Below are 72089 nucleotides of genomic sequence, written 5' to 3'. Positions count from 1 at the left end.
ATAAATGAATTACAAGTGGGCTCATTGGTACAGCTCTTAGCTCTGGTGTGTGGGGTCCAGAGCTCGCTCCCGGCTAAGTAAGTTTGTGGTGATCAACATGGAATTTATCGAGATGCTTCCGTTTTCTCCCACATTCCCATTCCACCATTTCACCCATTATCATTCACTTGCCATAATCATTCATTTCATTAGCCTAAGAGGCATAACGTGGGACTTTAAACTGAACTTTAACTGACGTGAAACTTTAATTTAATTTAATTTCAAAATAATTTACTTGAGACTATAGTCTCATGCATAATGTTCGAGAAGATGGGAAGATATGGTTCTTTATAGAAACTTGAATATTGATATTGAATAACAAACGAATGCCGTGCCGTGGAAAATAAGCCCCACCAACAAACGAAAACTATCAGTTCGTTTCCAACAACAACTGTTAGTTTTAATTTTGTTGGTAGAAATTGTTATTTTATTAAAGTACTGCACATACAGCAAATTACATTATTAAGTCGGGATGGCCAGAAAAGGTTCTAGAAGATTCGGTTCCTGAACCGGGTTTTCGGATCCAGGTCTGGAACCAGTTCCTAAGATTCGGTTCCAGAACCGGGTTTTCGGATCCAGGTTTGGAACCGGTTCCTGATATCCGCTGCAACTGATTTTATTTTTCGCAAACGAGTTCTGAAACAAATGGTATAATACAAAATCTCTACTGATCGTAAATAGCTTGTGTCATTTGGCTAAACAAACTGGGTAACTGGCAAACTCAATGGCTAAACAGGCAAACTGGCAAGGTCATTTGGCTAAACACCCACTGGTGGACAAAAAAATTTCCTGGGGGACACAATGGGTCTGGGCCCAGAGGGAACAAGCGCGTAGTCCTCTTTGCAGATTTTGAAGGTCAACTTTCTGCCTCCCCTACGGATCTTTGCGGGGGGGACGATTCGGATCCAGGTCTGAAACCCTTTCCGGAACACGCTTTTCAAATCCAGGTCTGGAACCGGTTCCGGAACCGGTTCTGAAAACCAGATCTCCAAGTATCGGTTTCTCACGGAACCGGAACTTTATGGCCATTCCTACTTTTAAGTAGAGGAGCTATTTTTTCAACCTTTGCTAAGGAATCACTAGAGAACCACATAAGATGAAACAGGTAAAAGAAAAAAATAACTGTTGGTCGGATATAAACTCCCTCCTCCACCTCCTGACACGCCTATAGTCCTTTGTTCACAAGTAGTTGTGTAGTAACTAACTAACTAATTCTATGGCCTATGGAACCCAGCGGTTCAATGCCGCGTTCACAATAGCTCTCCATTGACTTCCATCCTTAATCAACTGGATCCAGTTTCTACTTTGTATTCCTATTTCTGCAAGATCCATCTTTATATTGTCCTCCTATCTGCGCCTAGGTCTTCCTAATGGTCGTTTTCCGTTTGTTCTTCCAGTTAATACCTTGAACGCGTTCCTACCTTCGTCCATCCTTGCTACATGACCTACCCACCTGAGCCTCCTAGACTTGATGACCCTAACAATGATTGGTGTAGTTGTGTAGTAGCAAGATATAAAACATCGAATGCAATCAAAGATATCCTCGAGTGTAATCCAATTTTTCCTTGCACTGCTCTCCTAGGGAATTTCAGCAGACATTAAGAAATCGCTATCTATTCTTTCATGACTATATATCTGTGAGAGCTTTTTCGTGGCTAAGCGATTAGCGTACGCGCGTTTCGCGTGAGAGATCTGGGTTCGTTTCTCGGAGGGAGATCATGTGGTTAGGATTTCACGTTATCAATAGGTTCCGTCTCATATAGCTTCGCTGCTGCAAGGGACGTTAAACTCAAAATCACCTCAGCTATATACACGTGAGAGTTTACCACAAGAATGCTATTTTTTTTATTTCTATGTGATCTATCGCTGTTATATGTATTATCTTTGGGGAATGTTTTAGTTAAATAAAAATAAAAAATAAGACTTAATTATGCTTTTAGAAAATATTTCATTAATCGTGCCATTTATTAGCATCAAAGTATAATTAGAGTTGTGCTGATCAAAAGAAGCTGTATCACGTCATACATTAGTAACTATGAATGACCTCTTGGGGCGACCAGAGTTGATTTGGAAAAAGGTAGGTTTTGATTTTATTCTAAAAATGAAAAAAAGACGAAATGGTTCAGAAGTTGAATTTATTCTTAAAAAAAATAAAAATGAATAAGATTACAAGAGAATTAACAGGGTTACAAGATATTGTGACACTAATGAGCAATAATTAACAAATGATGAAAGTTATATTAAAATGACCACATCAGAAGCTGAAATTCAACTGTAGCAATCGCTTCATCGTCGACTCGAAATTAATTAAAGTCGTAAAAATGTGTGGTTCCAATTAAGTCTGAGATTGAGAAGAAAACTGGGTCAAATTTATAATATTGAATCATTTATTGATTGAAATCAGCCACCATCTTAAGAGTTATTGCCATTAAGAAGCTCACGTTTAGGGCAAGGGCGCCGATCCTGGGGGCCCGGGCCCCCCGAAACTCATGTGGGCCCCCTATTGTATTTATGAATATACAATATTTGGCATAATTTAAATGGAACTTGTCTTAAAATCCTCATATATGTATATAGACCCTATACCTTCTGCATCTGAATGGACCCCCCAAATTTACAGAGAAATCGGCGCCCTTGGTTTATGGTGTTTGAGCAATAATTGCCCCGGTGCTTAGTCTTACGTCACCTACGGCGTGCTGCTGTTAAATAGGAAAGACAAACATAAGCGTCAGTCAGTGCTTGAGTAGTGAGACTGAAGCGATGTCACAGAGGTTTCGAATTCGAAGCGAACAGTTCATTCTTGTAGTATTTATATATTTCAATTCTGGAAGCGAGCAATGGTGTGGGAGTTTATTTTTCTTAGACAGAATTGGAGTAAGGTACTACCATGAGCAAAATAAATGACGCGTCTCTTTATTTTGAAGTTTTTTGAAAATATCTCCGTTTTCTTTATATGTTCGAAATTTCGGAAGGTTTCCCCAGCAGGACAGGTTAATAACAAACCCGTTTTTAATATTTGTGTTAGATATTAGCTTAAAATAAATAAATTAGAAGCAAAAAACATTAAATCGACAGAAATCTCGAGAATTACCAACTCTGCTAAAGTGGGAAATTTTCAAGAACACGAGGGAATTCTGCATTTCAACACGAAGCAACGACATCTATGTCATTGAGAGAAATGTGGATTAAATCTACAAACTAAACTTTTAACGAATATTTCTAGTATGTCTTATTAGTGCAAATAGTGGAAATTATCTATGGAAAAGGAGAATTGGTAGGACGATCGTAATGAAATATTGTCTTTACCGGAACAGGCTCAGTTCACGTAAAAAAACAAATAGCTCAGTTAGTTAAAGCAACGAGTCTGTATGCTGAAGGTAGCGGGTTCGATCCCATGGAAGTGCCGTTATCGTTTTTATCACTATTTATTTATTTTTTTATGTGGGAAAGAATCAAATTGTAACGTATGTGTAAAACTCATGACGATACCAAAAAGAAAGAAAAAATGCTGTTGTCACACTTGCATTAGCGTCCCTAATTTTGTTTGCAAACAGTTTCGTAATTATTTCCCCTGTGCTCACTGCTCACCATATGCTCGCTGGCGCATAACGAATGTTTCCCAGTAAATGTTAATTCTAATTTGGAGAATTTTATAAAGTTTCACAATATTTCTCACTAGATAGTCTTCTATCTACGTGTTTGGATATTTTGATAACAGATTTCCCTATTAAATGTTTAATTTTCCCTAGATGTTTAATTACAGAAAAGTTTTACAATGTATTTGTATTGAATTGAAATTGTTTTGAATTTACTACATAAGGTAAGTAGACCGAAGGAGGAGAACTCAAGTAATTGATATTCTACGTAAAAGCAATCTATTGTAGAATGATGATGCTTCTTACCTTCAGCACATAATCTGTACGTTAGAGAGTCAGACAGAGAAAAATCCTGGTTTTTCCTCCTCTATGACCACCCATCTTAAACCTCTACATATCATTGTTCGTCTCACAAAATTTCGGTGCTCCAAAAACATTCAAATAATAATAATAATAATAATAATAATAATAATAATAATAATAATAATAATAATAATAATAATAATAATCCTGAATATGCCATCCTTACATAATGTAAGGATATCTTAGTTTCCTAGTTTAAATCTTAAATATCTTAGTTTAAAATGCTTTCTTTAGTACTTACTTGAGCAACCATGTAGGAGGGGGTACGACTTTTTATTTTGCCCCTCTCATTTCAGTAGCCTTCCAACAGAAAGTAATTTTTGATAAGCAGGACAGACAAAATGAATAAGAAATATATTTACAGCATCCTCTCCCCTTTCATGATTGGAATATCACGTAATATTTTTTATTCTACGAAAGATGGCCCTGTGCGGTTAGGGGTAGGTAACTAAAAAAATACCTAATATATAGCGCCCCTTGATTGTAATATTACCGCTTCTTTATTTGTACGAGGGAGCCCCTACACAATCAAGGGTGACAAAAAGAATAGGAAGAGTGTCTATTGATTCCAGTGGTGGATCCAGCACGAACTCCTGGGGGAGGGGAGGGAAAGTGAAACATTCTTTTGATGATGTGAAGCTGTCACAAATTACCACTTAACTAAACTAAACAATAGTGGGGGGAACCGGAACCCAGTCAGTTTAAATTGATGTAAAAGTTTAATTTTTGGCTTCATATTAAAGTTTTGGTTTCAAATGACAATTTCAGTCCAAGTGGTCAATGATCAAATATCGTGGGGCTCTTCAGTGTAGGCTAATACGGCCCCCTTATGAGAAAAGGCAAAATTATTAACATGTTTATAACTTTCGAATTTTTCGTCTATTTTAAAGAAATATTTTGCTTCGTATTAAAGTGTTGGTTCCAAATGACAAATTCAGTCCGAGTGGACAATGATCAAATCTCCGGGGGGGGGGGCTTCAGTATAGGGGGCTACGGCTCCCTTATGGGGAAAGGCAAAAATATGAAAATGCTTATAACTTCCGAATTTTCCGTCTACTTTAAAGAAATTATTGGCTTCATATTAAAGTCTTGGCTTCAAATGACAATTTCAGTCCGTGTGGACAATGATCAAATCTCGGAGGGCTCTTCGGTGTAGGGGTTTCGGCTTCTTTATGGGACAAGATTCACGTAGTTGATATTGCAAAATTGTTTTGTATATATAAGTGGAAACTTGCACCATTTGGTTAATTTTACCTCTTATGTTTTGCAGATTCATACTCCAAACAATAGTTACTTCGCAGAGCTAAAAGAAGGCACTTACTAGTTTCATTAAAATGAAATGTCTTTTATGAGAGGAGCAGAAGAACGAACAGGCACCCAAACGTTGGTTGAGTCGTACGGTTGAAACTCGTTAAGCTCGCTTCAATTATTATTATTATTATTATTATTATTATTATTATTAATAATAATAATAATAATAATAATAATAATAATAATAAAGCATTGCAGGGACCTTTGGTGCAGGGGGTCCGTGGCTCGATTCCACTTCGTGCCAAGTGAAATTTGAGGTGGACAAATACCGTGTGCATGGGTATGTGTTTTCTTGAGATTTTCCATTTTACTCCCACTTTCTTCATTTCACCATTTCATTCATCATCATTCTCCCTTAGCGTAGGTGCATAATCGTCCAACGTTAAACTAGATATTACAATTTCAATAATAATAATAATAAAAATTAATTCAACTGAAAGGACTGTAATTTATGTGGACAGCAATTATCATAAATATGCAACCATTATAAAAACAATGCTTTGAGTAGAAAGATAATCCTTCCCAAGTGTTAACGAATGCGCACGAGATAAGACATGTCTCGAGAAAGAGACAAGACGCGCTTTGTGACATCCAAGATAATACGAGGCAAATGTTTTGGACACGGGATAGCTTGTAAAATGTCTCGTCTTGTCTGGAATGTCTCGAAAACAAAAGCCTAAGTTTTAAAATTATTTTTCAAGATCTATTCTCTCAGAAGTAGTTCTCTGCCTTAAAATTAATAACGACATTTGGGATTTAAAAAAAGATAAACAATGCCTAAAGTTAATAGTTAACTTTTCGAAAAGAAGCTTCATTGAGGGTGGACCTGAAAGATGTCCACAAACTTCGGGAGGTGATTCGTGACATCAAAAGGAGACAAATGGTCCTCTTGCAGTTTTCGAATTCAGCTTCGTTGTCGAGATACAGGGTTGCCAACTGGTCGTGTTTGAGAAACTCACTGGGAATAAATTCAAGTCCAAGAATAAACTACTACTCATATATTTTTCAGGTCAATTGACTTATACCATGTTGTAAGGTCAAATATTTATTTATGAAGTGTGTACAAAATTCGCCAGGGTCTTTTCTGAGAAAATCGTCGAGAAAAAGTCACCTCCAAGAATAAACTACTCCTCGTAAATTTTTCTAAGAGAAATATCTGATACTGCAATATAGGGTTGTTAATTAAATATTGATTAATGAAAAATAAACAAAATTGTTAAAACCATTTTTGAGAAAATAGCGTTTTTCGATTTTCGGCTGTTTGTAAACCACACTTATTTTAGGTGGTAGGAAAAATGGAAAAGCTCCTGTAAGAATACTAAGTAAACCCTAAGTTTAAAATTTGGTGTAGATAAGTTGAACGGTATGGCCTCTAGGCGAGTGCATATAAAAGTGTGTCGAACGGACGGACCGGAAGGACGGGTGTCGAAAAGTCACATTTTCGGTATGTAGACGCCATGAAACATGTAAATCCGTTGAAATCTGAATTTGATATTATTTTCACAATCACTATATTTTCTCTCTTTTGTCGCTCGAAAAAGAAAAGCCTGAGTTTACCACAAAAAGCTAGGGAGTTTCTCAAAAAATATTCAATTACAGGGCCACCGCACTAAACTTTTTCAATTCAATTTCTTAACTGTGTTAGGCCGCAGTTGTTACTGAAGTGTGTATTTGGATAATACGAATAAAATTATCGTATTATTCAAATACATCGAATGTCAGATTATCGAATAAAAAACTTCGATTGAAGAAAATCAACACTACAAAACTAACTCACAGTTTGAGCACATTTTCATTAGACATATAATAGAGCAATTAGTGCAATAATTGTTTATGAAATATGAAAAAATCAAATTAGTCATTATCGAGAAAGTCGTTCAAAAAGAACACGTCAGAAGTAACCTACCTCTTGTGAATTGTTTCGAACAATGAGTTAAGATATACTTTTGGTTATTAATGAAATATTTATTTGCGAAATTTGAACAAAATCGCCTGTCGTTCGAGAAAATTGTCGGGGAAATAACCTTGACCCCAAAAATAAACTATCCGTTGTAATTGTTTTTCATAGAAATGACTTATACTAAAATATAGGGTTATTAATGAAATACTTATTTATGAATTATCAATAAAATTGTCCGAGTAATTTTTGAGAAAATCGTGAGGGAAAAATAACTCCCCGGATAAACTATCTCTTGAGGATTCTTTCAGGGTAAGCGAGTTATTCCATATTACTAGGTTTTTAATGAAATATTTATTTCTGAGTACGAACAAAATTGCTTGACTCATTTTTGAGAAAACCGTGGAGGAAAAACACCCCCAAGAGTAAACTACCCCTCGCATATTTTTTCAGGACAAACGAGTTTTGCCATATTGTTCGGTTATTAACGAAATATTTATTTTTGAAATATGAATAAACTCTTTTGAGTCGTTTTTGAGAAAATCGCCCAGACAACACTCCACCAAGAATAAACTACCACTCGCATTTTTTTAGGACAAACGAGTTATGCCATATTGATAAGTTATTAATGAAATCTTTATTTATGAAATATGAACGAAAACATTTGAGTCCATTTTGAGAAAATCACTGAGAAAAAAACTCACCCCCTTAGTATAAACTACCCCTTGTAGATTTTTCTCAGATAAATGCCTTACACCACAAAATAGGGTTGCTAATTAAATATTGATTTATAAAAAAAGAAAGAAAACAAGATCGTTAGAGCCAGTTATGAGAAAATATATTTTTTCTATTTTCATCGTACAAGAAACTACCCTTGTTTTGGGAGTAGGAGGGAAATAAAAAAAACTATAGGAAATACTATGAAAATCTTAAACTAAAATTTGGTGCAGATAAGTTGAATGGTATGGCTTCTAGGCGAGTGCACAGAAAAGTGTAGCGAACGGACGGACGAACAGATAGACATGTATCGAAAAATAACTTTTTCGGTGTTAGGGGCTATAATACGTGTAAATTCGTTGAAATCTCAAATTTGATTTTTTTTTCGAACACCATACTTTCTTCTCTCATTTGTCACTTCAAAGTAAAAGGAACTCAGAACTACAGATAAAAGACACCTACTTTTACACATAGACATTTATTGATTTAAAACTGTTTTAGTTTGTGTCATTTCACTTCCAATTGAAAGGTTTTACAATGATTAACGGCATACCAATGACGAGACGGAAGTTTTCAGGAAGTAAATGCATTCAGAAGTCTAGACTGCATTACAGCTATTAGCCTGCTTTTATTTCTGCAATTGTTAACAGCTGTAATTTCGTCCAAACGCTACATGAAATAATTTTTGGTTGACGTCATTGTGTTACTATTTTAGTATTGTTCTTTTCAGACTTGGTTGAAGTTTTGTCTTAACGGTTATACATTTTTTCTTTCTTATTTCATCGTTACACATAAGAACAAAATGTTATGGTGAGTGGATAGATTCGAACCTACAAACATTGAGTTTATATTCTTCCAACACTTTACCAATGGACCAAGCTTTGTCTTCACGTTAACGCCCGGTTACAGGGTTTACTACGATTTAAATAAAATGGCTGGCTGTTAGAATTCCCTGCTCACATATTTCGATAAATAATTTTCATTGCTTCGTAGATACGTAGAGCAATGTTTAGATACACATTTTAGGAGAGTGAATTTTGGTGTATATAATAATTTCATGCCAGGTAAAAGCTAGATAAGTTTTGATAAAATGTTTCATATGTAGTTCTCAATAATAGGCTTGCTGTTCGGAGTGAAGTTTCAAGGTTCAGCATTGCCTAGCAGTTTTTGCTATTAATATCCCTTCTAACAATATTGGCAGTGGACAAAAGGAAGCCCGTGTTGAAGCTTTTTGCTCCTAATTTAGTTATTTTACTTTATTATTTAACGAATATATTGAAAATTGTCAGCAGGCACGTATGCAGTAATTTATTTCGGGAGAAGTCCGACTTCAATATTAGGATAAATTATAATAAAATTTAAAAGATAATCCTTAAATTTAGGCTAAATTTACAGAAAAGTTGGGATTTCAGAAGGGAGTCCGGACCACCTGGACCCACCCCTAAATGCGTCCTTGTTTGTCAGTAACGTTTCCTCATTTTGAAACCCTCAAAAACTTCGGATATATAAAGGAAAACGAGTTATTTTCGATAAAATATCACTTCAAGGAGACGCGACAGTTTTATTGCACATGGTGGTATCCCAAGTTCACAAGGGCAAGAATTCATTAATTTTGGTTCTCTGTCATTGTGCTCTATCGAAAGGTTAGGTTTGTTACATATTACTAATACGAACAAGCATGATGGCTGATAGGAATACTGAACACAACGGAATACTACGAAACGAAAGGATAGGAATACTCCAGATAAATGCATGCTGAACTTACGTTTATAGCTACGCTTTGGTGATTTGCCCTCAAGGTCAATCGAGTGGTAATTCAGTTCCGTCTCTGTTCTTAAGCCATGTTCGTATTACTTCGAACAGTTTTGATAATGAAAAGCATGCCTCTTAATATAACAGACTTCTTTCGCGTAAGAAATCGAAACTCAGTTGGTTAGAGCAACTAGTCTGTAAGAATTAGGTTGTTAGTTAGTTAGGAGCCCAGTACGAGTAAGGGTTTTTATTACTATTGTTTTTATCTTTTTTATGTGAGGAAAAATCAAATTGTGACATCGCGATATCAAATGTATTTGATTAAGTAGCTTTGTCTTAGCTAAACTTTAAACATCAGTAACCGTCGAAATTATTTCACTAACCGATCACTTACTGAACATTTCAAACACGTCAAACCAGTGGCATAACATGAAGGTTAACCTCTCCTCCGCAGTCCTTAGTTATGCGTCCGTACTTTCAAGGGCGGACTAAGGGCCGGGCGACTGTCCGGGGCGCCAGAGAAAGAGGGGCACCAAAACGAGCCTCAAAAAGTAAATTTTATAATGTGCTTTCTACTGACGTTTTTGGTTTATATTCTTGTACAGTAGTGGCAATTATATGATCTTTTTCCATTTCACTATGGAAGAAGAGAGTTTCATAGTACTAAGGGGGCTGTATCGAAAAATTGAGAGATGGCATGTAGAATAAAGAGTGCCGGGAATTAAGTATTGTTTGTTTGTTTGCTTGAGCTTAGCGTTCCACGGTTATGCCTTAATGGGCAAGGGAGATGTGGATACTAATTATAGTGGAATCCGAACCACTTCTATCGTTCAACAGTAATCCACTGGGAATTTGACCCGGTACCACAGAAGGCAGGCGTGCTAGCCACTAGACCAGGGGGGGTTGAGTTGGTATTGTTTATAGCGGGCCATATTCTTTGTGAAGTTTTCCTAGGTAATGGATTTCTTTTTGATAATGGGTTTAAAACAGGGGCGTCATTTAGGGAGGGCAGGGAGGGGCATTTGCCCCCCGTGAGTTTGAGATGTATATAGATTTTATCATTAGAATAGTAGTAAATCAGTGAAAAACGCGAAATTTTACTTATATCAAGAGGTCTTGCCCCCCCCCCAAAGCAAAATCTGAAATGACGCTCCTGGTTTAAACTATTAAAAACACTATGATAAAATGTAAAATATAGGCTACTACTAGGGGAAGGGCGCCAGAAAGTCACTTTGCCCGTGTGAAAATTTGGCCTGCTCCGCCCCTGCGTACTTTCTGTATATTTTTTGGCCTTGCAGCTTGTGCGGTCCCCACGCCACATTGTTGCGGGGGCGCTATTTACGCCTACCCTTCGAACGTAATTCAATAACTGTTTAAGAAATTCTACCATCAGCGTGAAAACGGGAATATATTTTTCTAATAGTCCCATAGAACTTTCACTCAGAACGCCAGATGCAATTTTTCAGAGTGGGTTCTGGCTAAGTAGAAGGAAGATCTGTTTCCTAAGTAAAATCCTTTCAGAAAGTTTGCTATTTCTTTAACAGTGATGTAAATAAACATACTCATCGTTATTAGCTCGACACCAAACTATCCTGGACAAATCCCTCTAGAACAATGATCGGCAAAAGTTATTCTGCCTAATTTTATAAGCGACTCAAGGGTGAAACACTTGTTAACGAAAGCAATGTTGTGTATATACTGCCTTGCTTCTGACAAAATATAAAGTCTTTTGTAATCTTTAGACACTTTTCCTATTCTTTTTGTCACCCTTGGTTGTGTAGGGAAGCCTCGAACAAATAAAGAAGAGGTAATATAACAGTTAAGGGGCGCTATAAATATATTAGGAATAATAATAATAATAATAATAATAATAATAATAATAATAATAATAATAATAATAATAATAATAATAATAATAATAATAAATATGAATGTATTTGGAGAGCCGAAATTATGTGACACGAATCATCATAGGTAGAGCTTTAAGATGAGTGGTCATAGGGGAGGAAAAACAGGATTTTTCTCTCTCTGACTCTCTAACGTTAAGATTATGTGCTGAAGGTAAGAAGCATCATCATTCTACAATAGGTTGCTTTTACGTAGAATATCTATTACTTGAGCTCTCCTCCTTCGGGCAACTTTGCTTATGTAGTAAATTCAAAACAATTTCAATTTAAGACAAATATTTATAGAGAAAATTAAACATTTAGTAGGGAAATCTGTTATCAAAATATCCAAACACGTAGATAGAAGATTATGTAGTGAGAAACATTGTGAAACTATAAAATTCTCCAAATTAGAATTAACATTTACTGGAAAACATTCGTTATGCATCAGTGAGCACAGGGGAAATAATTACGAATCTGTTTGCAAACAAAAATTAGACACACTAATGCAAATGCGACGATATTTTCTCCTTTTTTTTTTTTTTTGGTATCGTCATGAGTTTTACACATATGTTACAATTTGATTCTTTCCCAAATAAAAAATAAATAAAATAACCTTAGTGATAAAAATGACAACAATACTTCCCCGGGATTCGAACCGTCTACCTTCAGTATACAAACTCATTGCTTTATCTAACTGAGCTATTTGCTTTCTTACGTAAGCTGAACCTGTTCTACAGTAAAGACGATTTTTCATTACGATTGTGCTAACAATTCGTCTTTTTCCATAGGTAATTTCCACTATTTGCACTATCTATACGTTAATACTTAGCATAGATTCATATATTTGGAGTTCGCTGATAATGCATATAATAAGACATACTAGAAATATTTCGTTAAAATTTTCGTTTGTAGATCTAATCCACGTTTCTCTCAATGACATAGATGTCGCTGCTTCGTGTTGAACTGCAGAATTCCCTCGCGTTCTTGAAAATTTCCCACTTTAGCACAGTTGGTAATTCTCGAGATTTCTGTCGATTTAATGTTTTTTGCTTCTAATTTATTTATTTTAAGCTAATATCTAACACAAATATTAAAAACGGGTTTGTTATTAACCTGTCCTGCTGGGGAAACCTTCCGAAATTTCGAACATATAAAGAAAACGGAGATATTTTCAAAAAACTTCAAAATAAAGAGACGCGTCATTTATTTTGCTCATGGTAGTACAAGAACTGTACGGAGACCCGCTCCTTTCTTTATTGTTTATTCTTGCCTCCATCCAGCATTATATCGAAGTGATGCGTGGAGGAATCTATAAACCTACTTATGGTAACAATGCTGACTCTAGCAGAACTGTGTATTTTTATCTTTGTTTCTTTTTCTGCTTCCTTACAGCCATTACGAAATGGATGCAATTGTATGGATAGTTCCTTTTAAACCACTTTATTTTTTTTATTTTCCTTGGTGGCTGTTTTTTCATTACACTTATTCGCGTCACATTATCTTTTATTTTTATAAGTGGTTTTGTTTTCATTTCATTCCGTGGTAGTGTATCGTAAGGAGCAAAATGATAAATGGCTAAAGACATATTTCGGCCAGCATTGTTTATTCAATAAAAGTGAGTTTGTGGAGTCCCTCACAACTAGTTCCCTTCCTTCAGATAAATTACAATGCTTCCTTTCAAATAGAAAGCAATCCTGGCTGCAATATCTTATTGTCTATCCTTTACACGACGTACCATTTGGGAACACGACGTACCATTTAAAAAAAAGAAAGAAAGAAAACGTGTTGAAACAAAAACCCAGCTGAATTGTTACTTTTGAAAATTAAATACATTTTATAATTTATTTCTGAGAAGGTTATTAAAAGTTAGGATTAAAGCAGGTTGAGGGTTAATTAAAAGAGGATTTCTTTCTCATCGGTGACGTTAGCGCTCTTTTAAATCAAATGTAACTATACGCATCTGCGTTTTTAATATCTCACAGTAAAACGGAATAGAAAGATGGATTTGACTGTAATAGTAAGTATTCTGCACACATTTCGCTCTATATTTTATGCATTATTGCCTACAAACTATGCTCGTGAACTTTGGTTGAGGGAAATGATACAAAGGAATTGGTAAATGTTTTGGATTAGTGTTTAGCCGTGGCAACTTCCGGTCTAGAAAATAAGAAATAAAGAAAATGGCAGATATGATTAGCATACGTCGCCAAATTAAAAACATTTTAGTTTATCACCACTCATCGTAAGTTATAATATTGAGGCTTTTTAAGTATTGACACTTTCGCAATTATTTTGTGAACGATTTTTTGATTAAAAAAGAAAGAGTTGAGTTGGGTTTGCACTTTGTGATTATCCTTTTATTTTCAGTAGTTTTACGATATATTTTAGTAGCATTAGAGGACCATGTCTCAGTGGTAGAGCGTTTACCTCTGTTGCATAGAGTGCTTGGTTCGATCTCAGCTCGCGCCAAGTGAGCTTTGTGGTGGACAAACATTGTGTCTGGGGGTTTTCTCGGGCTTCTCCCGTTTCTTCCTATGTTCTTCATTCCACCGTTTCATTCATCCTCATCATCTCCTTTAGCCTGGTTGGCATAATTGTGGGACGCAAAACTTAAAGATTTTTTTTCTAGTAGCATTACATTTGGTTTACACCACTATACATAATATGTTGCATCTAGTATCGCATACTAGATGCATTATCTCTTTGACTTACAAGTAGATTAGTGATATTACGTATTTACCTCTAACGGTGGAACACCAATTGAATGATTTGATTTGAATTTACACCAATTGGATGATTGATGTTAATAATAGGCTATCCTAGAAGGTTATCCACAGTTTATAGTGAATTTGAAACCAGTGTAGTGGGGTAGATGTTCTACAACTGGGAATTAAACCCCGATACCTCATACATCGATATCACAAGCTGTAGACTAGACGTCTGCACGGCCCGTGAATTTATGATGTCAGGTCCGAATTATATTTTAGCATTTAGGCCTGAGCCCGGCCCGAGCTCATGTGATAATCAAATGAGCCCGAAATAAACCAGAATTACAAAAACTTTATAATTTAAGCAAAAATTGTATTTTTACTCACACTAATTAGAAGTTTATTTATGCAGCTGTGCTTTAAATGTTCTCCAGAAGGAACGGTCCAAACGTCCAAAAAATTTCGTTATACAGGACATTTACAAAGTTAGGCCCGAAAATGCCCGAGAAATATGGGTGTATATTTAAAAATTTACTGCCCAAGCCCGACCTGGACCGATATTTGCTTTATATTCCCGAGCCCGGTCTAGGGCCGATTCGGGCTCTGCCCGAATCCATGCAGACCTCTACTGTAGAGAATGGACTATAAAGGAGAGCTAAACACAAGTCGGAAATTCCGTCTTAGATGAAGAATGAAACAATGGCTATATAAAAGAATAGTTTACTTAGGCTACAACGTTCAAAGACCACATAGTGCTTGTTGACGTTACTAAGTTATTTTGACCTCACCAATGCTTTTCTTGTTTTTAAACACGTTATTCAACATTACACTATCAAATTGATAAAAAAGAATCAGATAAGTACTGTGAAATGGAAACTTATACGAGGTTTTGGAAAGGACTCTATACTCTTGATATACCTTACTTTATTCATCATACATGGACAAATATAATTATGGAAGATGGCAGAACACAGTTTCTAGGAATCCAGATTGTCCGAAAGTACATTTTCCTAGTTTCTACATAGCTACATGTGTGACTAATTTCATTTATTCATGTTATCTGACATTCGCTGTATTGCATTGTGAAACACTGCGTAACAAATCACGAATTAAATTGTAAACACTGACTTTCTCTTGTGCGTCATTACTAGAAGCGTTTCTAAAGCATCAAAATACCAAGCCTTAACAATCCTTTCCATATAAATATACAGAAAATATATAATAATTCATGCACTGTCAATCTACTCCATTTTACTTTCTCGTAACTTCATGAGTTTGCTCAGAATTGATTTAATATTTCCAACTCGGCTGCACGTTTCTGTATGGATTTCTCGACGGGTGTCATTGAGAGATTTCCCATCTTCTGCTGAGACTTCTTGTGTTATAGAATTTCAGTTCCACAATACAAGAAGAGTGACTTTTCAATTCCTTTTTGTCAAAGATATCACTTGTTATAAAAAAATATTCTTTTTTTCACTGACACAACGGTTGGCACTTTTCAAATTGTCACAGTGTTCCATGCAATTTTCTACATTTTCATGACCAGACGCTTATAGATACATACCCCAAGCAACAAATATTTCTCATTTGTGTAACCGCTACGTCAAGCATTGCGTTAGCTTGTGCTTACGCCAAATCTCATATATTGCACGCTAATGGTCCAGTGCGTCAACTGAAGGCAGTATTCGAAGACCTTTAATATACGGGATACTGCTAAAGCCACTAATATGAACGAAGCATCATTACTCGTATGATTAGTGTTGTTCCTACTGTGGGCAAATACAGGGTGTCTCAAAACTCCCTGACAGGGTAACTGTGTTATTATCAGAGTTAAGCAAGCCTAAGAGGGAAAACCGTCTCCACATATGATGTTTTCAATCTAAAGTGAAGATTTTTTTAAATGGGACGAACTGTTTGGACTGTACACTCTTTATGAACCCAATGTTAAATGAAAATGCAACGTTGCTATTTACGTGAACCCACAACATAACTGAATCAAATGACTGTCTTTTATGCTAACATGTCGATGGCCAGCCCCCATTCAGCATACTCTTACAAAATTTATCGTACCGCTAATACATATAAATCACGGATCTTGTAAATGCGAAGTAAACTTTTAAAAATAAGTATTGTTTTATAGTAATGTATACTTGTTTTTTTTATAATATTAGTTTACTCGCTATTACTTGTGTTGTAAAAGAAATTGTAATCTATAGTTTTATTAAATCAAAACAATAACTTCCTACATATCTAGTTGTACTTCAATTACGTATTATCTTGAACTAATTGTTGAAATGGCAGTGGTTAAGTCAAGTACCTGACATGAAGACGAGCATTGTGCAGTCATCTTAATAACACAGCATTGTTGTTGATTTCTGTTGAGTTGTAAAAATCATTACGTTTATCAAAAATGTTTTCTTTCGTATTTTACTACCACAAATATTGTGAAGGATAACAAAGTGTGGCATAATACATTGTTTATAAGTGAATATAAGTGAAGGAAAGAAATATAGCCGGAGAGAAAGAAAGAAATAATGTTGTGATTCGGCAATCACGCCTCCTGAATAAAAGAAGAGCATTGGGAATCGACTAGCTATGTAATCAGTATCAGTTGTTCTTGACTTTGCTCCACTTTGAAGAATGTTTTTGAGTGGGAATAACCGAAAGCGAGGATAACAGCACCGACAACACATAGCAGTGTCTTTTCTCGTGGATATTTTGTAATGAAATGTAAACATTCACAAAACTATTTTCGAGGAAGCTTACACAAAACATTACACATTTTTCTGTACTTGGTATAATACCAAATATAACGCGTAAAGGGGCACTATGGCTCAGCGGTAGAGGGTTGTCCTCTGGTGCGTAAAATCCCTAGTTCGATCTCCAGCAAAGTTTGTGGTGGACAATATCATATTCGTGGGTTTGCTCGGGGTAGCCTCATTTCGTCATACATTTGACACGGAAATATAGCAAAAGTATAAAAAGGCGAACTATAATTGGGAGAGAATTGGTCAGATCTTTACATAAATATGCATAAATAAGTTTTGTTTAAGTATGGGAAGACATATAGAATGACTGTATTCGTAAATCTGTTTTTTTTCTTTGTTGGTATCGCAGCGAAAATGGATAAAGATACCGTCCTTGGTATAATTGTTAGTTTAGATTAGTTGGGCTAGGATCGTCAGTTTTGTATGTGTTATTGGCAACAGATAGAAAGCCTCAGTATAGAAATTTTCAAATCAGAATACCTGAAGGGAATTGGCTGCTGCCAGGTGCCAATCAGAAGCAAGATGTCTCAGTTCTTGTTTGTATATAAGATTGTACATTTCTCCTGTATCTCCAACATCAACATTCAAACCGAAAGAGACTAGGAGTGAGACGTGCCAACGCAGATTCCTTCGAAACGAGTAGTGTTTTACCACTCTCACAGTAATTTACAGATTCCCATCCCCTCCATTAACTCACTTAGTTCAGTTTTAATACATCACTCATACAATCACTGACATACATTATGCGTAGAACACACTCCAAGAAAAACAGAGAGCTGAATACTATTAAAGAAGAACGTCGGATTGCAATCATCAACTCTGATGAGAAATTTTTGCAAAATAATCTCACTACGGGAGATATTCTTCGGGAAGACGAGAAGTGTACCATTTTTGGAGGCATAACTCAAAACAAGAAATATCCCATCCTTAGATTCCAAGAAACGCGTACTAAAGATGCCTTCCTCCAACGCTTTCAAGAACGAGACTTTGAACCTGGTGCCAAGATAATCATCCTGCGATCACAAGAAGCAGAAGATAAAATACATACATTGTCGTCTAATACGCAACCAGAAGCTAGCAAGGATGGCCCACCACCGGACTCAGCCAGCTCATCTCCCAATACAGCCGTTATATACGTTTTACATGAAGAGTGCGCACAGACTAGACCCTTACCAAGAAGAACATTGACATCACTCATAAAGGCCAACCATCTGCACCACAAAAAAGAACGCTATAATAGCACAACCAATATCACGACCACCTACAAAGACAAATACTTAACTAACTCAGCCAACACACACGCTACAGTCCACTAAGAATAACACTGACATTGATTACACAACCACAACTAACTCACAAACAAAGAACATCAATCGCACCACATACACATGTGTCATCAAAGGTGTGGACACGCAGCCCTCACTACCACGCATCAAGACTAAACCCACTAAAAAAGCAGTTGACTTTGTTAGTATCACTCGCATCCACGGACAAGAATGGTCCTGTACCTCTGGTTCGTCTTTTCTCTACAAATCCTGCGCAGATCAATCACCTCATCAAGAATGGAATCCAGTTATTTCAGACTCACTTTAAGGTTGAAGCATCCAAGGCAACAGCAAGATCACAACCATGTTGTCAGTACGATCATCCAACTCATTTTTGTGTTAATCAGAAGATTTGGTACAGGTGTGGTGAGAGCCACGATGAAGAGTGTGACAGGCCTATCCATCCAAAGTTTTGTGCAACGTCTAAGATAATTGATCATAGAACCGGCCATAATAGCTGCCCAAGAAGACCCACTCAAACAGTCTACAAACGGTTTCCAACATCATTACCGCCAAACCGCTACCAACCCACAATGACACCTGCTCTTATCAGGATCAGTTCCAGTTGGTGGACTCTCCAATACCAACACAACAAGATGATACAAACCAGCCAATCAGAGACGAGAAAGCTCTTGCAAGTCAACCAATCGCCACAATTCTTCAGGAAGAAATTCAAAGAGCTACACAGAAGATTATGAAATGGGTAACTTCTATCTTAACGGAGACCATTGTTTCGGACCAGCGATCACTGTTGATGAAGGCCATTCAAAGAGCTTCAAAACAACTTCTTAATGAAGAAATTAACATCTTGATGTCTACGCATGGCGACATATATATTACTCACACACAATCATCCACTACACATAAAAACCAAAGAAGAACTCTTCATCCCACATAAATCACCCATCATACCCACAAACAGAACACTCATCTGTTTTTGAACTCAATGCCGGAGCTTTTGACTGGCAATCTCCAAGGATTTAGAAATATTCAAACAAATGAAGAACACACATTCACCATCAATATGCATCCAGACCCACAGTTTAGGCCACTACACAGTAGATGCCGTTATTTCTAATTGTCCAAATACACACATTTTTATTTAATTCTGGATAAAGTATCAAATGCTAGAAACCCTCCCCTCACATGTATGTGAGAGTGGAAAATTAGACTTAACCTGACCTGACCTGATCTGACCTGCATCTCATAGTGTCAGATGAAGCCAAAGTGCTACTTGCGGAAACTGTAACACGTATATAGTTTTTTAATGTGAATATATTGTTTTCCTCAGGAAATAGTTTGCTTGTGTTTAAGTATATACGAAGTAAAACTTCTACTTATGGAAAACATTATAACTGCATTACGAAATATTTCACTTCAGGTTATGGCATTGGATCCATATAATTTGAAACTAGAACTCATAAATATTGTTCTTCTGGTTACGATATTGGAAATTTATAGTTTGGAAGATTATCGTGTTATTTTTCTATTGAGTACGAAACTAAAAAATTTATCACTCCTAGCTAGGAAATTGGACCCCCAATAATTTGAAAGCGTAACATACTTTCCTCTATTGAAGCTGTAACTAACAAATCTATCATTTTTGGCTATGACATTCGAATTTTGTAGTTTAGAAGTCTGCCGTTGCATTTTGTGTTGAAACTGGAATTGATAAATCTATTACTTCTGGTTCGGAAATTGGACCCCTATATTTTGGATGCATACTGTACTTTTTAAATTTTATATTGTAACTGGTCAATTTATCACTTTCTCTTAGAACATTGAGCCCATACAGTTTGGAAGCCTCCCTAATTTCCTCTTTTGAAATTGGAACTAAGAAATCGGTTGCTGCTGCTTAGAGTATTGGGAATCTACAGTACAAGTCTACCACACTTCCATAATATGGAATAAACCTTTCACGTAGCATAGAGAACAAAACTTATTCTCTTTCACGCAGAATAGAGAAGTGATTCACTTACAAATTACTTCGTACTCATTATTTTCAAAGAAAACTATTTATTTAAGTTCTGTAAACATTTGGATAGTTTCACACAAATCACTAGAGTACAGTGATACGTTAACTGTGTATACATGTTTTTGTTTCTATGTATTTCCACTGAGGACACAAGAAAATACGTTTAGAGGATTTCGTTAAATATTAATGATATTGGTATAAAACTAGAAATTTCATTTTGTGTTCTACAAAAACAACAGTACACGGAAAAAGCAAACAAAAGAGAAATAAAAATCGCCTGTTTCTCTACTAACTTGAAAATACGTTGTATATAAAAGGGCAACGGAAATGAAATAAGGGTACCAAAGGGAATCGCTTCAAATAAGCTACACGTGAAGACGAAGAGGTTAGCGGAGGACCGTGGAGCATGGAAGCTTTTCAGCTGCTGCAGGTGACCTGCCAATAAGGGCAGAACACCTATGATGATGATTTATACGTTAGTGCATAAAAGTGTCCCATATGGCTTACAAAAGTGGTAGAAAACTTTTTTCTTTTAAAAGAGAATAGTGCCCACGAGTAAACCTCAGAGTGTGTACGCAGAGGAAGTTTCAGACTCTCCTGACACGTGGATTCCTGAAGCAGAACGGGTACTACACAGATATTCTGAACTGAGAAAGATTTCGCTGATAGAATTGCGATCGATCTTCGAGCTTTACGTCCCACGGTTATGCCGGTTAGGCCAAAGGAGACGGTGATGATGAGAGATAAATGAAATCGTGTAATGAAGAAAGTGGAACGAAACGGGACAACCCCGAGAAAACCCACGATTACGGTGTTTGTCCATCACAAAGTCCACATGGCGCGAGCTGGGATCGAACCAGGGATCGGAGGTGAACTCTCTACCACTGCGCCTCCGCAGATAGAATTGCGTTAGAACTTAAGACCTTATCTGAAGCTCCTTTAAGAGTTCCAAACATACATGTGTAATTCTTTTAAGTAATCGCTATAATGCAAGAAAACAATATTACCCTTTCCGTTTGTTTAAACATACCGCACAATTTTTTTCCTCTTTTTCTCACAAGTTTGGTAATTGAATTTTATTCTTTTGTGCCCTGAACAATACATATAAGTCTAATTAACGTTGTTTTGCGTTGACTATATCGGGTCTTCTAGAAATGGCGTCCACGGACCATAGAACACTATTCTATAGGCCAAAATAAAGCGAAAATGTTACATGATGTTCTGCCCTCCGGGGCCTCCTTCAGCCGCTACGGAACATAAAAATTTCAGAATGTGGCAACGTCGCAGATAAACTTGGAGTCATTAGCATTACTCTTCGAATCCAATAAGCAGTTCAATCAAATGCTATACTAGTAAGTAATGCTAGTGTCAATCAATATTGACTTTAGCTGCCATCTGAAAAGAATCAACATAACTATTTGATAGATTGCTAGATATAATCAATGGTTCTTCATTTGCGACGTTGCCATATAATGCAATTTGTGTCTCCAGACGAGAACTTCAAAAGTTATATAGGGTTAAGTTTCAAAGTTGGATGTACATTTCCAGCAAAATTTCGAAAACTTACATTGAAGATATACATAATGTGATCGTTTGTGTGCTTGATAATATATAAGGATTTCGAAAAATCTGTGTATTTGTTATATATAAGCGGTTACAAACATGGGATTATACGGCGATCGGAGGGAACTACTTGGCGCAAGGTAACCGAACAGTTGCATTGTGGGAAAATAACGAGCATTTATGTTATCAACATGTCGGATGTACAAGGGATCTGAACTAACAGTTTTAACATTTGTGAAGCACTACGTTGATAACGAGCAAAATCTTTAAAAAGTTTGTGAAGAGCACATATTAATGAGCCTAATAACAAATTACAGAAAATGTGGAAAGGAGATGACAGCGAAAAAACGTGGCGAAAGCGGACGTCCAACTTCGGAATAAATGCCTTATATATATATATATATATATATATATATATATATATATATATATCGACTTGTAAAATAACGCTCAGTTGTACGTGGGAGCCATTTTTAGAACACCCGATGTAAAACTAGTGTTAACCTGGTATGAACATTAAACCATCCAAATAGTTGTTGGTTGTCCTAGTTGTCCTATCTGAAGAAAGAATATAAAACTGAAATAATATATTTTTTAAAAAATATTGTTGAGGTTGGAGTTTATTGTACTTTTAAGCACTAAAGGTTTATAAGACGTTGACCTATAATTTAACACATCAGGTTTTAACTTCCGACTTCACGTTAACCCGGGAACGGTCGACAGGTGAGCGCAGCGCTCACCCTGGTTTATGTTTTCGTTTCAAAGCCGCCCTAGTGGGGTCACAGATTTGAGGCGCTGTCTAGCTGTCTCTTGGTGTGTCTTGTGTCTGAGAGTGAAGTGTAACCTTTTCATTTTCTTCTGTTGGAGTAGCACTGGCTTTATAAATGTGACTATGCGTAGTTTGTGAGCGCCACGCTCACCTGTCGACCGACGGCGTGAGTGATTTTTTCGAGTTGAGTTGAGTTGATTTTAGTTTAGCGTCCCTTTCAGCAGCGAGGCTATATGAGACGTGGACCTACTGATTAACGTGGAATCCGAACCACATGAGCTCCTGCCGGGAAACGAACCCGGGACTCCTACGCCAAAAGCGCGTACGCTAACCGCTTAGCCACGAGGGAGCTCAGTGATTTTTTCGAGAAAATGGACAAAAACAAGGGGCAGATTCAACTACGGTTTGCGAAAAACAGAAGAAAACGGTACGATATGCTGCCTGTCAAGTGCTAATCTGTGGGAAACACACTGTCAGCATCTTTCTAGTGGGTGACATTAGTACAGTGATGAGACATGCAATAGAACAGCGGCTTACTGAAATACCTACTGTATGCATCAAGAGACATAAGTAGAGTGTTTACAATAAGATATTTATATCTTTAATTTCATTAGAAATTTCCAACTCAAAATACGAATAGTATGAACATATGAAGACCATGTACCGAAAACTCGCTCTAATTATGTAAATATTTTTTAAGAAAATGTAATCCTTATGTGATATATCTGCTAATGATAATAAGAATATAATTTTATGCGACAATGATAATCAACTAATTGTTTTGGTTAACAGGGATAACAGAAATTTATTTCATAAAAAAAGCCTTTGATAATAAAAATATATATAACTTTAAGAATAAATGGTAATAAGAAATGGTTTTATATAAACGCATCATAATTTTATTTGCGGTTTTACTTTAATAATAGTAATAATAATAAATTACAAAATGTCAACATTTAGAAATGTGTTGAAAATAAATCCCATATAAAGTGATAAACAGCTATAGAAACGATTTTATTGTAAGTGAGCGCCGCGGTCACCTGTCGACCGTTCGCTTCACAAATCAACACTCGGCCGTTCCCGTGTTAATACAAAATATTCTGGTTAGATGTCTAACGATTAACATTTATTGCTGCTTCCTTTATTATTAATTTTTATCCTGTTGTTATCATTATTGCAAATAAATTAGTATATATTTTGCTGCAATTAGGTCTTTAACGTAGTCTTGAAGTTTGTTATTAAATAAGGAAGTAAATACTTCTCAAATAACACATTGTAGAGGCTTTTAATTATTTTTGTAAAGTTATACAAAGTACGACGTATCCTAAGCACACACAAGCTCAGTTTGATCCATTTTTTGTTTACGTGATCTGTATTTTATACTCTTATTTAAGATAACTATTTGAAGTGATCTTAAACCGTTAACCCTTTCGGACCCAGGTCATTTTGGCGTTATTCCTACATTTTCAGTTAGTGACTTACTGCTAAAAACTATTTACCTGATTGATGTGGTTAAGGCCTTGTGTTTTAGAAAAGAGATCTGGCTATATTTTGGTGTAACGGAAGAGACATTTTTGAGGAAAAAGCAGGTTGAAAATTTGAAAAAACAACCCTAACCGAACTTGAAGATTTTTTCTAGCTGGCACCACTGTTGTTACATGGGTCAAAGTCATCTAAAACACTCTTCGGTACGTTGACAAGATACAGTGAAAGCATGAAGTCACTGGCTGCCATACAAAGAGAGAAAGAAAAAATCTCTGTCATCATACAAATGAAATTTTGACATTTTTTACAATTGTGACACTGAAAGATATGCCGAGGCTACAGCTTGCCTAATTATCCTATTGAAACTTTTTATGGTGCGTTCTATGAATTAAAGAGGATGCTTTCAGATAGTGACGTTTGTTTAAATGTAGCCAGCAAAAGGGAAATAATAGAGGGAAGAAAGTGAAGTTTTCCGAATTTTTCACCTAAGATCGGGAATTATTTTTTGACTACAAATACTGCCACCAGACAGACGCAAGCTATCTGAGAATAACCCACGGTTCTCCACTAATATATCCGACAAGTATCATGGCGATATCTGATAAAGTAAGCATGAAATTGAAAAAATATATATCATTCTCCTAAGAAATTCAGCATTTTCTTACCATTTACAGAACATGGTTTATTGGTTCATTCCCGTTGTGCCTACTTCCCGTTCTGCCTACAGACCCTCCAGCACTTTAAAGAAAATATTTTTAATTATCTTATCTCTAGGCAGAACGGTAATTCCCGTTGTGCCTACTTCCCGTTGTGCCTACTCTTTCGAGACGGGGAATTATGTGCAGGGAGGAATTTTTGTAGGGAATATTTCTTTAGTATTTCTAAAAGCTTCTGTAAAAACAACCACCACCTCTACAAGTTTCATCATACATGGAAAATTGGTTGACTCAGTTGCAAGAATGTTAGACATTGTATGTGAAACAAACATTAAAAAAAAAAGATCTAATATCAAGCAATTTCAGAACAAAATTTTATTTGGGTTTCCAGTAGTTTACCTCCAGCATGCTAAGACTTGCAGTACTAAAAAATGCCACAGTTCACATCCCCAAGACATGTCTGGCCAACTATTAAACAAACAACGCAAGAGGATGCATAAGGCGGCCTTTAAAAAGAGTGTTTGTCTCCATCATATCTCTTTCCTCGAATTGATTGATTCAGTTGCCAGTAACCCGTTTGACATTGTATCTGAAACGAACACGAAACAGACTTACTTCGGGCTAATATCAATTCATTTCACAACCGAATTTTCATCGGTTTTCCAGTAGTTTATCTCCAGCATACTAAGGCTTGCAGTACTAAAAAGTGTTGTGAAATGACTTGATATTAGACCGAAATAAGTTTATTTTCTTGTAACTGAATCAATTAATTTTCCATTTCTCTGTAAGTATTAAAAAAACACATCTCTACTAAAGTAGACGTGAATAACGCTGCTAATAACAAAACTGTACCTAGTCATTTTTTCTGAGAAGAGCAAGTAAGATAACATTTAAAATATATGATGAAATTTAAAGGAATAGTTATTCTTCTTACAGAATCTATTAGAATTACTAAAGAAAAAATCCCTAGAAAAGATCCCTCCCTGCACAGAATTCCCCGTCTCGAAAGAGTAGGCAGAACGGGAAGTAGGCACAACGGGAATTACCGTTCTGCCTACAGATAAGATCATTAAAAATATTTTCTACAAAGTGCTGGAGGGCCTGTAGGCATAACGGGAAGTAGGCACAACGGGAAGACACCGGTTTATTATAGACCTCAACTGTACTTCTCCTAATTATCCTACTGAAAATTTTTGTGGTGTGTTGTGTAGGTTAAGGACGAAGCTTTTAGATAGTTGTACGTTTGTTCGAACGTAGCCAAGAAGAAGGAAATAGAGAAAAAAATGATTTTTTTTTTCAAAATTTGTCCCTAAAATCGGGAATTAAAATTTTCTGTAGCTAGGAACACTGCCACGAGAAAGACACAAACTATCTTAAAATAAACATTGATACACCACTAATATATCCTACAAGTAACATGGCGATACTTAAAGATCAAAACTTCTAATTACAAAAAAAAAAAAAAAAAAAAGATTACGGTAAAAAGAAAAGTAGGGAAAAACTAGAAAAATCAAGGGTTAGAACATAAACCTAGTTGTATGTTACATAAACCTAAACAAGTAACAACAATAATCTAGTTGTTACTTGCAAAAAATAGTAGTACAATGTAGTTCTAATGGAAACAAATGTGATTACTATGTTTAATGACTAAACGTTATAGTGATATTTACACTACTATGTGGGGGCCGCCGTGGCTCAATGGTAGAGTTCAACTTTGGTGTTTGGGGTCCCCGGTTCAAACCCTGCTCCCGCCAAGTGAACTTTGTGATGGACAAACACCTTGTGCATGGGTTTTCTTGGTGTTCTCCCGTTTCCTCCCACTTTCTTCATTCCACCATTTCATTCATCTCTCATTATCACCGCCTCTTTTAGCCTAACCGGCATAACCGTGGGACGTAAAACTCAAAAATTTCATTTCATTTTTTACACTACTGTGCATTTAGCTTACAATTTCAACAATAAAAAATGAAATCTTTGATTTTTACGTCCCACGTTTACGCCAATTTCAACAATAAAGAAATTAGTAGAGAAATTGCTATGTTCGTAATTTGTATGTATTCATCATGCATTTGTATTTATATTCTGTACTTATCATGTTAGAAGGTTAGTGTAGCAAGATAGTAAGCTAAAATATATGTATCATGTATATATCTTCCTTCAAAGTTCAGTGTCCGGAATCGCCAACCTACTGTCCGGATTCACCCTTCCACATTTGCAAATCAAAGATTTCGTCAACTTTCAGAAAATTATTTTTTATTTCTTAACATGCCATTCCAGGAAAACTATTTCAGTTGTACATGCATACCAACATATCATTAAGTGATACGACGAAATATTGGATATTTTCGTTTAGCGGGGTAGTAGTAAAGGAAACATACATCACAATTGTCCGAATTCACTCAAACTTACCCTAAATATATTGAGTCCTAAGCTATGTGAGTAATCAAATCAGTATATCTCTATAAGTATTTTCAACAAATGAAATACTCTTCGAAAATCCAGGGAGTAATTGCCCTCCTCTGTGAGCGGGTATGCACTGTTGTTAGAACATTTCGAGTTTGAATACTGGACAGGCTAACCTTACAAACTATAAAATTTTACAATAACGCTATATTACGGATCTATTTCGGCAGGGGTAAGACTGGGTTTCAGAACCGAGGATTAGACGTGGGTGACAAACACCTGTGGCTGACCTATACCATCAGTCCTGTATAGTGGGACAGCCATGTGAGGTGTCAGTGGCTTGTCAGTGATGTACACGATGAAAGGCAGAGGGTTCCAGAGATTTTTTTCAGTTTACCTGCTACGTACCAGGGAGTTCATAAACATAATGATTGTTCTAGCTAAGCTTAATAATATGAGGAGAATTCCTATGCAACCGTGGTTTTCCCATGTAAATACACGAACATAAAGCTCGTGATTTTAGATAATGTCTATGTTGTTATATTCACCTCCATCAATAGTAAATCGCCAACAATGCCTCCATTGATCTAGGAATAGACTGCAGTGGCGAAGAGAAGGATGTTTAGTTATAGAAGTCGTTTTATTCTCTAACACCGTCATTGCTTTTTCCATGTCCAAGCCTACAGTTTTGTCAACAAGTTCAGTGTTTGATAAACTAAACTAATATGTGTCTTCTGACGTTTCTATCTGGAGGGCAAATCAATTTGCTTCATCTTGTCTTTATTCAGGGAAGTATGGCTACCATCTTTTCCGTTAAAGACGTCAAATATCCGACATCATCTGGAAACTACAATGAACCATATTTTTCAGCAGAATAACACGTGGCTAGGATTCTTTAGGGCAAACCAGAAAGGTCTACTTCTATGACTGTGAAATTATGGCCCAGTGAGTACTAATTACATGTGTATGCATATTGTCTGGCCACATGCCGGCTCCCAAAAGACCGAATTGAAGATAATTCAAGATATACAGCTAATTTTTAGTATCACACACCTAGAATAAACATTCAGCATCTGTATATACCCGACCAGCTATTAAAGTGACTATTTAGGGCGAACTAGTGCTTTCAAGGTGAGTATCGTGTTTCTGTGCTCCTTCTATTACATCCTACTCTAATAGCTTGTGATACAAAACAAAATTATGAATTTTGTAAAGAACGAGTTGAAGATTGGTAGTATAATTGACTAACATGGGGTACAAATGACACAATGACTTCCTTTGGGTAAGGGAGTGTACTTTTAGTTGTGATATTTATACACATAAATATCCTAGTATTTAGGGCAATTTTCAACATCATACGTTAATCAAGGTAATTTATGACTTGTATAATCTTTTTAGTAAAACTTCAAATAGGGAACGTCCCGCGGTGCGTATTGGAACAATTACCACGCATATTCACTCTTTTATTGTGCACAAAGTTTCGACCAGATGGATGTAACTTAATAGGGGTTTTTAAAGACATATTTGCAAGTAGCTTTTCGAGGCGAGTGGAACAAATGAAATACAGAAGTTTCATTTAAAATTAAAAATTCTCTGTCTTTTCATTTAATGTTTGCGTTTCTTTCTCTCCATTCGCTTGTTCATTTGATAGCTGTTTTCTCCTTTTCTTTTTGAATCTATTGTATGTTCCTGAATAAGATTCTTGATTTTCGCTAATTCTACCAGTAAAAAGAAATAATAATTTCCTACAGCTGATGGTTGTAACAAGATTAGAAGTATAAGAATTTTAGTCTGGTTGATGTGTAAAATTTTCTCTGTGCACGGTGACTTCCGATAATATAGCAACTCGCATTATCGGTCTCTCTTGCTGCTAAAAAGAACAGTTTGCATTAGAAAATTGAATTTATGTTTAATTGTTCAGCTTTTCTATTGAAACATGGAATGAAAGTTTACTTTTAGAAAGTCAATAGCAAAGGAGATTGGATTACGCGGTCTAAATCAAAATTGGAAGTAGAAAGCCAGAAGGGTGAATACATAACTAGTTTCGGAGTTCTTATTCAGTGCTACGAATGAAGACATGGATTGAGAATGCGAAGTAATGAGTAAGTTTAGTTTCATATCGTCAATCTACGGTATACTTCCAAACTATGTAAATTTAATACTGAAACGTTACTACTATGATTCTGGGTCCAATAGAAGGATAATGTCAGAGGAAGAATCTATTCCTAGGACGTTGAATTTATTCGAAAATCTGATTCCGGTTATCTCTCACAAATCTTATTATATAGTAATCAATATTGAAATTAGAAGTTTTATTAGTATATCTTACTTTCAATTTCTATAAACAAATAGGAGTTGTAACAAAATATATACTTGGATCCCCGAATGCAGGGTGTCCAAAAAAGATTGTACTCTTTTCTTTATTTTTTCGAGATGCACAGTGTGTGGAGAAGGTGCTAGTGGCTTGGATTGCTATTAGATACTCCAAGTTTTGACTGAAATACTTGCCATTCCAAACACCACATTTTTTAAAAAATATAACGTACTACACACATCTCCCCAGTCCTACCTCCTCACTTATTGCCCCATTACCAGTTATCAACAATATGTTCAATGAGATACTTCGAGAGCGACAAATGCCTTCAAACTCCGATTTGGGTGTGGCCATCCCATATTTCCGCACCTGCAAACAAGACAAAATCTTGAAAAAGCGTGACGTCGCAGAGTTATGACATATCTTCATCCCTTTATAATGAACAAGCTAGAACTATCCCTCAAAGTATAGGTAACTGATTATGAAAGAATTATTAAAGTAACAATCAAGGGTGAAATGGGATAACCGCAAGGAAACAAACCATGTATACAGTTATGTTCACTAGAACCTCAAGTATTAATAGACTTTACTACCAGTTTAGGGAAGAAAATAGAATCTTTTTAGTCCAACATATTAAGGAAATGTGTGTTCTCCTCTAATTCGATTAGTGTTTAGCTGCTGCTAACGCTACGGCGATTACCCTTTCTCGGATTTACGGTTGTTCATCCGCTGAAGCCCTATCAAGAAAAATGAAATCTTTGAGTTTTACGTTCCACGAATATGCCGGCTAGGCTAAAGGAGACGGTGATGATGAGAAGTGAATGAAATTGTGGAATGAAGAAAGTGGGAGAACCGCGAGGAAACCCACGCATACGGTGTTTGTCTACCACAAAGTTCATTTGGCAAAAGCGGGGATCGAACCAGGGTTCCCGTGCACCAGAGGTGAACGCTCTACCACTGATCCACCGCGGCCGACGGAAACGTTGCCCAAGAAGAAGAAGAATAGGAAGAAGAAGAAGAAGATTAGGAAGAAGAAGAAGACTTCGCCGACTATTAATGCAACCAAGATCGAAAAATCACGATTAAGCTATGACTGACATGTGTATACCTATACCAGGGGAAAAAGAGTCTTCTAATGCACTATTACGTATTCCAGATGAACTCTGCCGTTCGATGATCTTTTGGCAGAGTAATTATTGATTAAATTTTTAACCTCAGGGTGTCCCATCATTATACACTTACCTTAATTATCTGGGCTTGTGTATAGCCCGCTCCTCCCAGTTCTTTGTCACCGGAACTGGAAAAGTCACTACTACTGCTATTGCTACTACTAGTACTACTAGTACTACTACTACTACTACTACTACTGCTGCTGCTGCTACTACTTATACTACTACTACTGGTACTACTACTACTAGTTCTATTACTGCTGCTGCTGCTGCTGCTACTACTACTACTGGTACTACTACTACTACTTCTATTACTGCTGTTGCTACTACTACTACTTATATTGAGAACAGAACCCAACCAACCCCTGCGGGGCTTCTAACCCATTTCTACTACTACTACTACTACTACTACTACCATTCCTACTAACTACCACTACTACTACTACTACTACCGCTACTACTACTACTATTACTATTACTATTACTACTACTACTACTACTACTTATACTAAATGTTCTTTACCACAAGATTTACATTTTAAATCTTTATAACATGCGATTCAGATTCATTATGAACTAATATGAATCGTTAGAATCACTATGATTCGTTAAAAATTACTGGGGGGAGCGGGCTATACTCAATCCATTATCTGTCTCCCTTAACCTAAAGGGCATGATCAAGGGACGTTAAATTGAACGATTTTTTGTAATCTCCATAACTTTAATTATGTATGTATTTGTCTCCTAGTTCTGAAGAATCGTTTATTTTACACGTATATACCTGTCTTCCCGTTTGTAACTTTAAATATTAAAGATGTTCGCGTTTGGCCTACTTTTTTTTTAAAACTTTCTGAATATAAAGGCAAACATTTTTCTTCTTTCTGTAGGAGTTTGATACGATTGTTTTCTACCTAATTGTCTTCATTTTTACTTCATAGTTTTCTTTTAGTATTATTTACACAGTTTCAGAAGTGCTAAAGATTTTTCGTAAACAAACTCAGAGCCCTCTGCAAACAGCTATTTTGCACATAAAAATATGTGTGAAATCTCATTGAAACAGCTCTGGCACAGCAAAACACATTTAACAAGATGGTGAAAAAGTTCCATTCGGTTGGATTTTGCCTTATGCGGCAACGGTTAAAGGTTTTGAGAGAAGATAGGAGGCTGAATACAGGAATCTGTACACAACGCGTAGGAACTAAAACGCCAATGCACTTCCGCCCTTTGAATAGTTTACAGAAAACACAAATTCTCCGTTCTTGACATACATTTTCAGCTCACAAATATTGATTAAGTTTTCCAATTCAAAATCCAATAAGGGTAAGCTGAAGTGATGTACACAACTAAAACAATATTTTTATTACATTACAGTAATTGTCAGTTCTATCTCATGCGTCTGGACGAGATTTTCTTTCTTTCTTTTCTTTTTCTTTTCTTTACAATTTACATTTTCTTCAGCCCATTAAACTTTAGTACAATCTTTTGTATAAGCCTGCCAGATCTTTTTCATGCGAATACGGGAAACCTTTGGTCTCCCCTCTCCATCCAAACTTTTGAACACAATCTAATGAAATTGTAGCTCTGGTTATGAACAACAGTATAATAAGCGAAAGTTCCCTCAAGTGCAGCTACTTTTTCTTTCTTCGTTCCATGTAATTAATTGAACAGAGTGAAGATATTTACCAAAAGTCACTAATCTTCCCTATACTCGTAGATGTAGAAGCATTCGAAGCCCCTGTTATGCCCCACAATTATTCTTGTTTATACCTTTTGCTTGTCATGTTGTTTGTTTATTTGTGTCTTTGCTTTCCTTGTTTATATTCGTGTTGTCCATTATGTAGATTTTATTTGTTATATGTTTTGTCATATGTCAACTTATTTCTTGGTCGGTATCAGAAATTAATCCTTGGAAAACTAAATTTAATTTATTTAAATATTAGAGGAAGAAGAAAGATATAATAAGAATAATAAGTGAAAGAATTGTAATTGTGATTGGTAATTGTTAATCCGTTAACTTCTAACTGCAAATTTAATAAAAATAATAATCTTCAGAAGTTATTAATGTGTTTGAATCGTCATCGGCTAAAAGTTGTATAATTTAATTTGTAATTATTCAAGTTTCGAACGTGTTGTGGATATTTTAAAAGTGCCAGGAAAGTAATGAATATGCAGAGTTAAATACTTTCTTCTGGGGCTTAGGCCCTTACTCTTCCATACCGCCACATCACCTTAAAATTGTTTTGATGTAAACTATTGTGTAATCTGCAAGTATACAATCCAAATTTTAGTAATCTTCTACAATGTAATTAATATAAATCTCATTTGAAATTAGTTATTTGTCTCGGCACGACTTTACAATAATCATAATGTCTATTATGTTACTGAACCTTTATCTGCATGACTGAATGTCATATGAATCCGCGTAGCATTAAACATAATCTATTCCATTGTATAAAACAGAGTTAGTCAACGAAGTCTGAATATTGAATCATGAAGTTAGGTATCATATACAGCAATGCCAAAACGATTATTATATATACAGAGGCTATATAAAAGGGATAAAAGAGATAATTATAAATAGGAATATTTAAAGATAAATGTATTTATGGAAAATAAATGTATTTATGGAAGATTTAAAGAATGTACTTAATATATGACAGAATTTATATTTAATATACGTTGCCTTTGTGGAATTAATGAGCTTTGGGTAATGCTGATTATATAAATAGTAACTTCAGAGTCATAACAAGATAAACTCTGATCATGGAAATGCTAGATGCGGAAATTCTTAATTAAGTTCGGTAACCAAACAGTATTATTGATTTGTCTTAAATTTAGTTGTGGAAATCCGAATTTTACTTGAATATTTCCATACATTCAATCAGTTAGTCACGGTTTCTTTTCATATCGCACCGTGCAATGTGATCATATAGGTCTTCATGGTGTTACTTACTTCCGAAATCAAGGATCTGGAACTAAACACTATTTTCCACGTTTTGCATAAACGTGGTGGCGACTCAGTTTTCGGGCTATACATAACTCCAAAATAAAAGTCAGATTTGTCAGAATATGAAGCGTTGTCGATGAGCGTGACAGAGAATATGGCGACCTATCAGCCAGGATTGGATAAAGAAGTCAAGTCGTCGTGAAGATTTTAATAAATTGCTTTAGCGAATGTATGAGATATGAAGGAATTTTGTTGAAATCCCCCCCAAATATTAACTGTGAAGACGAGGAAATAAATATGGTGAGTGTGGCGAGAAAGAAGAAAAGGTGCTACGGTCCTAGAAACTATAAATATTAACATGTCAAGTATTGAAGTTGAAAAAGACTTTTTTAAGTGTTGCCGAGAAGTAGTTCCGACAATAAAGAAAGGAGGCAAGAGGAAACTTAATGCACGAGATAAAGCAATTACCTGTGGTAACTGCACAAAATTGTTTCACCAGCGATGTGTGGGAATCATGGAAAACCCAGATGATCAAGATATTGAATACTTTTCGAACTGGATCTGTCAAGACTGCCAATTGAAAGGAAGCGAAAATAATAACAAGACAGATAGTGAGGATGATTTTGAGGATACAGAAGAAGACAAAGGAAAAGGAAAGGAGAGAGAACTGGGAAAAGAAGAAGCTCAACGGAAAGAAATACAAAATTCAAAAGAAGAAGAAGGAGTGCCAAACGAAGAAACTAGACAGGAGGAATTGCAGAATTCGAAGGAAGAAGGAGAAATTGAAGAAAAAGCACAGTCAGATAAAACAAAAGACATTTGTATTCTGATGGAATCAGTCGTTTTACATGAAGCCAAGGAACAACCGAATGTGCCACCATCAGAACTAAATAACCAAGAAATGTTTAAACTGTTTATGCAACAAATATCCCTATTTCGGTTAGAAGTTACCAATAATATAACAACATTGGCTAATAACATGCAAACATTCGGAAAAGAGTTGAAGGAAGAAATACGGGAGGACTTGAATATAGCGATTGGAGACTTGAAGAAAGAAATTGTAGGTATAAAGAAAAAGGAGGAAGAAACGGAAAAACGATTAGAAGAGGTGGAAAAAACGGTTGATTCGTTAGTCAAGGCTCATGATGACGTCAGTATGGAAGTAGCCACGACTAGGAGCAGACAAGAGGAGAATTGTCAGAAAATTGAAAATAATACTCGTCGAATTGAAAATCTGGAGGACGAAGTGAAAACTCGTATAACAAAGCTAGAAGAAGAAATGAGGAATCAAAGACCGTGTGAAGAAAAATCTTACAGGAATGGGAAGGACGTAAGTCATGAGAATTCTCCGGTAGTACCTATACTACTGAGTTCTGCGACGGTATGTAGTACTACTATCACAACGGTAACTAGTAACCAACATAGTACCTATGCCAATGATTCGTTGATGACGAACAGATCCAGTATTGGTTCCATAGTTATACTCCAACCTGTACCTGTATGTTCCGTGGTAGATCACTCTGTGCCTAATAATCCAGTAATGGGGAATAAAACCATCAGTATGAATCCGATCGAAACATGTGGAACGATAGGACGGATAACAATGAATGATTTAAGTCATTTTCCTAAGTTCGACGGTCAACCCAATGGGACAGCAAAAGCTTTTCTGGAAGAACTTACCCAAACGCTGAATCTCTTCACGTTGCGTGAAGACGAAAAATTGGTAATTACGCAAAGATGTTTACTTAAAGGAGCAGGAGCATGGTTCAGGAACGTGTTGCCAAATCTGCATACATACCAGGATTTTGTTGACAGCTTCAAGCGACAGTATTTGTCCCCAAGACTAGAGAGGGTACAAAAGCGGAGATTGCAAAATATGAGACATGAACGGAACCAATATCCTTCTTTAACGGACTTCGTATGGGCAATAGTTGAGCGCTATCATGCTATAATAACAGATGGGAATGAAAAGGAACTCATGGAAATAATTTTAGACAACATACCGCCAGAAGATGCCAAAATTGTTCGAGCGAACCCTAGTCGAAATGTGGATGATTTGGTACTAAAGATAGCTGATATGGAAGATTATGGGGATCCGTGGAGTTATAATGAGTCGATGAAACCTCGATACTCAGGGAATAATAAACCATACATGCGAACCCCACAAATAAGGTACGCGAAAAGGATGAAGACGGACTCTGCATCCCAAACAGAGAACGCAGATAATAAGCCATCGTTTGTTAACGAATCACCCTCTGAGAACATTAACCAGAACGAATGGAGATATAATTACGGATCAGCTTATCCCGATATGAGAAGAAATAATCGAGGATGGTATATGAATCCGTATGGTCCTCCACCACCTTGGTGGAATAGAAGACGAAACTTTCGAATGGGTCGAAATCAGAATGGAAACTCTAATGATACAAGAGTTAATGATTCTGAATTGGAGAAAATTAATGTGTCATCATCTACTACCGATGTGCCACGTCCGATTCAGAATCCGCAATCGGGAAACTAATACCGCAGCCTACGGAAACAGGGGTAGGTGGCTGCGATGGAAATGTATCCCCTGGTATACCCTCCGGTGATTACATCGTGAAGGAGTCAGAACAACATACGTCTCCTATATCTGTGGAAAATTTACAATATCAAATAATGTTCGTAATAGAAGAAGATATTGAGAATTCGGATCCTCCACTGGAATCCTATTGTTGTCCGTCACCCATGATTCAAGGGAAGATAGGTGATATTCCGATTACGTGTATTATCGATTCTGGGGCTGAAGTCAATATTTTGAGTGATAAAATTTGGAGGCAAATTACAAATAAATTCCCAACGGCAAAATTACGCCCTTACTCGTCGTTCACTTTGGGAACCTTTGCAGGATCAGAAAGTTTCCAAGTTAAAGGACTTCAAATAGTAAACCTAAAGTTCAAAGATAGCCTTTTCGAGACTCCCCTTTTTGTAGTGAAAAATGTAAAACCAGAGTTGTTGCTGGGAAGTCCCTTTTTAAGGAAATTTCGTTGCGTTATTGATAACGACAAACAGAAAATTACGTTAACTGATAATGATAACTCGAGAGTACAAATAGATATTTCTAAACCCAATTTTGTCCAGATGTCTCTTCCTTCAGTGAGTACAATCGAGGTTCAAGACCTATTGGAGAAGACAACTACCACTGAGGATGTTAAAATGAATAATATAAATTCTAATATCACTATTGAAGAAATTGAGGAGATAGCGAATTCTCGAGAGGATTTATGTCCGGAGGCGAAGTCACGTTTATCCAATTTAATTAAGCGATATCGACATTTATTCACAGAATACCCAAGGAAAATAAGAACCGATCCATATCAAATACAGTTAATTGACGAAGAACCAGTAGTAGGCAAATTATACAGTATACCATATTTAATGAGAGCTGAATTCGAGAAAGAACTAAATCAATGGATCAAATACGATATAGCTGAAGAAAGTCCCTCTCCATATCGCAATCCAATGCATTGTGTCCGAAAATCGTCGGGTGGTGTTCGACCAGTTTTGGATCTTCGTGGACTGAATGCAAAGGTAATATCGCCAAAAGTACAAGTCGAGCCCATTTTTGAGATATTAGCGAAGTTATCAGGAGCGAACTACTTTTCATCCTTTGATTGTGCTTCCGGTTATTATGGTCTACCTCTTCATCCAGACTCCTATAAGTATACAAGTTTTGTTTATCTTGGACGACAGTATTGTTTAAAAGTTCTTCCTATGGGTTTGAAGTCCTTGCCTGCCATTTTCCAGAATATGATGAATAAATTTTTCGGAATGGATACAAGATCGTACGTCACTATCTACCTTGATGACATACTATGTTTTTCACCTGACTTAGATACTCATTTCCGTCATCTAGAAAATACTTTGAAGATATTTGAAGCAGGAAATTTCTCGTTAAATTTTAAAAAATGTAAATGGATGCAAACGGAGATTAAATTTCTCGGTCATTTGGTGAGTGGGACAGAAATAAAAGTTGATCCTAAGAATACTGAAGCTATACGTTGCTTTCCGATTCCAAGAAATAAAAAACATCTAAAATCTTTCTTAGGTATTCTAGGGTGGATACATAGGCATATACCTAATTATGCCGAAGTGACTGCTCCATTCTATCAGTTACTAAAGAAGGATACACCTTTTAAAATCACAGAAGAACTCTTGGAGAAATTCTACAAACTGAGAATACTAGCTACTACGCCTCCTGCACTGTGCCAACCTAATTTCGAATTACCGTTTCATATCTATAGTGATGCTTGTTCTGAAAATTTAGCAGGATATTTAGGACAGTACCCCAACCAAGAAGGGAATATTAATATAATTGCTTACGCTAGTAGACGTTTGAAAATACATGAAATGTCGATGTCAATTTTTCAAATTGAATTATTGTCAGTGTTATTTCTCTGCGAGCGATTTTCAAGTTATATATTAGGACGAACAACTATTGTACATTGTGACAACAACGCTGCTACGTATGCATTCTCATTAAAGAATCTCGATTCCAGAACTACTCGTATAATACTCAAACTTCAAAGATATGATTTAAAGTTCGAGCATATACCTGGAAAGGATAACTTTGTGGCTGATATTCTTAGTAGATATCCGCCTGAGCTGGAATCCGACCCAATAAAGCTTCATGTTAATCACTTGGAAAATAACACTGATGCGATGTAATTAGATTTAAGTTTAACATAAATTATGACTTAAAAAAAATATCACTGATAATTTTTTTTCTTGAAGAGGGGGAAAGTTGTTATGCCCCACAATTATTCTTGTTTATACCTTTTGCTTGTCATGTTGTTTGTTTATTTGTGTCTTTGCTTTCCTTGTTTATATTCGTGTTGTCCATTATGTAGATTTTATTTGTTATATGTTTTGTCATATGTCAACTTATTTCTTGGTCGGTATCAGAAATTAATCCTTGGAAAACTAAATTTAATTTATTTAAATATTAGAGGAAGAAGAAAGATATAATAAGAATAATAAGTGAAAGAATTGTAATTGTGATTGGTAATTGTTAGTCCGTTAACTTCTAACTGCAAATTTAATAAAAATAATAATCTTCAGAAGTTATTAATGTGTTTGAATCGTCATCGGCTAAAAGTTGTATAATTTAATTTGTAATTATTCAAGTTTCGAACGTGTTGTGGATATTTTAAAAGTGCCAGGAAAGTAATGAATATGCAGAGTTAAATACTTTCTTCTGGGGCTTAGGCCCTTACTCTTCCATACCGCCACATCACCTTAAAATTGTTTTGATGTAAACTATTGTGTAATCTGCAAGTATACAATCCAAATTTTAGTAATCTTCTACAATGTAATTAATATAAATCTCATTTGAAATTAGTTATTTGTCTCGGCACGACTTTACAATAATCATAATGTCTATTATGTTACTGAACCTTTATCTGCATGACTGAATGTCATATGAATCCGCGTAGCATTAAACATAATCTATTCCATTGTATAAAACAGAGTTAGTCAACGAAGTCTGAATATTGAATCATGAAGTTAGGTATCATATACAGCAATGCCAAAACGATTATTATATATACAGAGGCTATATAAAAGGGATAAAAGAGATAATTATAAATAGGAATATTTAAAGATAAATGTATTTATGGAAGATAAATGTATTTATGGAAGATTTAAAGAATGTACTTAATATATGACAGAATTTATATTTAATATACGTTGCCTTTGTGGAATTAATGAGCTTTGGGTAATGCTGATTATATAAATAGTAACTTCAGAGTCATAACAAGATAAACTCTGATCATGGAAATGCTAGATGCGGAAATTCTTAATTAAGTTCGGTAACCAAACAGTATTATTGATTTGTCTTAAATTTAGTTGTGGAAATCCGAATTTTACTTGAATATTTCCATACATTCAATCAGTTAGTCACGGTTTCTTTTCATATCGCACCGTGCAATGTGATCATATAGGTCTTCATGGTGTTACTTACTTCCGAAATCAAGGATCTGGAACTAAACACTATTTTCCACGTTTTGCATAAACGTGGTGGCGACTCAGTTTTCGGGCTATACATAACTCCAAAATAAAAGTCAGATTTGTCAGAATATGAAGCGTTGTCGATGAGCGTGACACCCCTTATGTTTGCTTGTTTCTCGGCGTTGAAGAGGGTCCGAGTTTTCATTAGGAGCAATAGAAAAAGTACCATAGTATTGCAAACTTTGCAATCAACATCATAATTAAACTTCGTTGTTTTCAAAAACGGGTATTCTTCTTCAAATGTTAAGAAAACGTAGACTTTAATTTAGGCATTCTTGCTGATACAAAAGTGGAACACTTCACTTATAATCTTATCAACGACAGATCAGTTCGTCCACTTTATCAAAGAATGCAGATCCTCTTGACTGCTAACAGACAACTGCAATTCTGTGCTAAGAGTCTATTGTCTTGCTCGCTATCAAATCGAAGAGTGTGGTGTGATAACTTCCTCAAAGCTGTTACATGTTACATCTTATTGTTCATTCACTAATTACAGGATTCCAGCTTATGTCAGAATTTTTGATTTTTCACTTTTCGAATAAGGTGATATTGATAGCAGAAATAAGTCGAAATTAAAATACGGGACATTTGTCTGTCCCGACTAAATTTACGGGGATGCTAGACACTAGGGCCCGAAATCGGGACTGTCCCATTTTTTTACGGGACGTATGACAAGCTTACTTTTCTACCTACGAGCTCGTCAAATAATCATCCACTAATTAATAGATGGAACCGATATATTGCTTCCCCAGTTGAATTATGATAACTATTCAGCAGATGTCGCTACTATTATTATTGTAGCAAGTGACGTATGCCGTACAGTGTTGCCATTTTAGGGCTAAATCTAGCCATTTTAATACCAGAGTAGCTAGAAAATATGTGGTTTAGTGATTCGCCATAATGTTAACTATGTCTGAATACGTTACAGCTAATTTGTAACGTAAGTATGTTTCTTTAGCAACACTTTAATAACTCTCTAAATAAGTATTTAGTTTAAAGGCTATGGGCTTTACAGAGTCGTTTGGAAAGTTCGTGAACTTGCTCCCCCCCACTTGACGCACTAACAATTTCATTAGTGTCAATCGTTAGTGCATCATTAGTGCTTCTTAGTGCACCAACCCCTAACGTTAGTGCTTCATTAGTGTAGGAGCAACAACTAAAAACTTTTGGAGGGCCTTCACGCTCCCCTACTTCAAGCACTAACGATATAACTAGTGCCATTCGTTAGTGCATCCCTGGGGGCGCGGTGGCTCAGTGGTAGAGCGTTCACCTCTGATGCTTGGGGTCCCGGGTTCGATCCCAGCCCCCGCCAAGTGAACTTTGTGGTGCACAAACACCGTGCTCGTGGGTTTTCTCGGGGTTCTCCCGTTTCCTCCCACTTTCTTCATTCCACCATTTCACTCATCTCTCATCATCACCGTCTCCTTTAGCCTAACCGGCATAACCGTGGGACGTAAAACTCAGAGATTTCATTTCATTTTTTAGTGCATCCCTAACATTAGTGCTTCATTGGTGTGGGATCTAGAACTAAAACAATGGTACACACTGCCCCCACTTCAAGCATTAAAGGTAAAATTAACGTCATTCGTTAGTCCATCATTAGTGCTTCTAGAAAACAATGATAGTTTAGTTAGTGCTTTACTATTAGTGTGGTTGTGGCCAATTACATGTCACAAAACTCCTATAAGAAATATATGGGGAATTATTAATTGGGTTAAATTCCCACCAAATTCAAAAGCACTAATAATCTCTTCTAGTGCAATCGTTACTGCATCATTAGTGCTTCTTAGTGCAGCAACCCTAACGTTAGTGCTTCATTAGTGTATGTATTACAAGTAAAAAAACCTTCGGGGGCCCAACTTGAACTTGCCCCCCACTTTAAGCACTAACGAAAAAATTAGTGCAATTCGTTAGTGCATCGTTAGTGCTTCTAGAAAATTCTAATAGTTTCGTGAGTGCTTTACTATTGGTGTAATTATGGACAATTACATGCCAAGAAACTCCCATAAGAAATACATTAAAACTTGTTCATTGCGTCTTATTCCTGCCAAATTCAAAAGCACTAATGATCTATTCTAGTGCAATCGTTAGCGCATCATTAAGTAAAAAATCCTTTTGGGGCCCTAGCGTGAACTTGGCTCCCCAGTTTAAGCACTTTACCAAAAAATTAGTGCAATTCGTTAGTGCATCGTTAGTGCTTCTAGAAAACACTGTTAGTTTCGTAAGTGCTTCACTATTAGTAAAAATATAGCAAATCATGTGTTACGAAACTCCCATAAGAAACACATGGGGAATTTTTCAATGCGTCAAATTACCGCCAATTTCAAAAGCACCAATGATCTGTTCTAATGCAATCGTTAGTGCATTACTGGTGCTTCATAGTGCATCGACCGCTAACGTTAGTGCTTCATTAGTGCAGGAGCTACAAGTAAAAAACTTTTGAGGGGCAAGTTCAGCTGACCCCCAGTTCAAACACTAACGAAATAATTATCGCCATTTGTTAGTGCATAGTTAGTGCTTCCTAGTGCACCAACCCCTAACGTTAGTGCTTCATTAGTGTGAACTCTGGAGCCAAAACAATGGTACACACTGACCCCCACTTCAAGCAATAACAAAAAATTAATTCCATTCTTTAGTGCTTCGTTAGTGCTTCTAAAAAATACTAAAAGTTTCGTTAGTGCTTCGCTATTAGTGTACATATAGCCAATTATAAGTCATGGAACTGCCATTAGAAATACATGGGGAATTTTTCATTGCGTCAAATTACCGCCTAAATTCAAAAGCACTAATGACCTCTTCAAGTGCAATTGTTAATGCATCATTAGTGCTTCTTAGTGCACTAACCTCTAACATTAGTGCTTCATTAGTATAGGTGCTACCAGTAAAGATATTTGAGTGGACTAAGTTCTCTCTGCCCCCACTTCAAGCACTAACGATAAATTTAGTGCCATTCGTTAGTGCATCATTAGTGCTTCTAGGAAATACTAATATTTTTGTCAGTGCTTCACTATTAGAGTAGTTATGTCCAATTACGTCATGAAACTCCCATAAGAAGTACATGGGGACTTTTTTGCGTCTAATTCTCCCCAAGCTCAAAAGCACTAATGATCTTTTCTAGTGCAATCATTAGTGCTTCTTAGTGCACCAACCCCTAGCGTTAGTGCTTCATTAGTGTAGGTGCTACAACTAAAAGCTTTTGGGACCCAGCGTGAACATACAACCAACTTCAATAACTAATGAAAAAATGCAATTCGTTAGCGCATCCTTAGTGCTTTTTAGTGCATCAACCCCTAACGTTAGTGCTTCATTGTATGCTCTAGAGCCAAACAATGATGCGCGCTGGTCCCTCATTTTAAGCACTAACGAAAGAATTAGTGCCATTCTTTAGTGCAACGCTAGTGCTTCTAGAAAGCACTAATAGTTTAATTAGTGCTTCACTATTAGTATAGTTACGGCAAATTATACCACGAAACTACTGTAAGAAATACATGGAAATTTTTGATTGCCTATGAAGCACTAACAATGAATTAATTGTGCATCGTTAGTGCTTCTAGAAAACACTAATACCTTTGTTGGTGCTTCAATATTAGTGTAGATAAACCCAATTATGTGTTACAAAACTTTCATAAGAAAATCTATGAGAATTTTTCATTGGCTCAAATTCAAAAGAAGTATTGATCTCTTCTAGTGCCATCGTATTGCTTGCTAGAACACCAAGACCGAACATTAGTGCTTTTCATCGTGAATGCTTTTATGGGGAGAGGCTAGCGTATAGTTAGCTTCCCCTAAGTTTTATTTTCTACCGTCTATAATATTGAAGCACTAATGTTGGGAGTTCTGCAACCTACTAGCACTACACTATACTATAGCCATTACACTATATGTGTTTATTACTGCTTTTAAATTTGGGGGAATTTTACAAAATGAGATATGCTATGTATCTAAATTTAGTCCCGCACGCTTCTGAAGTGCTACTAACACTTTTCTTACATGTTTAGTGCTTTCTTATTGCACATTAGTGCACAAAACATTAACGTTTGTACTATCATACTTTAGAAGTTATTAATGAATAACTCAGGCGGGGCTAACTATAGATTTTCAAGTTTTACACAATTTTATAGTAATTGTGCCACAAGAGTGGGACTAAAAGCAGTGGTTAGTGCATTGTAGAGCTCTATAAAACACTGAGCCCCAAGGAGAGTGCTTTTATAATTTAGGAGTTATAATTGAATTGCTCACTCGTGGCTAAATTTAAAATTATGAAATTTTGCACTAACTGTCTCATAAAGGTGGAATAAACGTGAAAAGTTAGTACATCGTTAGAACTCCAAAAAGCTCTAACGTTAGTGCTACCTTACCTCTATAATGCAAAACTCCGTGTAGTTTGGGAGTTATTAATGAATAACTCGTACGAGACTGAATTTAAAATTATCGAATTTACACTAATTTTCTCACAAAGGTAGGACAAACGCTAAAGGTTAGTGCATCCTTAACGCTCCAAAAAATAATAAATACTAACGTTAGTGCTATCATACTTTAGAAGTTATTAATGAATAACTGAAGCCGATCTAACTTTAGATTTTACACTAATTGTCTCACAAAAGTGGGACAAACACAAGCGCATTGCTACAGCTCTGTAAAACACTTAAGCAACGTTAGTGCTTTCACGATTAATCCGGACATGGTTGAATTTAAATTGATCAAATTTTACACTAGTTGTCCCACAAAGTTGGGATAACCATACAAGATTAGTGCACTATTAGTGCTCTATAAAACACTAATCCCTTAACGTCGGTGCCATCACAGTTTAAGAGTTATTAATAAATAACTCGAGCAGGGCTAACTTCAGGTTTTTCAACTTTTACACAATTAGTGTAAAATTCAATAATTTTTTAATTTACTTTCGTTCGAGTTATTCACTAATAATTCCTAAACTAGTGTAGCACTACCGTAAGTGCTTAGAATTTTTTGGAGCATTAACAAAGAGCGAACTTTTAGCGATTATTCTACCTTTTGATGGACAATTATTGTAAAACTCGATCAATTTAAATTTAGCCTTGTGCGACTGATTCATTAATAACACTTAAATTATAACACTAACGTTAGTGTTTAGTCAGGGGAGCACTAACAGCTGGTTTTGTCTAATATCTGTCAGACAGTTAGTGTAAAATTGTATGAAAACTCGGGCATCTAACTAGGAAGCCCACGCACGAGAGATAAGCACTCAACCACTGAGCCACAACGTTCTCCTATATAGGAATAATTATTGGAAGTAGAATATGTTCTAGCTTTTAGTAGTTTTCGTTTCAGTAGAAGAATAAAGGCATCCTGTTTGTATATGTATAACATTTGTCACCTTTTGTTCCCAGTTGCACGCTATGGGAATCAACAGGAAATTGTGGTAATTTCTACCCCTTCCGTATGCAATACAGGAATAAAGTCGCAGATAGAACGTATTTTCTTGGTGATGAATTATATAAACAATGCTTTTCTGTGTGCATTACCGATTTTTATTTTTTTAATTTTTATTATACTTTATTTATTTATTTATTTATTTATTTATTTATTTATTTTTACTTTTAGGATGAGTGTTTTCCACCAGTTTCGGCTTCAATAGAGAAGAAGGTCAATCTAAATCATATTGTTGATCAGCTGAATGCATTTCTTACGATGTTTGCTCTATGGAGTTCGATAATAATACCTGAAGTATTAAAATAGCTGTAGGCCAAGGGCGCCCATGTTGTGGTTTCCAAGGGGGGAACAGATATAAGCGAGGTTTCAAATATAGTTTCAAATTTTGCTATAACTAATGTGAAAATTCTATTGGGCTTTCGATATTCCCAAGTACGATTTTCTCTTACGGGGAGCGAGCGCCTCACCTTGCCCTCCCTAATGGGCGCCCTTGCTGTAGGCCTACTACTTTCAGCTGCAACAATGAAATAAAGTGGACAATGAAACGTACTCTTGCAGTACTGAATTCATATCGACAATCTGCTTCTCGCTATCTATTGCCGTGTTTCTACTATGGTAAGTATTAGTGAAAATGGGAATTATTGATCTGTGCCACCTCCAATTTGAATATATGGGTAAATATCGAGTTGAAACTTACTTCTGGGACAGTTAATTCATACCAAGGGAGAAATTGCCCCTATCTATTATTACTGTTGATCAATTAATGTTTTCAACGTTAAAACTGGAAATGATCAGCGTTAAACGTCATCATCGTTAAAATTGGAAATTATTAATTTCTTGTACTTTTTCGTTGAATATAGGGCTTTACCGAAGGAGATGTCACATATTCTTATAATTCTGAATCAAAAGTGTTTCTGTAGTCTGATACATGTTAGCAGACAGACAGATACGGTATAGGCGTTTCTAAGACTCTCCACACTTAACATAGTTTGAAAGTGTAAAAGATTGGTTTAATTCATTCCCTAAAATTCCACTGAGCCGCACTCTTAATCGTCAGACATTCAAAAAAAAAAATACACCTTCTCTACAACCAACAACGAGAAAGCATCAAAGATATTTAAGGAGATGAAACACAGATTTAATGTGGGTGGGATAAACTAAAACTTTGTCTGACGTAGAATTTGTGCTTCCAGTAGTAGAAGCCTCGTTTGCCCTCGTAAAGGTTTGATCATACTGTTGAAGTAAATCATCCTCTCTGTTTACCACTGATATTGATTTTACTCACAACCCATTTTGCTTCATGTTTTGCCACTTCTCAGGAAATAGTAAAAACGAAACGGGCAATAAAAAACAAAAAGGAATATCGAAGAAAACTACAGACATGAAAATAATAGGACGAATTGTTGGGGATAGAACACCATCTAACTAACGGTTACGTTTTGTTACAGCTTAAGTTGTTCCATCTATCTTTCAAACAACCTGTCATTATCTTGTAGCTCATATTTCAAATGATCTCTTTTCCTTCCCGCTTGTTGTCAGTATATTCTGTCCAAGTGCATTTTCATGTCTCCTCATATGTCATTTATACGGGTGGTCATTTAGTGGAAATGTCTCTTGGGAAAACATTCTACAATATCTACTGTTTTCGGCCACTCAGCACTTATACTCACTTGCCATTCTTTTTTTTTTTTTTTTTTTTAAGTTTCGTAATTGGAATGTTTTCAGCGTCACCATGGTAACCGAATAGTACTCGTTTTTCTGCTCTCTTGCATAACATATGAAGTTCAGAATAATTTTCATGGTAAACATATAGAAAAAGCAACAAATAATAAGAAATTTCTTTGAAAGTGTGTACTCATAATTTAATGAAAGCAACAGTTATTTAACTGTTTGAGAATTATTATAAGGTTTGCTCGCAATCATTTTTACCAGGTGTTTTTTTTTTTTTTTTAATTTTGCAGGTTGTATTCCTTTCTCTATGTACAGACATTGAAAAAAATAATGGATACTGTAACGATAACTTATAGAAATATGTATATGTTATTACGGATAATGGTCCGTATCTTGTGGGTTATAATTAGAGAGCGGATTTTAAGATGCAGCACCTTTTCTAAAAAAAAAAAAAAAAATAGTTGTTACAACAACCAAAATTCAAAATATGTATTTCCGGGCATAAAACGAACTGAAATGAAGGCACTTTGTTGCACCTTTTTCGTTAATGTTGCACCTTTTATGGTAGATTCATAAAATTTCCCTTTTTCTTATTTGTTGCAGTCTTCAGCACCTTTATTGTCGCTTTCTCTCTCCCTCTCTCTCTCTCTCTTTCTCTCTTTTTTTTTTAATGGACAGAACAATATGTTTTATTTTCAATCTAGTTTACACATAACATTCCATAAATTTAGACGCAATCTTAACGGATTTGCTAGAGATAAATTTGAACTGAATTTGCGAAACAATCCGGACATAAAAACATTTGCAACGTCAACTGAACTTCCTGTCCATGCGCTTACAGGATGTGTACACTGGTTTCCGTGGATATCGAGCGAAGTTTCTCCACATACAAGGATCTCCTAAGCTCCAAGCGACAGAAACTAAATTTGAAAATATAGAAATGTTGTGTATAACCAGTTTCTGAAGACTTAGTAGTATGCGACGGTTTCTCAAGCCACAGTATTACTAAAATTAAAGTTTTCTATTTTAAAATACCGAGTTGGTTTTAACCACAATTTTATTACAAGAATGTTGAATGTTGTACAAGTTTGGGATAAATAAAACAATTTTGCAATTTATGTCCAATATTTAAAGTTAAGACTTTAACAATATTTGTTGGTGTAATGAATAATGTTCATGTAACTGTACACTATAGCACTTAATAAAGATATCCTATTAGCACCTTTTTTAAACCTTTTTGAATGATTTCTCAGCTCCTTTTATTCCCTTTTTCTTACCACATTTTTGCCCCTTAGAATCCGGTCCTTAGTTATAATACTGCTACTTATAGCTACTTTTAAGAGCTCCAAACTCTGAGATGAGTTTTATTTATATATAAAATTAAAAAAGAAAAAAAAACTTCCTTGTTCTGGGAGGGCAATCGCCCCGATCGCCCCCACTGGATCCGCCACTGGCTATATTGAAGGAAATGAAAAGCAAATTTGTTTTATTCATTTGCTTTTAGCTCCTATTTTTCGGTTACTTTTCATTCACTTTTATTTTTAGAGAAATATATACACAAATACACTCAGCCAATAAAATGAAATGCAATAACATCTTTTAGTTTTCAACGTCCCGCGATTAGTCCTTAGACTAAGGGAGACGATGATTAAAGCAAATCAATGATGGTGGAATGAAAAGTATGAGGTTAACAGGAGTACCCTGAGAACACCCACGAACAAGATGTTCTTTATCACAAACTTACTTTACTGCTGATCGAACCAGGGATCCCATGCACAGAGGTAAGCGCTCTACCACTGAGCTTCCATGCCCCCCCCCCATTAAAATAACAATGGGTGCAAATTATGCTAATTTCAGGACACACAAACTATTGCTATTGTATTGGTATATTTCTGAAGATCAAAGAAAAAACTAAGCATTGATATTAGTCAATCAGTCAGCTAGATAATTTCCCTGGATTTTTCACGTTTTATCGAGAAATGTCCCTTTTAGCTAAATTTGCCTATGAAATTTCCTTAGGTTAGGGAAATTTCCTTCAAACAACGAACACTGACATAGAGTAATAATATAGTATAAAAGGTTTCAGCGGTTCTTCCCGGGAGACTATGGCGCCTCCACTCAAAGGAGTTGGGTACCACGAAATACTTAAAGCAAGAACGAATCAAATTATTCAGAGCGCGTGAGTCTGATAGAATTAGCCAATGATACACTTAGCTACTGCCTGTAGCAGACGATGCAGTTAGTTACAACTCTAGCCGGTAGTATCGCCGAGTTACTTTCGTTGCATTGTGGGATAAAAAATTAATTTCCATTAGAAATATAGGGAGTAGCTCCTCAGGATAATCAGTGGTTCTATTACCATAGAGGCCATAGTGGATGTCTGTAAGTTCGCTTATAAAGAAGATGAATTATAAAAGTAAAAAGTTAAGTGCAGAAAATCAACGAAAGATACAGGGTTCGGGTACAAAACCTCGCGGCGACAACGTCGCGGACCGAAACCTCGCCTGGCCAAAACTTCGCCTCCCAAAACCTCACGGCCCAAAATCTCGCCGGGCCGAAACCTCGCCTGGCCCAAACCTCGCCGCCCAAAACCTCGTGGGCCAAAATCTCGCCGGGCCAAAACCTCGCCTTGCCAAAAACCTCGCGCCCCAAAATATCGCCATACCCAAAATCTCGCCTGACCAAAATGTAAATGTTCCAACAGATGATAAGGATGACGGTATAAAAGGCGCTGTTTCAGAAGAAGTATCACGGGTATTTGACCAAGTCCTGCGATACCATATGAAAATTCTATTTCTGTATTAGAGGACTTCAATGTGAAGGTAGGGCGAAATTATGTTTTTAAACTGGTTATAGGGAAAGAAAATCTGCATAAGGAAAGTAATGACAACTAACGGGGTTAGTTTCGTGAACTTTGGAACCTCCAAAATCTTACAATTTTAACAAAAATCTAATATTTATGAAAGTATGAAATAATATATGAGTTTTTACGACGTCCTTTGATTATGTCCTGTAGGTTAAAGGAGACGTAGATGACCAGGATGAAGGAAATAATCGAATAAAGAAAGTGGGAGGAAACGCGAATAACCTGAGAAAGCCCACACACACGACGTTTTGTATCTTCTTCTTCTTCTATTATTATTATTATTATTATTATTATTATTATTATTATTATTATTATTATTTGTAATGTGGAATTCCATATTAAGAAACTCATTGGGTAAATTTTAAAGAAAAGTTTCATTCGCGGCAAGGTTTTGGCCACGCGATGTTTTGGGCGACGAGGTTTTGGCTACGCGAGATTTTGGGCGGCAAGGTTTTGGCCACGCGAGGTTTGGGCCCGGCGAGATTTTCGCAACGCGAGGTTTTGGCCCGGCGAGATTTTGGGCGGCGAGGTTTTGGCTACGCGAGGTTTTGGGCGGCTAGGTTTCGGCCACGCGAAGTTTTGGCCCGGCGAGATTTTGTCCCGCGAGATTTTGGACGGCGAGGTTTTGACCACGTGAGGTTTTGGGCGGCGAGGTTTTGGCCCGGCGATATTTTGTCCCGCGAGGTTTTGGGTGGCGAGGTTTTGGCCCGGTGAGATTTTGGGCGGCGAGGTTTTGGCAACGCGAGGTTTTGGGCGGCGAGGTTTTGGCTACGCGAGGTTTTGGGCGGCTAGGTTTCGGCCACGCGAAGTTTTGGCCCGGCGAGATTTTGTCCCGCGAGATTTTGGACGGCGAGGTTTTGACCACGTGAGGTTTTGGGCGGCGAGGTTTTGGCCCGGCGATATTTTGTCCCGCGAGGTTTTGGGTGGCGAGGTTTTGGCCCGGTGAGATTTTGGGCGGCGAGGTTTTGGCAACGCGAGGTTTTGGGCGGCGAGGTTTTGGCTACGCGAGGTTTTGGGCGGCGAGGTTTCGGCCACGCGAAGTTTTGGCCCGGCGAGATTTTGTCCCGCGAGATTTTGGACGGCGAGGTTTTGACCACGTGAGGTTTTGGGCGGCGAGGTTTTGGCCCGGCGATATTTTGTCCCACGAGGTTTTGGGTGGCGAGGTTTTGGCCCGGCGAGATTTTGGGCGGCGATGTTTCGGCCGCGAGATTTTGTCCGTATCCCAAGATACAGTAGTTCAAATAAATTCGATCTCTTGTGTTATCATTTGAACAGTTGGTATATGAATAACCTTTGAAACATTTCTATAATTTTAAATACGTAACGAACTCAGGACTATTACATGACCTAAAACGTTATAAAACCCTTGTGATACTCGGAACATCTTGCATTAGTATGTCTATAGTGTTGGCCCACTTTTAGAACACAAAACAGCTTGAATTCTGAACGGAATATATCGATACAATTCCTAAATAATGGTAAGTATAATTTCAAGGAAAATCTTCCAGCACAGCCTCCAGATCAAGAAGAGACGTAGCAGATGGAAATCGACGAAGAACCCAGTTTTCCGAAACAACCTACAGGAGCTCGAAGATATTTAAGTCCTGAGACAAGTTGGGCTAGAAAAGATGTTGTGACTCATCAGCACACTCTTGACAACTCGTGAACAGAGTCAGCATTATGAATGACGGTATAATCATCCTACAATATGGTATACCCACCTGGTTTGGAGCACTGTACTTAACTGTTTCACCAATTCTCTATACACTGTACCTGTATAATGACATAGGTCTCCCGACCATGATAAAGGTGCCACTATGGGCTGTTTCAGTGTGTATGCGCCAGGCAAACATGCATCTATTGGTGAGGAAGAAGGTAAAGGGTGACTTGACTGAATAAAATGACACACGTTGCTGGTCTTCAAACTTCCAGTTTTCGTGGGAATTCCATTATGCACCTCGCCTGTACGCTTATGTGTCCTTATTAGAGACAAGCCAATTGAAAAACTTCCATTCATACCGATTTTATGCATTTCACCCAAAGTATTTTGAATGATACTGGTGTATTTAGGTACCGAATAAGTTCTAAAGTAGTTTTCTCGGTCGTCGGTTTTCTCTGGCTTGTCGCAATACGCTTCAAGGTCCAGCGGTCCCTATTCTTCAACTTTTTTTTTTAACACACGGTTGTGCTTCGCTGATCCTGTTTTATTGTGCATTGTACGTCCGGTAATTTGCATCACATGATGTCCTGCTTTTCTCAGCGATGATCCTCCAGCTAGACAATTAAACATCTTTGAAATTCTGTCAGGTCAGGCATACTGGTCACTCGCCACGTATGCACAGCGTTTGTTTAAAACCTCGTTATTTCTGACGACTACTGGTGCGTAGTTAAGATTACCTGTAACAAATCAAATACGAATGATTTACGCGGTGCTCAGTGTTAGCAGCCACAGCGAAAATATATGCCTCTACTGACAAGTATGTAAAGTGTCGTTCGAAAAACCTGGACATACTTTCTCTTCTCATTATACAATCTGTATTCTTACAACTTTATTTTTAAAAATAATTTACTAATTTGACTTCAAACAACAATCTGAAACAGTGAATCAATATTCACATTTGTTAAACTTAAGACTATTATTAGACTTGGATCGTTTCTTTACCTGTAACGACACACGGTTTTCAAGGAGTCTCATACGCAGACAGTTTGAGGTATTGTCATCCCTTTACTGCAAGAAAATATTATGAAAAATATACATTGACCGTATTAAAACTAGGGATGGGCAAAACCGTTTTTTATATAAAAAACCGGAAATCGGTTTCTAGAAAAACCGAAATCCGAAAACCGACATTTCGGTGTTCTACAAAAACGGTTCGGTGTTCTACAAGAACGATTCGCTTTTTCACCGAAACCGGTTTCGGTTTTCTACAAAGGTTTTAAACTGGTTTTGGTGAAAACTTTTGGAAACCGTATAAAACTATTTCTGTGGAAACGGATTCGGTTTCCAGAGAACAACGAAACACTGTTCTGGTTAGAAATAGAACAAATATTGGAAAAAACCGGAACCGGGTTTGAAGAAAACCGAACTGAATCCGGTAAAAAACTGAACCGTTTTTTGGAGAAAACTGATAATCGGTTTGGTGAAAACCGAACCGGTTTCGAAGAAATCAAAAACGGTTTTGGAGAAAACCTATAACTGGTTTTGAAGAAAACCGAAGCGGTTTTGAAGAAAACCAAAACCGTTTTCATGAAAATTTTCGAAAACCGGTTTCGGTTTTTCTAAAACCTGAAAACCGAAGAATCGGTTTTTGTGCCCTCCAAATTAAAACATATATATCAGAGTTGTGAAAAGTAGATTTTCGAACTTGAACCTTCTACTTGACAAAATTCTGCCACACCGCTGTTTTCAAGTATGAGCTGTGCGACTAAATGATTTTAACATATGTCCTTTAAGTATATGAACCCTGGTTCAATATCAAATAATGTACCGTCTATGTTTTCAGCATGTCGCCTTGTTCTTGTTTGTTTCGAGGTAGAGGTTTAGACTACACTTTAACTTTAAGGTTCCGTTAATGAATCGACACATGGATGATGAAAGTGCAATATGTGTAGATTGGTCTCAAATAACGTGATTGTTGGAATGTGGATAAAGAAAACAATCTCCGGGCTCGATTCCCGGTGGGGTCACTCGGTCGAAAAAGTGTAACACGCTTTCTCAGTTCAGCCACTCTGAATGAGGTTTTCCTGGGTTTACCTCATTCACAGCAGGCAAATGCCGGGGTGGTACCCAACTTATAGGTCCCAGGCTGCTTCCTTTCCTTCCCCATCCTTTCTTCCTTCCCTTTCTCCGGATAGTGTGCTCGCCGAGGGACGTCATCACTCAAATCGTGACGGGTTAAATGGCCTTAGATGCTGAAAGCCCAAAACAATTTAATTCCTAAATTCCTAAAGAAAACAATCTGCAGTTTATTGACTAAGACATACATGAAAGGAAAATGAGCCTACATAATATAGAAATTATTTTAAACATGAAGGTGAATGCGGGGAAGACGCCATCCTCCCACTTTGAAAAGTAATCTGTGGTGCCTCCTCACTTTCTATTAAAAAAAAAAAAAGGCAAAGATAGGCACGTGGGACGGCGCGACGTCATACGTTCTCCTACCTTTTCAAATGCACTTTTATCTCCTTTTTATATCTGAAAAAAATGAAATCTTTGAGTTTTACGTCCCACGGTTATGCCGGTTAGGCTAAAGGAGAAGGTGATGATGAGAAATGAATGAAATGAAGAAAGTGGGAGGAAACGGGAGAACCCTGAGAAAACCCACGCACACGGTGTTTGTCCACCACAAAGTTCACTTGGCGGGGGCTGGGATCGAACCCGGGACCCCAAGCACCAGAGGTGAAAACGCTCTACCACTGAGCCACCGCGACCCCCTTTTTATATCTGAATATGTAAATGAACTGTTACTTGTGCTAAAGGAAATAGAATTTAAACCAGTTAAGAATACTCCAAGAGCATTGCCAGAACAAACTTGAGAAGAATTTTTTTTTCGAAATTTACATGTAATAATATATTAGATTTTTCTTGATTAATTAATTACGCAATAATTATTGAATAAATTACGGGTATTATTATCGAATCAATATTGGAATTGATCAACACCAATATCATCTCTCTATGATTTCTGGTTCCCGAGATATAGCTCCTTAAATCTCCCGAAATCGGAACTTTTTTCGTCAATATCTCGGAAACGGTAAGAGTGACGCGAAACAATTCCATAAGTTTTTGATGCTCTATTGAATGAGGGTTTTAAAGTTGAATCATCAACACCAATATGATCTCTTTATGACTTACTTCTTTCGAGATATGGCTCCTTGAATGTACCGAAATCGGAAATTTTTTTGGCCAATGTCTTGGGAACAGTGAGAGTGACGCGGAAAGTTCAATTACTTCTTTCAGATGCGTTTTTACATAATTTACCCAGTTTTGTTGACTTTAGGTAAAATATATCATAAGTCCAACATTTATTATTATTATTATTATTATTATTATTATTATTATTATTATTATTATTATTATTATTATTATTATTATTATTATTATTATTATAAGAATGTATCATATAGGGGACTATATCTTCACAAATATATAGAGGAATTCTCGTAAAATAGGAAACTGAAGGATTGGGAAATATCAAAATAGCAGCATCCAGTACTGTAAAGGATGTTACGTTACATAATTAAGCAAAATTACAACATGCGGTAACATCGGGCAGAAGACTTTGGCGTAGCAGTTACTGATCTTAAATAGCAATCTTTTCCTACTTGGACGGTTACACTATTTTACAACCACAACTAAGAGAAAGATTTTATAGAAATAAATTTTCATCAGTGAAAACATGTATTCTGGTTTCGCAAATAGCCTAAGACATAGAAAGGTAACAAGGAGAAATAGCTAATTATGTTACTACAACAAGCTTTTCGTACCTAGTTTCTCTCTTTCCCTTTTCTCATCTTCCTTTATTTATATTCTGTTATGTGCTTGTGTATTTGTTGCGCAAGAGAGGAAGAAAAGAACGTAAATACATCTTTTGCCCCCAAAACATTTAGATTTAACTAATGAATTAATTACGGAGAACCCATATTTATGTGAAGGCTAATATAATGCAGCAAAAGCTGAAAGTAAAATGGGCTTGGCTTACAACAAAAATTTCAGACTTAACTAGAACAATGTAATTAGAAACGGATATATATATATATACTTTTTCCATTTTCACGAAGAGAAAAAAATACTTGAAGTCTTTGCATATAAATGTCTCATTAATTCATTTATTTCCGTTTTAAAAGTTAACTGCGGGGCATATTTTTAGGTTAGTCAATTAGCTTCAGTAGAAACTGCAGATATTGTAGCTTTTTCTGCATTTATACGGTATATCGAACTGTTTTCTACACTATGCACTTTTGCCCTACTTATTTGCATACATTTTTAGTAAACCCTTTCGTGACCCAGCAATTTTTTGGCGTTTTCGTAGAATTTCAGTTAATGAATTAGAACTCAGATACTATTTACCCGATTGATAGCGGTTAAGGCCTTGTTATTTAGAAGAAGGACGTTACAATTTTATGGCGTAAGTTTGATGGTAGCGTTGCCCATGGGAGAGAAATTATAGGGGAAAATGTAGAGGTAAAAATTCACAAAGTTTCCCTAATCGAATTAGAAGATTTTTTCGAGCTCACATCACTGTTGCCACATGGGTCCAAGTCACCTGCAAAACTGCTTTGCTGTGTAGACAACGCACATTGAAAATCTGAAGTCGTTGGCTGCGATACAAATACAGAAATAAAAAATTCTTTCTCATCGTACACACAAAATTTTGACACGTTTCCGGCTCAAAAGCGAAAATCAGCAGATTATGCAAATACTGCAGCTTCTCTAATCACCCTATTGATTCGTTGTATGGTGCGTTGTGTTGGCCAAAGACGAGGCTTTCAGATACTTGTACGTTTGTTCCAATGAAGGCAAAAAGAGGGGAAATTATACAGGGAAAAATGGAATTTTCTGAATTTTTACCGCCTAGAAACAGGGATTAAAATTTTCTGTGGTTGGAAACACTGCTACCAGACAGACGCAAACTATCTTTAAATAAAATCTGGTACACCACTAATACATCCTACAAGTATCATGTCATTATCTTAGAAATGAAGCTTGTAATTAAAAAAAAAGAAATTATTATAGTAAACAGAAAAGTAAAAAAAAAAAAAAAAAAAGAAAGAAAAGAAAAGAAATAATAAGGTTTGGAACCTAAATGTGAACTTTCCGTGCGTCCGCTAATTACCCGACTGCAACGATCTATACTTGCTTTTGTTTCGTAAGAACGGACGTTCTACTGATGTAAATTTACTTGAGATCGTACTTATAGGTACGGATTTATAAACATAAATTTTAAAAATTTTGGGATTTTTTTACCGAAAAATATGAAACTTTAAATTTCTCTAGTTGGCAAGTGATTGTGAGTTGTTCGAATTTTTTTTTTTTTTTAAAGTATCTATATGAGGTATATACTACCTGACAAGTTCTAAGTAGATCTCTCTAAAACAAACTAAGTTATACTGAAAAGACTAGAAAAGAAAATTCGAAATTCGAAAATTCACTATTCGTTGAATTCAGGCTCAAATTTTAGAAGGAAATTTGACACTCAGAAAAGTACCACCAGGATAAACCATTGTCCAACCTTATTTGTCATAGGAAACTCCATCCTCATATCTTAATTAGCATTCACAGAGCTGAGGATTAAGTAAGTGACAACCCTGTATGTGTTCCTTTGGCCATTAGGTCCCTAAAGGGTTAATCATTCGTTATACAATACCACATTAAGAGCAGGTATAATTTTGTAGACGTACTGTTGACTTACAGAACATACGTTTCAGGTAAAATAAATATTTAGCAAGTCCGTGAGAGAAAATATTTTTATTTTCAATCCGTGCAACGTGGAATTTTTGTCACTCTGTATCTCGAGAACAAATAAACATGTCAAAATAGTGGTGTGTAAATTTGTGATTAGTGTCCTCAACTAATCCAACAATTTTAAAAGTCATTACATATTCCCTGTTGGTAAATACGCCACTTTCTAATACTTTTTTCTTTTACCATAAGTACAAAACAGAAATGAGTCGCATCATTGCCACATTTTTTTTTTTTTTTTTACAAGCGGAAAAGGCTACTCTGCAACGCACATGTCTTGTTCTCTGTATTTCATGAAAGTTAAGGTCATAAGAAACACAACACTTTTAACGTGGCTTATTTACCTGCACCTACCTTATTACTAAGTTCCTGTTAAGCTCAGTTGTTAATGAGCGACTTTAGTATGGAGGGTCTCTAAAACTCACGGTGGGAACACTAAATTATCCTAAGTAAATTTAGCATCATGACGCAATTGGAGAGATGTCTGAATTAAGATGTATCAACCTCCGCTCTAGAAAGCCAGAAATACTGGCACCTGAGGGATGACCACACAAGGGGGGTTTTAGTACTTTTCTCTATATATGTTAGCAAAATACCACAGTTTCTCAATACTGTGTAGCTAAAGAAAACTTGTACGAATTATTACTCTGACCAGCCATAAAGAGCACGTTACTGCTGATGATAGTGGTCAGGCCTGAATAACCGCCTGCACCGAGTAGGCTAGAGCCTAGACAAACACACTCTCTTTCTCTTGCCTTACATATTAAAGAACAAATTGATTTATTTCGTTGTAGAAATTTCCTGTGTCGGCGTTTCTGTATTACATATTATAATATGATATTCTCTTCTCAAGTGATATTGCCGTTTAAATATGCATTGAATAATGAAACCGCGACTGAATGCTGAACTCATTGTCTATCACAATTTGGTCGTTGCGCTCGTAATTTGTATCACAAGAACTGCATTTTCTTTGCCTAGAGAGGATTCCGAAACATTGCATTAGGTGCCAGAGTGTGTTCACTTGACCCTGTATTTGGCCAGTTATTGATTTCAAACTCTATATTGATGACATGTCCATAGGCAAGTGACTCTATATGATTATTTGAGATATACGTAAGTATTATGGGCAGGATACGTAATTTCAGGTCTAACTCCAGTACCAAGATCAGAGAATTAAGTCGCAATTTTGTCTTGCACAGATGTATCGCCAAGCCAAGATGTTTAGCCACCAATGGCGACCGGAAATGTTGACCTGACGACCAATTCAGTACATAATCATAGACGTTTGGGCCTTAACTTAATTTAGCGCCATACTCGTAATTTCTGTCACCATGGCAACCTAGCACCCAGGATTTTTCGAGTCATATATATAGTTATTATAATGATATGACTGAATCAAAAATCAAAAACATTTCTTTATTTACAACAACTATGTACTCTTAGGTTAGTGTAATAATACTTTTATCTTGAACCTGAAGAGTGACCTACACATGTATTTTTTTTTTCTTGAAGTACAAGCTAAAATTGCGTTGAGTTTTAGTCCGCATTGCTACATACAAAATACTGCATAGTCTTAAAGCAAGAACCATGCAAATGACAGATTAATAATTCCACAATTTCCTTCAGGCACGTAACTTCCAAGATTCACATCATACTTTCATTTAAGTGAATATGAATGTGACAGAGATTATAGATCTATATAGTTGAGAATATTCTACAGTTTAGCCTGAAGACCTAATTTAACAGAGACTCTTGAGTTTCCTAAAACCAAGAAATTTCCTTTCATCTTTGTCTGTCTTTTATTTCATGTTTGCTACATCATTTTGCAATCAGAAGAATCCTTTGATCTTTTCGAGTCGTTAAGCTGTGAGGAACTTTAAAGGAAATACAAATATTGGATTTTTAAATATGCATTCCTTCAAAATGGAACTGAATTAATGTTTGCTTTCATAGAAGGAAAACTGCCCCTAGAATTGTTTTGTATAGAATTAAAACATTTTTACGTTAAAGGATATATATTATATGAATCAACCTGAATATTAAAAATCTTTGCAAGTATTTAGCGTACGTCTTTCGTAACAAGGAATACGTGGTATTCATAGATTGTTACTCTAGAAAATCTCGAAATAAACAAGATTCTGTAAAAGATTTATTGAGTAGCTTAATGGTATGAGCAGTTTTCTTTGTTGCGTATTTCTGGTGCGAAGGGTCTTTGGTTCGATCCGAGCCATATCAATTTCGTTGGATAACATAATTGTGCGTATGTACTCTAGACGTTTTCACGCTCCCTCCTACATTCTCATTCCACTTTGTATTAATCATTTGTCTCGTTTATCCTACTGTATACAATCGTTTGACGGAAGACTAGAAATGTAATTGAATTTTATTTCTTTGGTGAGCATGTACTCAGGTTCGATTCTTGAGTATGGCTACTCATAGCGTAGCTCATGAGACGAGACGAAAGAATTTTCATAATCAAACAGGAGACGAGACAAGGCTCTTTCAATACGAAAAGGTACACTTCCAGAGACAGCACACCTTTTCGAGATGACACAGCCTGAAATGTTACCTTGTAGGCAACGTAAATGTGATGTCTTATGTTTTAAAATATTCGAGTCTTCTCACGACATGAAGCATTGACGATTTTTCTTCCCCATTTGACGAAGCACGCCTACTATACGTGATAGACTTTCCGTTACACAACGCTCCATGTCTATCCATGGCATCTGTTTCTTCAAAAATACGTCAATTTTTAAACAATATTGTAGAGAATATTTTAAAAATATCATAGTATTGAAGGAATTTCTCTAAATTGCAGTCGCACATCAAAGAAAAAGTATGAACTAAAATAGTATGTTCTATTTAACGCTGAACCATGACATGGAGGGTTAGATAACTTTCTGGCCTCGGAGTGAAAACATGACACCAGGTACACAGCGATAGAATTTTATTGATCGTCGTTGCCTTGTAAATTGACACATTTTATACAAAGAATCCGTAGCAATTCTATCCCACGATAATAAAACATTTTGTCTTGTGCTGCAAACCATATCTTTGCAGCTGCTATGACGACGTCATTAGTGTCGCTAAATTCAGTTCCTTTCAGGCGTATCTTAAGTTTTGGGGGAAATAATAGCCTGATGGGGCCAGATCTGGAGAATAGGGAGATGGTCCATGATATCGAACTTCAGTTTACACAGTTTGTGCATTACGATGACTGCTTTATGGGAAGGAGCATTGTCTTGTAAAAATACGATGCGTTTGGACAGTTTTCCTCGCCTCTTTTCGTTGAATGTCGTATGCAATATATTTTTCACACATATATTTCAGCATTGAATGTACTTTTTCCAGATATTCGCACAGTATTACCTCTTCACAATCCCAAAAATGACATCCATCACTTTCCCAGCGGATTTTTATTTGTAACATTTTCACGGCGGTGATGACCCATAGACTGAATATTGGTCTCGGGATCATACACGTATAATTATGGTTCATCAACAGTAACACCTTGTTTAATAAAGTTGGAAACACTCACTGAAAAACGATGCAACATACAACTGTGCACAGTCCCATCTTGTCCGCTTCTGATCAGCTGTGACGAGTTTGAGTACCCACTTTGCCCACAATTTTAGCATACCAAGTTCTTCATGCACGATGCAAAGCACACTCTCCTCAATGATCCATAGGGTCTCTGGAATACGTGGCAGACCAATTCGCCTATCTGCATGGATCATATACACACGATCCTCTGGTCACCACTATTTTGTATCTTCCACACCTCTCCTAATCTTCAATCCTGCTCGTGCCCCTCCTGAACTCTGCTACCCACGATTGCACTGTGCTATATGAAGGACAATTATTGCTCAATGTCTGTGTCATTTCGTGAAAAATTTTCTTCGCTCCCATATTTTTAAAGAAGTTATTTGATGACTATTCTCTTCTTAAATTTAGTAAAAATCACAATGTGCTACGCCATAGTCACTTCAAACCTGCTCAAATGAGAAGTATTTGAAATACATTTAAGATGTTTTGCAAAACAACCTCTAAAATGTAGTTACATAACATACTGTAAGTATTTTAAAATATGAGTTCATTTACTGTGTTAGGTCGGAAACTTATCTAACACTCCTGTTATCTGTGTGCATGTATGTGTTTCTTAGAAAATGTAGATAACCGAGAAGAATCAGATTTATTGAGGTTTTCTAAGAAAATGTAGATAACCGAGAAGAATCAGTTTTATTGAGGTTTTCTAAGAAAATGTAAATAACCGAGAAGAATCAGTTTTATTGAGGTTTTCTAAGAAAATGTAGATAACCGAGAAGAATCAGATTTATTGAGGTTTTCTAAGAAAATGTAGATAACCGAGAAGAATCAGTTTTATTGAGGTTTTCTAAGAAAATGTAGATAACCGAGAAGAATCAGATTTATTGAGGTTTTCTAAGAAAATGTAGATAACCGAGAAGAATCAGTTTTATTGAGGTTTTCTAAGAAAATGTAGATAACCGAGAAGAATCAGTTTTATTGAGGTTTTCTAAGAAAATGTAGATAACCGAGAAGAATCAGATTTATTGAGGTTTTCTAAGAAAGTGTAGATAACCGAGAAGAATCAGTTTGATTGAGGTTTCCTATTGATTATTCAGAATCTTGGATATTACACAAGAACGATGAAAAACGACTGGAAGCTTTCTAAATGTGGGTGTGAAGAAGAATGGAGATAATTAGTTGGGTCGATCGGAAAACAAATGAGGGGGTGTTCGAAATAGTGGAGAAGAAAGAACAATTTTAAATATTGTTAAGAGGAGGAAGAGAAACTGGTTGGGACATAGGCTAAGAAGAAATTGTATCATGAGGGATCTGCTAAAGGGTATGATGGCAGGAGAGAGAGGGAAAGAGTGAAGAAGACTACAATTAATGGATGTTCAAATCTGTCTGGCTCCCAATGTTGAAGATAAGTCTGCTCGCTGATCCTCCACAGTATTGTTATACAACTTCATAAATAATTGGAACGTCGCTTAAAAAATATATATTTTGGGAACGGTCTTCTCCGTACCCCCAATGTTGAAGACGGATTTGCGTCGCCTTATGATAATGATGACGGTTTGGAAAATAGGCACATGGTATGTACTTATATCGATTGATATTATACTATTCTTTGTAGAATCATAGTATTTTTTTTTTTTTTTAATTATGGTGAGGCATCCTGTCGGGTAAGTTTCTATGAACAGGAAAGATTTGTAAGAAAACAGTATTTCTATAATTGACAAAAACAAACAAAAAAAAAACAAACAAAAGAAAGAAAGAAAAGAAAAAAGAATGAAAGAAAAAGAAAAATACTAAATGGGAATGTGTATATGCTCGAGAAGGTCACGTACTTGCTCTGAAATGGAATATGGCACTATTTTGCATTTTGAAACTACTTCATAAATTTAGTGCTTTTTTCTTTAACATCACAGAAGATGACATGTGTTCAGAATGCGACTAAAATCATCCAAATATTTGTTTGTATTGTTCGTCGGGCACTTTTTTATGCAAAAGATTACTTTTTTTATTATTTAATGAAAAATATTGAAATGTGCAAGTGGCTTATACGAGTATTTATAAAATAAATATTAAATCGTTCAAAAGTTTCTGGATATTTTATAACAAAAATAGGAGGACATGGTAAAAATCTCCGAACTGAGGAACAAAACCAAGTATAAAGGGTCCTGATCCGAATGTGTACACAACCTAATATAGATCTACTTAGAAAAAATAATCAGTTGGAAAATCTATACATTTTTATATGCTTTACAGCGAATTAAAAACATTTTGTTTACAGTTGATATTTTTACATTTCGTGTTTTTGAACCTTTATGCCGCACTCGGAAAGCACTGGAAGGATTATTCCCAATTAAAATAGTAACAGAAATTTACTCTAAATAAAGAGAGGATAAAGGACACCATGTGAGTCATTGAATTGCTGATTGCCTTATAAGGTTGATGCTCTTTGGGATTCTGCTGTAGATACGTAATATGTTATGATTTGTATATGTTGTAGTTATCAATTTAATGATGTGTTCGGAATCTTTAAAGATACATTTGTTATACGTAACTACACGATATTCATATTTACTCTGCAATCTTCTATGCGATGTTTCTAAGAACATAATTTTATTTCCTAATTTTAAAGAACCTTTTTACTGTGAACTGGAAATGCTCAAAGTGTCAGCTTGTGAAATTTAAAACTTTTCTTTGGCTGCATTTTCCATTTAACCAAACGGTATCTCAGCAAGGTCGCCGATCCTTGGAGAGCCGAGGGGGCCGGACCCCCCAAAACTTACGTGGGTCCCCTATTGTATTTATGAATATACAATATTTGGCATAATTTGAGTGAAATTTGTCTTAAAAATCTTCATATACATACCTTCTGCATATGAATGCCCCTTCCCCCCAAATTTACAGAGAAATCGGCTTCCTTGTATCTCACGGACTTTATTCCGTCTACGCGACAAAGTCTTCGCTATTTTAGGCATGTATGTATCATGATATTGTTCTTTATCCAGTACTAACAAGAAATGCCGAAAATAGGACTTCTAAAATTCTTCCTCAATCAACTCCTCTCTCGGCCTTCCCCGCTAATCTAGTGGCTAACTCTGTTTATATGAATGGAGTCCCGAGTTCAAATCCCGTCCCCAAATTTGAACGTACGCATGTAGCGGTTCAGATTCCATCTTAAACTATAGGTTCATTTTTCACATAGTGTCTGTGCTTAAAAGAGATACTAATCTCTAATCTAATCAACTAAGTAATTACATTCTCTCTAAAGCATTTTGTGCAGCATTTTCCCCTCAAGTATTAGTGCGTTCATTTCCAAACTTCTACTCATCTTCTTCGACGACCGTTTTCATGCCTTAAACGTAGCATAACAGACAAACGACATAATTTGTGTGGAGATAGTCTGAAGGAAATGATAGCAATACCTTGCAATCAAAAGAAAACTATGTTTTTATAGCACGACTATGAAATAATACCAACTTAGGTATCTTACGTAGTTTCTGGTTATGATATTGATTAATAAATTTTCTCTGCACTTTCACTTTATAATACAGTACAAATTTTCTATTTGTAACTTTCTTCGTTTTGAAGTGTTCCAGTTATCGATAATTTTAAAATTAATATTTATTAGAATCAGGCAGTGAGACCTTTAAGATTGTATGGTTAAGTACATCCGTCCGTTACTGCGCATGGTACTACTTGAATGGATGGAAATCTTTTTTAATTTTATTCATTGTGAAATAGATACATAGAAGTTTACCTCTCCCGAGTTTATCAGAGTCAATCTGTTAATAACGTAACGGGTAATGATGATTTCAACGATCGATTTCCGTATTCCATGTCTATATTTCGCATAATATTCTCTACCGCCTTAATCAGAGTTTATTAATTTTCCATATTTACTATCTTTAATATAGATTAACGCTTTTAATTTGAGAATTTTGTAAATTTATAAGATAAAATCACTAGTCCAGTGTTTCCCATTTGCTGATCGGAGCCTAGGGGCCCAGGGCGTTATTTAAATTTCCTAATTTATAAATGGTGTAAATAATCCAGTAGACTCCCTGTATGCATTTTCTGTACATTTTATGCTTATAATATAAAATAATGTCTGTAATTTAATTATTGTTAATATTTCTGTCTACCTATAAACTAGAATTACTACAGAGACACCAAAGTGTAAAGCTAATAGGTTTCTACCTTGCCTTATAAATGAAAAAGAAATCTGAAATAATTGCGAACCACTGTACTAAACTATAAATATACTCATTTTTTATAATAAGAACTGAACATTTTAAGTAGGGATGCGCACGAGCCAATATTTGAGGCTGTCTTGTCTCGAAAATGTGCTGTAAAAGCGATATCTCGACTCGAAAAATGTATATTTCTCTATTGGAAGAGGTGTGTCTCGACTCGAATTTTGTCACGAAAATTCTGTCTCGACTCGTCTCGTGCGCATCCCTAATTTTAAGGCAAGTTGTATTTTATTTTGTCACTTTGCATGCCAATATAGTAATTTTACTTTCAAACAGCTGCCAGTCTTTAATAATAACCTTACTTCCGGTTGTACGTATAATTGGATGCAATGAAACATAAGTATCTTAGTTGAAAAGTACATAACAATATACAAGCAGCCTTTCATAACAAGAATTAAATCCTAAGGGGAAACATAGTGGGGCAGTGGTAGAGCGCTTAACTCTTATTCATCGGGTCGCTAGTTCGATTCCTGGTCAAGTAAGTGGTGGTGGACAACATTGTGTACGTGGGTTTTCTCAATTTACTTCCGCTTTTTCCCTCATTCTCATTCCATCAATTATTCCATCATCATTCACTTGTGTTCACCATCGTCTTTCTTAGTTTAAAGGCAATAATCGTGAGACGTTAAACTGAAAGATTTGGAAGAATGAAATCCTTATATTTTTGCAAGGAACAGTAAGTGTAGTACAATGCAACTACAGTTACTGTTATTCTGCAAGATTTCTTGCCGAAATTCGAATATGCAGAAGTTCGGTTAAATGAACCAAACGCCAACAAGAAGGTCATGTTATTAGCTATAGTATATACAAATGAGAGTATTCCCCGAAAAAAAAATAAAATAGAAACAATAGATATAATGTTCTTCATCACAAACTCACTTGGTCATTGATCTAAAGTGGAACCCCTTACCATATAAGTGCACACTAACACTGAGTTACCATGTACCCCTTTTCCCCCTCCCACGTAGCGAACAACAGATTGTTTACAACGTATGAGAGCTGATGACATATAAAAGCAACAATTCTGGTTATATAATAAAAAGGGGGGCGGGAAGTGGTGTTAAGAAGATAGATATCTCGAGAAGAGTTAGTTACTTATCCTTTCAGATTTGTTTGAAATAAGTTAATATTTCACAGTGTTGCCTCTTCGGCTAATGGAGGCGAATAATTGAAGAAATACGAAAAGAGTTGATCGAATGAAAATATGCTAGACGATGGGAGAACCGCGAGGAACAGGAAACTTATGGACACTAGGGGCAATTGAGGAATTACCTACTTCAGTTTCAGCTCCTTCGTGGCTAAGCGGTTAGCGTACACCCCTTTGGCGTGGGAGACCCGGGTTCGATTCCCGGTGGGAGCTCATGTGGTTCGGATTCCACGTTACTCAGTCGGTCCACGTCTCATATAGCCTCGCTGCTGAACGGGACGTAAAACTCAAAATCAATCAATCAATATATATATTCAGGGTCGGATTTAGGGGGGTACAAAGGTGCACGTGCATCCCCCTTCGTTGTAAATATACAGTATCTAAAGTGAGAAGCTGGCAGTGAGTTTTGCAAAAATCAATAGTTTCAGTCAATTTTCTGAAGGTTGAAGGAAAATGATTCATCGAGAGTAGACACTTAGCATTTCCAGGGCAATTTCTCATTCACACTACAGATGCCTAAAGGCATTAAAAAAACTGAATCTAATTCAAATGCACTGACAGTTGTTTGGTGCACCCCCTCAGAAAATCCTGGATTCGGCCCTGTATATCTATATCTATCTATCTATCTATCTATCTATCTATCTATCTATCTATCTATATATATATATATATATATATATATATATATATATATATATATATATATATATATATATATATATATATATATTCATTTCTATTTGATAAAAAGGTAGACAAAAGTATGTTGAAAATAAGGTCACTTTTACCACAATTAAAAACAATACAGTGTAGTAGGTATTTACATATTTTCGGAAGTGTTAATACAACATGTCAAATAAATTTAATCGATGCCAAGTGTTGCCATGTCTCGCAAATGATTGATGGGAAGAAGCTGTAGTTGGTAACTTTCAGACTGCCGTTCCTTTCAAGTCAAGTCAGTATCAAAATAGACGAATGTCTCACTCGTACTAAGTTCGTTTTTGGTTCAAGCCAATTCGCCACCTTCTTCAGCCACTCGCTGAAATGCAAATACTACGCTATGAATAATTTCGTCCCTCAGGATTTGAAATCCGGGGTTGCAATGAATCACACTGTAAAAATTCTCGTTCTGTTATCTCTGTTGCACTTCAAACTGTCAAGTATTTTCACGATGATGCTCTGCACATCTTCAAATGAAATTTCTTTCTTAACTTCACTTCCTTTCTGTCAATAGTTTTTTTTTCGTTTTCTTATATCAATCCGGATCCTTAGCGAACTAGATAATTGGAGTGCTAATTTAACTATAGCTAATCGTGCTTTCAATAGCAAGGCTATATGAGACCTGGGTTGTGCAGTTTAACGAGGAATCCGAACTACATGAGCTCCCACCGGGAGTCGAACTCGGGTCCCTCACGCCAAAGGCACGTACGCTAACAATATAGTCACGAGGAAAGTTGTAATGGTAATTCGACTAATTGTAGTTATACTGAATATTAAGCATACATATTGCGCAATTACTAAATGCTCAAAATTTTGTAGAAATTTTGCAAGTCTAGACATAATTCAATATGTAAATTCAAATTTTGAAGAAACCAGGTAATACGTAGTCATAATAAATTTTAATTTCACTTAGAATATGAGCGCGAAACTCAACAGACAAACAATAACTGAAAATTTGAAAGAAAAGAAGGAAAAATCCATTAAAATTCTCTCACATAAGACCAATATCAACATTTTCAGTGTTCCCAAAGTTTTCTTATCTATACATTGGTTATTTATTAACACTGTATGGTAATAAATTGTTCTAGTGACATCTCATGTGTGAAATAGTAAATACATTGTAGTTTAAAATTTTAACCCGTTTAACACTGCACATGCAGAAAGATAACTGAAAACGTCAGGTTTCGCAGTTACGTTTCAGTTTAAGTATATCTTTTCAAGGGCGCCCATCAGGGGGGCAAGGTGGGGCGCTCGCCCCTCCCTTAGGAAATTGTAGTTGGGAATATCGAAAACCCAATAGAATTTTTACATTAGTTACAGCAAAATTTGAAACTATATTTGAAATATCGCTTATACTTGCCCCCCCTTGGAAACCGCAACATAGGCGCCCTTGTATCTTTTATATAAATAAAAATGAAAGTGGTTTTGTCATTGCATCACGGAAAAGTGGCTCAACCATTTGAGACGAATATTTGAATATAGCTAATACTTGATACAAATTAGCTTTATGTAATACTACGTTGATCAAAAAGTGTATCCAAAGGGAAGAGAGAATTGTTAATGTGTTATGCCAAGAAATAGTATGATAGGTGCCCTTCAACTTATAAACATGAAACGTATTATTTAAGTATCACATTAAAAATAATTGGACAATCACCCTAGATTAACGGCTGGATCGTTTCAAATGCACTTCTCAACGTAGTGCAGCTTTTGTGTTGACACATGAAAAAGTTATCAATCATGCACGATATATATATACTGTACACTGGATAAAACCGCAAATTTGGTTTAGCCCCTCTTTTGATCATATCCTGAATCCGCCACTGTATATATATATATATAGAATATATAATCGCTGCATTCTTCTTGAGGAGTACACTTTCTTCCGCATGTCTGGATTACAGACACAAATTGCTTTAGGCATGAAAACATTATCAGACGTACGTACCTACAAGGTGTCCAGGTTAAGTATACAAGAAGAACAAATAAAAAAATAATAATTATATGTTTTTAGCCAAATACTCATTTAAAAGGAAAATACCCTCAAAGTTTGATCAACTTAGCAATGCCACAACCTGCGCCCTGTATTCCAAGAAATCTCTCATTGCTGATATTGAAGCGTTCATTCATGCTATAGAATTTATGATGTGGACCACACACTTAGACTTTTATCGAAATCGTAAATAGCTTTTGAACGAGAAAGTTTTCTTTTTACTTTATGAATATATCATTGGAAGATTTTTAGCTTATCATGGTTGGTTCAATGGAGAATTGTGATTATGGCAAACTGTGCTTTCAAAATGTAAATATATTTTGATGCATTAGTCCTATCATAATATTGACTTTCACTTGAAGTTGTTATTGAAAATGTAACCGGATTATTTGTTGTTGAGTTAAAATTCACCCCAGGGGCGGATCCAGGACCGACTTCTGGGGGGGAGCAGTGGGTTGTCATACTGTTACTTCTAAGGCCTCCAAACTTTGGAATGGGTTATATTTATATATATAATATAAGAAAGTATTACTCCGCGCTGGATTACTCCGCGATTTACTGGATCCGCCCCTGATTCACAGCTTGCAGTAGCTATGCTTTGTGAGACGGAAAAATACTGCTTAACGTGGAATTCGAACCATAATAAGCTTCCGCTGGGAATTTGATTATTACTGATCTATGTCCATACTGAAAATAATGGATGTGTTTTTCATAATAACATTTTTAATTTAATTTCTGTGAGCCTTTGTGTTATCCAAACAGCCGGAGAACAAGCAGAGTAATTTCCATATCCCTTACAAATTAAAAACAATTTACATCTACATATATTGGTTCATTAGAAGACAAGGAACAAGAAACGAGGATATTATTTAGAAAAATAAACATCAATTCCTTCAATCAGGGGCGGATCCAGGACAGACTTCTGGGGGGCGGGGACGATGAGTTGTAATACTCCTACTTAGAGCTACTATTAAGAGCCCCAAACTCTGGGATGGGTTGTTATTTATATATAACATTAGAAAGTGTCCTCTTCTGGGGGGAATCGCTCCGATCGACCCCCTGGATCCGCCCCTGCCTTCAATAAGTGGAATCTCATGGGAGAAGGTGGGTATGCGAAGAGAACGTATTTATTTTTTTAAAAAAAAATAAAGAACTGTAGAAATAATACGCAGTTTGCTGGTTACGTGTGAAAATTTAGATTATCACTCACCAAACTCATTAGAACTCGTCAATTCATTTTAATGTGGAATTTTATATGTTTTTGAATGACATTCTAATCAGCTAATCATTATAGTGATTGTTGCATCCATGAAGTTTTCTTACAATGGTCCAAACAGTACGATAGATGGTGTTCTTTGGCTTGATTTCTGCGGCTAATGTTCCTTTCCTTTGACTTCATTACTAGTTCGAGTCTATCTTGTGTGATTTCAGCCTGATTTACAATACGCGAAAGTGCAAACTACAGAAATGAAAGTTTTTAGAAGTTCCATAGCAATTTCCAGTGGCGTATTTACGATTTTGTTTCGGGAGGGGTTTTGCTAACTTTCGGGGAGGTCTTTGCCTAAAAATGTGAAAATTCTGCAAGATATTTCATATACTTTACTATAGTAAGTAAGATTTCGGGGGCCGGCTTAAACCCGGAAGCCCCTCCTCCCCTAAATACGCCACTGGCAAGTTCTAATATCAATCTTTTGTCTCGAATAAGAAAGTTTATCTAATTTATGACATCTTTTGAGTGGCATTCCTAGAGGAAAATATGGATAGAAAGGACCCTCAGATTAATATTCGAACTTGTATTTAATGTTTTGGTAACAACATTTCCCAACCTCTCCGTTTAACCTTGGTGATGGCGGCTTATCGTTTGGTTCAATAATTAGGAATCTAACATAAACATTGATTCCAATAAATTGATTTTCCCACGAGGAAGCAGATCTTATGCATTATTTCTATAAAGCAAAATTGACTTATTGGGAAACAACGCGAGTAACACTTTCTACTGACGTTTGTTTGTTGTTAATCTTGGGTAATATCCACGTTTCACTTTCAACTAAAGCGAGACTAAACGTATGTACACTCATGTCCAAAATGATTGTCGCATATCTATAACTGTCTTCTTGTAAGAATATAATTTTATAATGATTTTGCAGGGTACTTTTAATATTGATACTATGGGTATAATCGGGAAATGTATATTTGTGATAAATTTCATAGGATCATCATCATCATAGGTATTCTGCCTTTATTGGCAGGTCACTTCCGCAGCTAAGTCCCTCTTCATATTTATCCACTGCAGTGGCGCAACTCGGTGGAGCAACTGCTTGTGAAGCATTGCTTTAAATTGCTACCTTCGTTTGCTTCCACTGCAGTTGCTTCCACTAAAACGGTTGCAGCCGCCGACCGCTCTCGCGCAACTGTCTCGAGCAACTCTCAGTGTCTTCCACTCGAGGAAAAGCATTGCTTTAAATTGTAGCCTTCGTACGGGGACACTGAAGTGGCGGTCACCGCACAAGGTTGCCAGTGTATCTCGATGCCAATGTATGTATATGTTGTTTAAAAAAAAAAAAAAAGGAAGAAAGAAAAGAAGAAAAGGTGCTGATCAGACGAAACATGCACACTTGATCTTTCCATGCCTGCCCTAGTCGCGGGTTTACTACCCCTCCCCGATGGGGGAAATTTTTAACACAATAGAAAATAATAATGAAAAACTTATTTTATGCATACCTTTATTTCGTTTTAGTAGAAATTTTAATGAAGTTTCATTTTACATATGTTGTGAAGAAAGACTTTAATTACTATAAATTCACGATCTTTTCTTGTTGTTTGAAATAGTTACAGAGAATGATGAGTTTTACGATATGCGTTCGCGCAATAATGAAATAATTTCGTTTTGAATTTTCGCCCGTAATAATTTGAATATTCCAACACTAAGAATTTCATTAAAGGAAATAAAATAATCGGATTGCAAGTATCGGGGCGCCCATCAGGAGGGGCAAGGTGGGGCGATCGCCCCCCTAGAAAAAATTGTACTTCAGAATGTCGAAAATCCAATAGAATTTTTACATTAGTTACAGCAAAATTTGAAACTATTTTTGAAACGTCGCTTATACTGCCCCCCTTGTAAACCACAACATGGGCGCCCTTGTCGGATTGTTGAACGTTATCTAGATTTATATTGTGACAAGGTGTTGAGGAGCTCATGCACAGAGGGTTGCGAGGGAAGTGCAGTACACCATAATTACCCGCCTCTTCGCTACTGTCTACTGCAAGTAGAATGTTAAAATTCTATTTAGCTTCGACGACCAATGATTAACGCCAATAGACTTCCTAAATC

The sequence above is a fragment of the Thermobia domestica genome, chromosome 7 (assembly GCF_964235325.1).
Source record: "Thermobia domestica chromosome 7, izTheDome1.hap1.1, whole genome shotgun sequence".
Taxonomy (NCBI): Eukaryota; Metazoa; Arthropoda; class Insecta; order Zygentoma; family Lepismatidae; genus Thermobia; species Thermobia domestica.
This window is presented reverse-complemented; position numbering follows the sequence as displayed.